The 72,089-nt window shown below is 40.8% G+C and overlaps 1 protein-coding gene and 1 long non-coding RNA gene across 6 annotated transcripts; both read left to right on the top strand.

Moving 5' to 3' along the window:
- The first annotated feature begins 6,633 nt into the window (after nt 1-6,633).
- Nucleotides 6,634-35,963, top strand: NREP (neuronal regeneration related protein). 5 transcript variants are annotated; one of them, XM_060143401.1, is made up of 5 exons: nt 6,703-6,774; nt 7,335-7,376; nt 8,684-8,752; nt 29,876-29,953; nt 34,221-35,963. In XM_060143401.1, exons 3-5 carry the CDS (start codon nt 8,750-8,752, stop codon nt 34,344-34,346), a joined length of 207 nt encoding a protein of 68 aa, XP_059999384.1. In that variant the 5' UTR covers nt 6,703-6,774; nt 7,335-7,376; nt 8,684-8,749; the 3' UTR covers nt 34,347-35,963. The 5 variants fall into 5 exon arrangements, with proteins under 5 accessions (XP_059999382.1, XP_059999384.1, XP_059999385.1 ...); XM_060143402.1 differs by having other exon boundaries at nt 6,726-6,774; nt 7,341-7,376; XM_060143400.1 differs by lacking the exon at nt 6,703-6,774 and adding an exon at nt 6,842-6,954.
- A 19,555-nt stretch (nt 35,964-55,518) lies between these two features.
- Nucleotides 55,519-59,929, top strand: LOC132518181 (uncharacterized). Its single transcript, XR_009539875.1, has 4 exons — nt 55,519-55,563; nt 58,850-58,884; nt 59,380-59,617; nt 59,813-59,929. It is a non-coding gene; the product is annotated as an uncharacterized LOC132518181 (long non-coding RNA).
- The last annotated feature ends 12,160 nt before the right edge of the window (nt 59,930-72,089 follow it).

The following is a 72,089-nucleotide window of genomic DNA, read 5'->3' on the forward strand; positions in this document are numbered from 1 at the left end:
GTCTAGTCATGGTTTAGATAGTCCAATCAGTGTTACTAGCTAGAGTTGTGATCCTAAGTGACTTCTTTTAATTTTTTTGCCTTTTTCCTCATTTGTTAAATAAAATAATAAAATCTGTTTCTTGAAGCTTATGAGATATATACTGGAAGATTTTTACAAGATAAAAAGAAAGTACAACAAAAATATGTGAAAGTATTATTATTTTTAAATTCAAACACTTTCATCATTCTTTGCATGTGTATTCCCATGAATTCCAGGGAACTACAACATCTGATGTCTAAAGTTTCTGGCAAGGGTTTACCTTCTTGTGTATCTCCACAAGGAGAGGAAGTAAATCACTTCAATTTTTTAAAAGGAGAACTTCATACTAAAGGCAAAAAGCCTTCTGGCTTCCAATCAGCTGTTTCTCTCTTCGGTCAGCCTCCTCCTTCCATCTCCATTCTCGACTAAGTGGTCAGATGAGAAGGGTGATGAGGTGAGGAAAGTGCCTAACGAGGGTTCCCCAAACTATAACCCTGGGTATCTCAGGTATCTATCTATTAAATCCTGAAGTCTGAGGATGACAAATCCCACTGTAAGGGGACAGAACTTAGCTCAGCTGTCAAGGTGCTTGAGTTAATTTCAAAAATAGATTTAGTATGTATAAAATTTTGTTTTAACCATGCCACAGTATCAAGGGATGTTTAAATCTGGAGACTTTTTTTGTTACTCCATGTCCTGAATAAGGTGAGCACTATCTTCATATAATAGAATGGTGTATGTTCTGTCAGCTTCTTAGAGCATGTTTCTGCATTTTCCCAGTGTTATGGAGAATATTCATTGATTACTTTAATCAGTTTTTAAAAATTCACAATTTCCCCTTCTTCTTTGTTAAGACGAATTAGGTAACACACACACACACACATACATGGGCACACACACAATGGGATTTTTAAATTTCTTATACTTGTTTTGGAACAGCATTTACCACTCATATTATTTTTAAAGTTTTGCACCACCATTCAGATAAGTTTTAAGGCAAGCAGAAGGCTAATTTTAAAATGTTTCATATGGGTCTGTTTTGCATAGTAGGATCATCTGAATAAATCTTCCTTTGAGACATTCCTTCCATTTATCTCTTTGTTTCTACAACAGCCAGCTTGTTCTTCACCTACAGGAGGGCTAACTTGACTTTTCCAGGGACTTTCAATTATTTCTAGATGTTGGGCAAAATACAAGACTGAGATCACCATGATTTTCAAAAGTTCCTCATCTCTTACATTTGTCCTTTATCTTTCAAATGCTATGTTCATCATTATGTTTGATAGAGTGACGTAAATTGGAAGTTATCCTATATTCACTTTTATGTTCAGATTTCACAGTTTGCTAAATATAAACCTATTTTTCCTCCTTTCATTGCCAATGTCCCCAACATCAATGGCTCAGTTCTTGATGTTTTGTGTTACTTCCTGAGACTTACTGAATTCTCAGATATGAAGACACTTTTCTGAACATATTCTCAGTGTGGGTTTCTCAGTGGTGGAGTAGAGAATCCTCATCTGTGCTGCCTTCAGCAGCTGTGTAAATACAGCTGGAAACTTGCAAGTGGACAGCGTTGATTGTAAATTGGTTTCCTTATGTGTTTTGGAATGCTGTTCTGAGAACCATGAACCCTGAATTTCAGATGAGTTTCCATCGCTACAACTTTCATATACATATTTAATATTACTTTCTGGGTTTGGACAAAGCCTTGCCCTTAGTGGACATGTTACTTCTTTAGGCTTAGGCTCCTTCTTGGACTTTTTATTTTACAATATCCTAAAACTCATGACAAACAGAAATATTACAGATCCTTTAGTCTTCTGGATGTTTGGGGTAAGGCAGGTGTATTAGCCTACTAGGGTTCCCATAACAAAATACCACAGACTGGGTGGATTAAACAACAGAAATTTATTTTCTAACAAATCTGGAGATTGGGGTGTCAGCAGAGTTGGTTTCTCTCAAGCTTATCTCCTTGGCTGGTAGATGTCCATCTTCTCCCAGCATCTTCACGGGGTCTTTCCTTTGTGTGTGCCTGTGTCTTAATCTCCTTCTTATAAGGACACCAGTCACATTGGATTAGGGCCTACCCTCATGAGTCATCTTACCTTAATCATCTCTTTAAAGACCCTATCTCCAAATATAGTCACATTCTGAAATACTGGGGGTCAGGACTTGAATATATGAATTTTGGAGGGGACACAATTCAGCCTATCATAGGAAGGAAGCAGGAGGAAAAGGGAGGTAGTGATAAGAAAATTACTGAAAGCTTGCTGTTGGAGTATTGAGTGTATGAGTTCTACACTCAACAGGTACAGAACTGAACTTATCATCACCTCCTTCTCCTCCCAAATCCACTCTTCTTGTGTTTTCTGTTTCAGGAGGGACCATCGTCATCTAAGCAGTCACAGAGCCAGAAACCTGGAATCCTCTTGGGCTCTCTTCTCCAGCTAATCCCTGTTACTCTATTAAACCCCTAATGAGTCCTGCAATTCTACCTTGGAACGTATCTTGACTCCTTCCCTCATCTCCTTTCCCATGGTCTCTACCTTAATTTGGGCTATTTATAATTACTCACCTGGATTACTGTAATAATCCCCTAATTCATCTTATTTCCTCAATTCTGCCCTTTCTCCCTACTAAAATTCATCCTCCAAACTGCTCTAAGAGTAGTCTTTCTAGGAAAAAAAAATCTGGTCATGTCACTTTCAGATTGAATTTCTTTAATGGTTCCACATTGCTTTAAGCATAGAATTCAAATTTCTTAGCTCTAACATGCAATATAATTCTTTCCCTTCAGTCTGATGGTCACATGCTTATTTCTGGGTGAGCATTATTAGACCCAGGCAATCCAATACGCTGATTGGCTAAAATAATTAGGATCTACTCCTTAGGGTCATCTTCCCTGGAATCATGGGCTGGATGGGGGAAAGATGGGGCCCAGGACAAAATCAGGGTTTCACTAAGAATGTGGAGGAGGAAAGAGACAGTGGGTGTCAGGCAGGTAACCAGTAATGTCTTCAGTCTGTTCCTTCATGGAATTCGCAGCCTAGTGGTGAAGACAGAAAAATAAAGGCAAAGTTACAGTGCAGTGTGATAAGGACAATTGTAGAGTTTTGCGCAGGGTGCACAGTAAGCATGAAGACTCCTTTGTAAATTAGACCAGGGCTTCAAAGAAAGTTTCCTAAAGGAGGTGATACACAACCCAAATTTGTGAAAAATGAGCAAGAGTTAACACATTGAAGAAGAGGAAAGAGGCATTGTGGCAGCAGGAACAGCAAGTGAAAAGGCCCAAGAGTCATGCAAGAGTCACTGGGGAGCCACACATCATTTGGGTTGACCAGAGAGGAACTATATATGTCATATAAGTTTTATTCTATAAAGTTTCCGATAATACTTCTGTTGTATTCTATAAAGCTACTGTGTATGTACTGCTAACTAAAGGCCAAACACGGTATGCAATTCCACTTAATACAGCACTCTGGGGTTAGAATGTAAACCCCAACCGAAAGATGAAGAAACTCAGACTAAAAGGCTAAAGAACTTATACAGGGTCATATAGACCTGGCTCTAACCACTTTTATTCTAACTTTTCACTTAGAATTCAACCTCATGAAACTTGTTACCTCAAGCAATGACATAGGCTGAAAACAAATAGAATTGTAGGAATATACATTTGGATATATTTGAGAACCAGATATCTAAGAGAGATTGAAGGAAAACCCTGTTTCTAAAGTACAACTTCTCTTTTTGACCAAGTCCTCTGATGGACTATTCTTTGGCATACATGTCAGGGATAGAACACAACGGTCAGTTTCTGACGCAGGGTTCTTCTGTCACCTGGCTGTCACCAGTCAGCGATCACATTTCTTAGCTCATGATCTGCCCCCGTCTCCGCTGGAATGTCTCTTTCCCCCTTCTTCAATTTGCTGCCTTTTGTTCATTCTTCACAGATTCAGTTTAAGCATCACTTCCTTTAGGAAACTTTCTTTGAACCCCTGGTCTGGTTAAGAAAGGAGGCTTTGTGTTCACAGTGTACCCTGTGTAGAACTCTACAACTGTCCTTATCACAATGCACTGTAACTTTGGCTTTGATTGTTTCCCTACCCCCTCACTGCAGTCTGTACAGTCTAAGATAAGGACATTGCGTTCTTCTTTTTCCTCTTTCCTAAGAAAACCTCAGTTTTGTTCAGGTCTCTGTCCCTCCTGCATGTGGTCCACATAGCTCAAGAAAGGCTACCTCTTTCCTCTCACGAATGGATCTGGTTGTTTAAGCCAGTGATTCTCAACCAGAGGTAAGTTTTCCCCTCCAAGGAACATTTGACAATGTGTGGACACATATTTGGTTGGCACAGCCAAGGCTTCCTCCAGGCATCCACTTGGTAGAGGCCAGAGATGCTGCTAAACATCCTACAATGAACGGGGCGGCCCCCTATCGCCTCCGCACTGGGCCCCTGGGCCCCATCAAAGAGTCATCTGGCCCCAAACAACAAAATACTACTGAGGTAGAGGCACTCTGGTTTAAGTCAGTGTTTGTGTGACTTTGTTTCCTGATCGTTAATGGTCTAGGGATGAATATGAACCATACGGATGCAAGGGACTGATATACCATGAATGGGAAAAAGATGGGATGATAAAGCTAGAAAGCTGGATTGTGGTTACATTGTGGCGAATTTTAAGTGGAAGACTAAGTATGGTCTTTGTATTGTAATGGAGCAGGGAGTAAGTACCGTGATTGAAAAGTATTTCAGGAGAGTAGGTCTACCATGTCACCCGCAGGATAGATGGGAGTGGGACGGGGCATGACAGCCAGGAGCGCCTGAGACAGCTATTGTTACATTTCCTGAGTGAGGTGACATGGTGGGTGGTCCTATTTAGGTCCCTAGTGGTTAGTGTAGTCTCCTACACCTAGAGGGACTCAAGAATGTTTCTTGAATAGTTGGTTTGCAACTGTTTTCTGGAACACAGTAAATAGATTATGATTCTGACCCAGTGTTCTTATTACTTAAAAGATCTGTGTCACCTAGATGTCTGTGATTACACGTGGAGAAAAAATAAAGTTTAATAAATTCCAAATTTCCCTGTGTTTTGAAAGGACATCATCTTAGGTAAATTTTGCATAAACACTAAAGGTAGTTTGTGTGTATGTGTGTGTGTGTGTGTGTGTGTGTGTGTGTGTGTGTGTGTGTGTAGAAATGTTTTCTTGTAGAAGTACCTTTTGAGCATACTTTCCTGGGATAGATTTTTGGTACATGTGGCAGTGCCCTGTTGGGTTTCGAGTCTGACTCTGAGGTGAATGCCCAAGATCTCAATGTTGGGGTACCCTTTACCAGCTTCCTGGGGCTTCAGACGTGCAGAGGCAGCCCCCAGGCTTCTGCCCTATCCCACTGCCCCGTTTACTCGGCAGACCTGCCTTCCATCACTTTCCTGTCTGGTGAACACCGGCCCTGAAGGCATTAGGGAAGTTCACTGAGACTTGTTTTTTCCCTTTGTTCCTAGTAATGGTTCCAAGGTAAGTTTTTTTGGCAGGAAAACGACTGTGATGTTTTAGATTAATTCAGGGAAGCTCCTAGTGGACCCCTTAAACATCGCACCCACTGGCAGCCTAATCAGTACTTGCTGCTTTGGTAGTGTGCAAGGACATCTATAGTCCTGGCAATAAGCTTACAGAGAATTTATTCTTTATAATTGAGTGTAAAACATTGCTTTTTAAGGTGTGCTTTTCTGTACTCAAAAAAACTTAAGACTAAAAAACAAGACATTCTATAAATATATGTTTAATAACTTAGTTTTGTAAATCCACCCCCCCTTTCCTTTTGATTGTTATAATGGAAAACATTGCTTTCAGTGATTAGAAGTAAAATGTTGATGGCAAATTTAAAAGACATTACGATCCTTTATATCTTTTTTCTCTTGGCAAAGCAATTTAATTAGGAAATAATCTTGTCCTCTAACATCTGACAATTACCATAAAATTATATCCCACTTGGTTGGCAACGAAACCAGTTTGTTCGAATTTGTAGCAAAATTTTGAGCTTTTACATTACTGTGAAAAGACAGTCAGATTTTAAATTAGAAAGATGAGGTTTAAAAAAATCAGAAATGCAAAGAACCGCTTTTAAAACGCAATCTCCAATTTTCAGAAGTATGATTTCAGTGGGGCTGAGAGTGGGGAACCTACTAAATCCTTCAGGGAAGGAGAAGGGAGCACCTGGGGAGGGTGCTGATCACATCAGAGCTCAGCTCTTGCTGCCTGTGCACGCGTGTGACTGTGTGCACGCACGCGTGTGTGTGTATGTGTGTGCCTGCGTGTGTGCGCGCGCGCAGCCACAGGGCCGCTGGGGTGCTCGGGCCGCGGGCTTCCTCGCGGCCGGGAGCGGGGCGCGCGTCCCCGGCTGGGCAGACCCGGGTCGTGCGCAAACGCATGCAACGCCGGCTCTTTGTGTGTCTGTGTGGCTCCGCGCCGCCGCGGGCACCATTTTCTGCTCGGCTCGGGACAGGCACATAAAAGGGAAGGCGGCTGCTGCCCGTCGCCGTCCTCTTTCCCTCAGATGCCCTCTGCTGCAGGTTTATTATTACAGTACGGGCCGCGCCGCCTCTCCCCGCGGCCTTGGCCAGCCGCCGGGCTATGCAGCGCCCTGGCCGCCTTCACGCTTGGCTCGCCCCCAAACCGCCTCCTCCGCCTCCTTATTTGTCTGAAAAGCAACCGCACGTCGAGGCGAAGAAGCCCGCCGGGGCAACAGAGGCCGGGCCGGCGTGAGTGCGCGCCGCGCTGCGGGGGGCGGGGCCGGGGCGGCGCGCCTGTCTGCGGGCCCCTTTGTCCCCCAGGCCCGGGCCAGCGCAGTGGGGGCAGCGGGGTGCCCGGGGTGCCGAGGGCCGGGGCGCGCGCTCGTTGGCCGCTCGCCGACCGGGCCCCGAGTCGCCGATTCCTGCCGAGTAAGCAGTCTGGCTCCGCCGCGGCAGCACAGTGGCAGCAAGGCTGGGGCGCTGGCGCCGCACCAGCCCATCAGAATTAGCTCATTGTTCACTAGCACACTAGCAGCAGAGAGAGGGAGAGAGAGAGAGGGAGAGAGAAAGAAACTGACTCTTAGAGAAAGAGACACACTCTTGGAGAGAGAGAGAGCGCGAGGCAGGGAGACCTTCCCCTCCTTTTTCCAAGGCTGCACTTCTTGGAAGTGAAGCTGGTTTGGGTTTTGTTTCCCTTCCCCCTCCTCCCTCCTCTTCCTCCACCCCTTTTCCCTCCCCCTGCCCCCTCTCCCCATCCCCCAGCTGTCTTTCTAGCATGATACCCTTTTTCATCCACATTTGTGTTTCAGGTGTAGAGAGGAGAGAGTGAACAGGGAGCGGGGCTTTTGTCTGTAAGTATATGCCATACCCATCCCCGGCCGGGAGCGCTGCTTTCTCTTTTGTGTCGATTTCTTTCCGTTGCTCTTAGCTGGACCCTTCAACCCTGCAGAGTTCATGCTTCTTCCCTCTTAATTTTAAAGAGCTGAAGCGTGTACTTGGAGAAATTCTGGCATTTTGGGTCCTACTGCATTAAGGCTGGAATTTAACTTGGGCTTTTTTTAAAAAAATGCACAAGTTAAGAGGGAGAATTCTTTTGCGAAGGGGTGGGGTTTTTTGCTTGTTGGTGTGGTTAATTTTTGTTCTTCTTGCTCATAAAGCATTGTTAGGAACTGTTTTGTTTCTTTTCATGAGATGCACTTTGGTGCATGCAAGCCTCCCCCCACCCCCCGCGCCTTTTATAAAATGAATTTGTGTCCCTCCATCCTTAGACTTTATTACTCTTTCAAAGCTGCTGTCGCCTCCTGGGGTCTTTCCAGGCATTCGATCTTGCAACACTTTTTTTTTTCCTGCATTTTCTTATAAAGCAGTTGAACTTCAGGGGAGGGAGGGCTTAAAAATAACTGACTGCTTTTTGCTTGATGATGATAATAATCTCATTTGCATTTATATGTATCTGTAATACCATTATAGGAAAACTCGAAGAGCTTAAGATACCCTGTTAGAGAACTTTTAGTTTCTCCATTCATCTTAATTTTTGTCTTAACTTATGTTAACAAAAGAACTGTGTTCTGATGACACAAAGGTTGAGAGGAAAATCACTGCAGCATGTACATTAATGTTTATTTGGTTTAGGGAGAAGGGCATAATGGTGTATATTCCTGACTTTTCCCCCTCAGTGTAGTTTTTTTTTTTTTTTTTTTTTTTTAAGCACGGAAGGTTATGTAATGCAGTGCCATTTCCAAAAATATCCACTCTGAGGCATTACACTACGCGGTGGAAGGCTGATTCCTATTCTGCTGTCTTGATTGCAAATATACTGCCAGTAGTATGTCTGGGAACAAAGAGCAGCCAGAAAACAATCTATTTTTATCACTTGGTTCTACTTTTAAGTTTGAACTCCTGCAATTTAAAGATGAACCCAACAATAAGAATAGCCCAGGACTCTGGGAAGCTAGGTACCAGGGATTCCTTTGTCCCCTATTTAAGCCTACAGACCGATTGAAAAGCTCTTTCAGAAGCCCCAGTGTTTACAATAATTTGCATGTAACTTAGCTTAACCACAGAAAATGGTTATTTGTCTGTAGCCTCTAAACAGGCTTTCTCATTTGCTGACCTGTGGTGTGGCAATTTGTCTACTGTATTTAAACATATTTTGCAGGTTGGTTGGTCTCCTTGGACTGAAGAGAGGGAGGGTGCAAGGCCAAGACTGTTAAGGATTCTCAAAATGGTAAGCATTGGTCATCAGAGGAGATTCTCAGTTGCTTCTTATTAGTCTTTATTCCATATAAATATCAACCACCCACCTTCATCCTGCTTGAACCCTCCATTGTTCCTACCCCATCTGACCTTTCAAAGGTTCTGTCTCTAGCCTGGGGAGCTTTGCAGTACAGCAATTTATATGAACTGGATGCGGTGAATTAGGGATTAGGTCTTTTGATTTTCAATCATTTTGAATAGAAAACTGAAATTCCTCTTTCAGAAGGGGCGATTTATTTAACTCCAACAACAGAAACCATTCTGTTCTTTAAGAAGAGTGATATGTTGTGACATGCGTGGAAGAGGTGGCAGCAGTAGGGCTCAAACAAAGCAATGAGTCTTCTGTTAGAGATAGCCAGAACTTATCCTCCAGAATAGGAGTCTGTGTCCAGCTAATCCAACAGCTATAGAATCTGCTGTCTTTAAAAGCAATATATACATAGAGCATGGACTTTTATATTAATACACTGTCTATTGTATCTCTAACATAATTAGTGTTTTTTTGTTGTTGTTGATTTATAACTTCATTTATGAGAGATGTCTGCTCAGTTTTAGAAGATAAGCATGTTATCCTCTAAATGAAAGTGTAACTATTTCTGACAAGCATTATGATCCACAGAGGAGGAAGTTAAGTGTTTGATGACTGATTAAAGAAATAGATGAAATACACGTTATAAACAGTTGAATAAGTGTATTAATTTTCTTTGAAAAATTTCCTCTATGGAAATAAAGTTGAACTGAAAAATAGAACAGAAATGTCATGAAACTTTTCACTTAAGTACAGCATGTCCTCCTGCAGATGTTTATGCTCTTTAAAACACCTCTTTGCCACTTAGAGTGTGTGATTTCCAAATTTAGTTTTCATTTTTTCTTTTAAACGAGGGAGGAATTTAATGAATCAAAATTGAATCCGATGTACTTGATGTTTTCTTTGAGAACAATCCAAGTATAAGCTTCCAACGAGAAAAATGAATCAGAAGCAGTTAAATGAATTCTGTTTGAATTCTGTTAATAAGTAAGCTCTTATTTTTTGTATGTGCCTCACCTGTAATTTCAACAGGTGGGTGTCAAAGCACCTAATCAAATAGATCTTGTTTGGGCATAGATTGATAATGACCAAATTAAGGAACTTAAGGTTGGAGGCAAAAGGGATGAACAGAAAATTAAACTAATCAGTAGGTTTTGTGCAAATGGTTCCTAACTCCATATTAAATTCCTAACTAGCCATTGTCATAGAGTTCTAGGATGGTAATAAAATAAACTGCTGCAAAGTATTTTTGTTTATTTAATTATCTTTTACTGTGACTGGCCACATCATCATGTCTTATAGCTCTTTATCCCAGAACCTTACCCTTTGTGTCACCATAGATAGACCATGAAGATTCATGTGTGTTGTGATATGTCAGGTGACCAGTTTGGTTGAACATCAGTTTGACCACTGACTCTGCCAAAACTAGCCCTATAGATCAGACTCAAAGAGTAAATATCATGTTTCCATAGTAGTGAGCGGAGTGAGCTTTGTGGAAGGCAAGCATGTGTGCCAAAGCCGAGAATGAAAGTTGGAACGATTTGCATGCCGAAGAGCAAATTCGAGTTATTACTACATGTTGTCAATTTCTCACAGTTGTCGTTTATGTATGGTGGCAGAATGAGAAATCACAATTTGTTGCTCTTGGAAGGATTTTGAGTCATGGAAAAATTCTCACAACTTTTTGGTGATCCTTTCATCAAGATGTCAGTCCCTTTTGGCACAAGCCCATTGCCTGAAATGAAACCACCGACAGTTATTGTCCATGGGTGATTCCAAGTAACTTTCTAGCAATTCTCTTATTCCAGGAGGTCTGAGGTCTTCAAAGTCTTTTCACATTCTAATGTTAAAAAAAAATGTTTCGATTGTGTTTTTTTTAAAACTGATATTAGAGGGGTCTTATACCTCCTTTTCTCCTTTTTGGAAAAATGAAGTTATTTTCTTTCCTTGATTAAAACAGATTACTTTGCTGATCTCTGTAACTGGCTTTTTAAAGACTTAGCCCGTATACAGTAGAAACTAGTACTAGGGAAGCAATAGAGTTAACACCTGGCCACCTCTAGAAAATATACAAACATGGCTTTTCTGTTAAATGTGTATTTCCATTTACATAATTTAAAACATTAAAGAGGATCTAATTTCAGTGTATTTGAGCTGCTTAGTAAAGGGCCTATTCCAAATACAAATTTATAGTCAGCTCATTCCAGAGTAAGAAATTAACTAGTAGACTCCAGAATTCAAAACAGAGTGATTCAATATTTAGACATTTGACATACCCTAAAGTGATGTTTCACAACGATAATTTGAAGGCACTAAAGAATACTAATGTGCCTTTTGCATTACCAAAAAAATACAACTGCTTTGTTGACACTACAAGGCTTTAATCACATTGTATTCTGTGTAGGGGACCCTTTGGGCACAACTCCAGGGGGCACCATTTACATAGACTACAGTTCATCTGGGGTTGTGCCTTTTAGGAGGACTGTTAAAAGTTTTAATTTTGAGTGTGGTTTGCCTTATCTTAGTTTCCTAGAATTTTTTTTAAATAACTCATCCCTCAGCTTTTTCAGTTTTCTAGTAAACATACGTTTTTCTAGTCCCCACCCCACCCCCTTCTTTGCAATTAACAAGATATTGTGAGTCTGCAGAAATCTTCAGCATTTCTTTAATTTATATTTGGCTTTTTGTTAAATTTAATTTCTAAGATTATATTTTTATATGGGTCCTTGGTTTTTACTTAGCTGTTTTATTTTAAAGGTACTTGCTTCAGGTACATCACTGAGAAGAAAATACTTCAGGATGAGCAGATGGGTCTTATTGAATAGTTTGAAAAACTAAATTATTTAATTCCATGTCAAGAGTAAGTCCTTATTTTCAACATGACTGCCCTCTGTGCTGTAAACTTGCCTCCAAGTATGGATGTGCCATGGATTCACAGTGGCATAAGCATGGGCTCATTATGTTTTAACAGAGACCTAGGAATTGGAACAATTTTAGATTCTCTCTAAGACCGATGCTGAGCTTTTCAAAAAGATGAGTTGACTCCATTGTACCATTCATAGAGCTCTGCTTTCTGTACAGTCTGTGAAGTGGCATTCATGGGCTTACAAGGAGACTCTTTCAATAATCTCTCCATTAACATAAGGTTTCCTTGTTTGAAGAAAAATACAAAGATTGCGGAGGGATGAGGTCCTGTTGGTAGCTGTGCCGTTGGGTTTTGGAATGTAAATTTACAAGTTGCTTAGTGATTCTTGATTGTGGCGATGCTGAAAAGTACCTAGAAGGGTAATTTTAGATGGTACTATCTTCTCTTTCACCAGGCCTTCTAGCACACTGTGAGGGGAGAATTGGGAATTGTTTAGGGAATGAGGACAGTAGGGATGGTCTATCTGGGTTTAGCCCCAGTCCTGCTTCCTCTTGAACTAAATAGATATTTCAGGCAGGAGAAGATATTTAAGCAGAAATCTTGGAATAAACAGTTATTTAAAGCACCATTCTATTTTTTTTGTTTGTTTGTTTCTTCTATTTTAACCTGATGCAATCCTTAAAAACTGGCATGTAAATCAGATCTTCATAAATACACTGAAGGAATTCACTTTATTTTAAACCCTAAGATGAATACTTTAAAATCAGAAAATACACTTCTAAAATATGAATACTTTAGTAAGCCAAATGAGTAACCTCCAGATTATGAGTCTTATACATCCTGTTCACTTACATTGGACCGACTGGGAGCCTTGGAGTGAAGTACTGTGGCTTCCTTGCTCTTGCACATATTTTTTTAAATGCTGTTTCTGGCTGGAAAGTCTTTTAAGGTCTTATTCTCACAACCAAAGTGAAATGGAGGGTTGAGATAATTATCTGAATAATTATGCTTAAAACAAAAAAAAAAAGTTGATTTTTGTCTGATTCATCTTGGCTATTCAAAATGTTGCTGGAGTGAGGTAGGAGTGGGAGGGATTTGCCTGAATTATCTGAATAATTCCTTTCTTATTCAGGAAAAAACTAGCAATAAGGAAATCTTACCAGCAAATCCAATTTGAGTATACCAGAAAATATATTGCATGTACATGGACTGTGTCATCTTAGTTGATGAAGATACATTTAAAAAATTCTAATTTTAAACCACTCCTTTGCTTTGTACTGGAAAACAGGTTAACCATAAATCTCAGCCCACAGCTGTAGAAATTATGGTTACTAAAAATATTACTTATTGGTTCTAAATTTATCTGAAATGGGTATTTCTGGACATGTTTTGCACCTAAGGACAGCTTCAAGAGTCTCTCATCTCAGTGGTTTAAAAAACAGCAGTGATCCTGAAACTGCTCTATTAGCGCATGACAGTATTAGCAGCTCTAATGGTTTGGGACTTAAGCATTAGCATGGCTCTCAACTAAATTCTAAATATCAATTCAGTTATTAGTAGCAGTGACATGGTATTAACCTAGTGTAACACTAGATTATACTCTCTTGCATTATTTGTTAGTTGGACCACATACATTTCTTTCACTGACCAGCTAAATTATAGGCTCCCAGAGGGTTTATAAACTTCATATATAGTGCTTAATAAAGTATTAAATATATGTTAGAAGCTCAGTAAATATTTGGTCTATACATGCTAATACCTATTAAGTTGGACTTTCAAAAAATTCATCGTTAATGACTTAATCTTGTTTAGTTTTGGTGGACTAGAAGTAATTTGTATCCTTCCATTCTTCTAAAGAGCTAGGAAGTTGAAGTGAGTGTAATTTTAGTTTCCACAGTAAATTATTTTCCTTCCCCCCCTTTTCTTTTTTAATGTACCTCAATGGCATATTGATTGTTTTTAATAAATTTATTTTATTTTATTTTTTTTGGCCACGTTGGGTCTTCGTTGCTGCAGGTGGGCTTTCTCTAGTTGCAGTGAGCGGGGGCTACTCTTCGTTGCGGTGCGCAGGCTTCTCACTGCAGTGGCTTCTCTTGTTGCGGAGCATGGGCTCTAGGCACGCGAGCTTCAGTAGTTGTGGCACACAGGCTCAGTAGTTGTGGCTTGTGGGCTCTAGAACGCAGGCTCAGTAGTTGTGGCGCATGGGCTTAGTTGCTCCGTGGCATGTGGGATCTTCCCAGACTGGGGCTTGAACCCGTGTCCCCTGCATTAGCAGGCGGATTCTTAACCACTGCACCACCAGGGAGATCATCCATTATTTATTAACAGGAGAAAAAAAATGTGCTTAAGCCATAAAGCCACTTGCCCAAAAAAGAATGGCTTGCAATTGCTCACCTTTACCAGCATTTAGAACCACACTCTGAACAACCTGGTACGATGCTAGTTCTCCAGGTTTGATCTAGCTGTGGTACTCAAAACTCACAGCAGCTTCTCCTTCAGTCCTAAAAATCCCCTCTGGGATCTAGGAGGACCTTTGCTCCCAGTTTTGGAACTCTAAAGAGTCTTTACTTATTTCCAGTATAATCTCATTCTGTGATATTATGAAAGTGGTCCCAAGAAAACAAAGATGCCATGTCTGAAAGTACTGAAGAAAATGAGAAGAGTAAAAAAAAAAAAAAAAGAAAAGAAAATGAGAAGAGTTAGCAGTAGGGTTATGCATATATTCCCATGTCAGCTGAACAAGTTGTTGTTGTTGTTGTTGTTGAGCATTTTCTTTATGCTTAGTTCTTTGCATTATGGAAAGTGCACAGTTGGCCAGTGGCCTCAGTGGATTTATATTTTAGTTGTGGCAAGAAGACTAATATGCATGACAAACTTAAACATTGTCTTGCAGTATAATCTAGTGCTAAATTGTAAAATGCAGAAGAGTGGTATTATTGGGGACTGGGGATTATAGGCAAAAACTTTTTTTTAAGGAGGTAGAAATTCAGCTAGACCCAGAGATGACAAATGTATGGCATGTGTGCCACCACTGACTCCTGCTATATACCTGTGGCAGACATTGCTAATCAGTGTCTTGACGCTCATTATTATTATTCACCCTGAATATGATTTCCCAATCCTCACAATCTTGTTCTGTTAACAACTGATTGGAGTCGGCACAAAATTTGAAACTTAGAAGCTCTTTGAGAGCAGGTACTATGCCTTCTTCAGATTTTTAGGGCTTAGCATCAATCCTTAATAAATTGAGTGAATGAAGAATTAAGAATATTCCGGTAGATTTAGTTGAGAGAAAAGCATATTTCTCATAAAAGAAAAGTATGCTTACAGGAGTGAGCATAATGCGTTTTTACTACAGTAGGGAATGTCCTCCTCCCTGTTTAGGGCCTCTGTGCTCTCGAAGACAGACCTCACACACTCGACCTAGAGGTTGAGGACTTGATGTGCTGAGCCAGAGGAAGCCACTGAGCGGGCATCTTGGAGATGGCCCGAGGCTCTCACTCAGGTTCCAGCCTGTCTCAGGTTCTTTGCATTTTGATTGTGCCCAACAGAAAAGGGCACACACACTCACATACACCTTCTGATTGATTGTAAGCTTAATTTACTGCTGCCTCTCACTCTCTTTGGGTCAGGGTGGAGTGGTGGAAAAGAAAGAAGGTCCCTAGCTGGAGGGAGTTGGGAAGGGAGCATACGCTTAACCTCTTTCTTGGGAGAAGGTGGCAGCACTTCCACTGGTAAATGCCAGAGGGTTCGTCAGTGTCCACTTGGCCAGAGAGGGTGTTGCTGCCGTGCCAACTGCATGAAAGGCGGCCCCATGCGTCCCTTCTGTGAGGCTAACTGGGTGTAGCCATGTGCTAATCAGTTGTAACCACACGCACCCAGCTGGTTCTCTCTCTCTACTTCTTCCTGATTAGCCAGATGTACGTATTCAGAGTTCAAGCCAACACTTACATCACCATAATAAAATTGTTTACAATTTGAGGCCTACAGGCTGTTACTAATTTAGTCAGTAGTCTAGTGACCATCATAAGGGAATCTTGTCACATGATACACAAAAGTTGGGGAAAGCCAAGACCAAGAAGGATTTTTCTGGAACCTCTTCTGGAAACAGCACAGACTCAGAAGGCATCAGCTGCAAGGTTTTCAATATGAAACGATTTTACCAGCTCCTTTGGCCCCTTCAGATGAGGTTGGACTCATCCCCTAAGTCTCTCAGTAAGTGACATAGGTAAGCACTGTTCCTTGAATTCCTTAAGCCTACTCCCACCTCATACTTTCAAGTATTTTTTTTCAACTTCGGTGTTTAAACCTTCATAAGTTTAATTTCTGTGGCTGGGCAGCCATGCCAGGAACTATGTGAACTCATCTTTTATTTCTAGCTACTATAGCATATATTTTCTTAGAGGGACCAGGCCACTTGTTATTCTGAACACGCCCCAGGAGGCCCTCCCTCTGTGCCTTTGCTTACTCAGTCCTAGAAAGAATGCTCCTCCTGACAAAATAAAGCTCTCTTCCAGACTGAATTTAAATGACAACTCCTCCATGAAACTCACCCCAGGACATCCAGCAGGGATGATCTCATGCTCCTCTGTACACTCATCACACAACAGTCTACTTGTAGCTGGCTTCTTTCTGCATGCTTTTCTACCCTCCAAGATTGTAAACTTGAAACACGAACACTGACCACTAGTACGTGAACATCAGGCCTCTTTTTATGATAGCAGTTGAGGCTGTGTTGCCTCATTTTTTTTCCTTTTCCTCTACCAGGATGGTGAGTTCAGATGTGGGAAAGTTTCGTCATTGAGAGGACACTCTAGAACAGCTAGTGAAGTTGATTGGCATTCTTTTCCTACAAAGTAGAAGGAACCCCTAACCTTGATGGACCTTAGACTAGATTGCACCTCCATGAACCACTCTGACCGCTGCTCCAATACCCGTGTAGGAACTGGCACACTCTTAGTAATCGATAAATGTCTGTGGAATACACGAATGAGTCAGAGCTCAGGGGTACGTGGAGATCTGTTATTTCTGGGCAGAACCGGGTGGTTCACCTTGAGATTTACAACTAGTAATAGCCCAACACTTTGCAGGGTCGCGACAGTGCAGATTGTAGAATGTATGACCCAGGAAATGAGATCACCATGGCCAGGTGATGAATTTGCTGCTGAAAACCCCTCTCACTGAATAAAGAAGGCTCAGTGTTTGTTAGGGAGGTAAAAGGGGAGAGTTAAGTGAAGTCTAAGCACAATACAAAACCAGCTCTGCAGTTCTGTGCTCCCTTCCCCTACACTTCTTTAGACAGAAGAGGCCCTGAGAGTGTCCAGAAGGTTAGTTCAGTGTGGTCTGCTGGAAGAGGACTCTCATCTTTAGGGTGGAGTCACACATCCATCCAGAACACTGGCTGTGGGGTGCCGTTGTGCTCCAGGTTATCAATGGTGTTTTGCCAGTGGTCCCAGTTTGCCTCTCAGCGGTCTGACTAAGGCATTCGTGACGGTAGAGCATCATCTGCTCTGGTTTCACAAGGTAATGAAATCTTCATAAGTGAAATGATTGCCTCTTATTACCTTAGAATGGTTTCCAGTCTAAGCTTTGTGTCTGAAAAGTGTTAGGATTATCTAGCTGGAAGTATTTTTAAACCCTTGATTTTACACTATCCTTGTTTATCCTCACTTTCATAGACTAAAATACAAACATAATTCGTGTTTGAAAAGGAGAAGGAGAAGATATTTAAGAGAATGTGCTTGATGAAAGGAAGGTCTCTTTGCCCCTTTTAAGCTGAAATTGGGAACCAGAGCCATTGACTGGAAAGAAAGGGAGAATGGCTGAATAGTTGTTGCCAGTGAAAATATGAGCCAGAGACTCATACCAATAGGCAATTAAAACAAGAGGGAGATTCATAACGTGCACAGAAGTTTTGGTGTCGTTGCCCAGTTCTAGCTCTTCTCCCTTCTCCACTCCAGCCCTTACTCAGATCACCATCACACACCAGTGTCCTTTGATTACTGGGGCAGGTAACAGCCTTCCTGTCTGAATTGTGTTTGATACAATTCCAGCAGGGAAAAATACTGCAGTCCAGTGGCTGAACAGGGAGAAATCTACAGAAGTTGGGTTTAAAATGGGTCCAGGCATTTTGAGGTCACTTTTATTGGATAAAGTCAGTGTCAGATATAGAACCCATTCTTGGACAGGAAAGAGTAGAAATTCGAAGATACTGCCTGTTTGGCAGCCAGCGTTAAGAACTGTCAAGGAAAAACTAGCGTCTGTAGTTAGATGAATAAAACTTATTGACTAAGATACTTATAAACATGACCCAAGTAAGGGATTGTTATCAAGTACTTTACTAAGAAGGACTGTTTCATGTCCTTCATTGTCGTCATAGTGAAAGTAACCAAAAGGCTTACTGAGACCATGAGGGGAGAGTCTGTTCTTGTGCACCTTTGCCAGGTGGTTGCTGAACCTGCGTGCACTGTTGGCAGCACATGGTTGAACATTTAGCCTAGTGCCTGCTGCGTTGTAGGGACTCAGTTAACACTGGCTGAGAGAATGAATACTGGGCAGGGAATGGACCCACTGTTTGAAAGATGCGATCTCATGTACTTCCTGTGGTTGCATGGCTAAGAGAATTAGAATTTGAAAAGATGAATTCATTAACTAGCCCTCTCCTTTCCTGAATAGATATCCAGGATTTGGTGGCTTAGCTCTGAAAAACTTTTTTGAGAAAAAAAAAAAAGGGTTTTCTTTGCTACTTTGGCACTTCTAGCCCAAGGTCATGGGACATTTTCTTTGATAGTATGTTCATTCTCTAGAGCTGAAAGCTACCTACTAAATATTAAATGCTTCACAGAAAGTAAGTACTTGGTAACTATTTCTTGATTTATTGATTGGATAGTCAATTAATATATCTACTCAACCAATTCAGTTAATAGAGCATCAAAAATTCTGCCTACATCTTCTTGGAGCCCTTCTCATCTTTGTAATTTTGGTCCTTAGTCACCTGGATTTGACTGTTTCCAAAGCCTAGGTGCTCTGGACCACAACTAAGGCTCCATTTCATGTGCCCTGTGGAGACTTAGGTCTAATTATACATCACAGAATGCCTCTGGCCTTTGGATATTTTGTTCATTTCTTGATAATAGAATCTCAAATTGTTCTGATCTTGTTATCAAGGTCTGGGAGTCAAGTCTCCATATCTTTTCATTTCATCTTCATTAAGCCTATGCTTTTTTTTTCATGAGGACTCCTTTTGAAACTTTAATTTTCTTTTACAGGATTAATTGTCTACACTGTCACAATCAATTCAATCAGAAATTCAATTAAATTTGTTTCTTTGGCATCATATAAACAATTCATCTGATAGTTAATGTGAATTTTTACCAAATTGATCAGTATTCTTACGTTGTTCAGACAAACCCAGAGGGGCACTATGTCTTTGACTGATTGAATACAGTACTCTGCCTGTAGTCTGAGGATCAGATACTACTTTCCTTGTTATTTTCTATTTGTTACCTTCATGATAGAAATAACTAATAATTGGCTTGTTCCCTGATCTCTATGTTTCCATTTTTCTGTCTTTAGTACTGACTGCATTTCTACTACATTAATTAAAAGTTTCCAAATGGAATCGGGTTAAATTTTTTTTTCTTTCTGAATTACCATTCTTAGTAGTTTCCACACTGCCTCTCTGGTCTAATAAGTGTTTGTTTTCTTCCTCTTCAACTAGGATTACTTTATATGTAGTGTATGGTTTGGATATCTGTATATCATTGGTAAAGATAAGAGTTTAATTCTCCTTTGACTAAACAGTTTGTTCTGAAATTGAAATTTTGAAAAGCAGAGTTACAGTGAACATGATTTCAAAGGCATCTGATGAAAGAAAAATATTCTGGATTAGACTGTCCGTTACTAGGCCATCAGAGAAGAAGTCGTTTGAGAGTTCATTTAGGGGTCATATGAAAACCATTTGTTTCTCAGCAAATGCCCTTTGTAATTAGCTGCAGTGTTTGCTAGATATTTATATTGTGCTGAACATTTCCTTCCAGGGAAAACTGAAAAAGACAAAACTGTGGTGATGAGTGTTGCTGGGGTTTAATTAGATCCGCAGCCCTCATGTAGCCAAGCGAGAGTTGCTGCTCTAAGAGTAGTCTTTCCCCCACTACTGTAGTGACATGTGGACGAGCACACCCTCTGTGCCCTCAGACAGTGCTGATTGTTTTAGGTAAGTTATTTCTGAGGGCAGCTATTTATCAGAAACACAGCTGGCAGAGTAACAAATATTTCTGAGAAAACTACTCTTGATAGTAGGTGTCAGAAATCTATCTAAATTTCATCACAAGGGCACTAAGTGGAGATGCTCAGCACCTACTTGGGGGCTGAAAACAGGCCCCAGCTCTCAGGAGCCTCATGACGCCACTGCAGGTAGCTCTGGGGAAATAGCAGAGAAGATCGATATTGAGAGACCGTGTTCTCTGAGAAGAGAGACTGGGTTTGCATCCTGTCTTCTCCATTTCTTGGGTGTGTGATCTTGGGCAGGCTCCCTGACTGCTCCCCCTCAGCATTCTCATCTGTCAGACTGTGAGGGTGATGATAACAACAGCTACCCCAGATCCACTTAGTCCTTGTGTGCTGGACCCTGTTGCCATGGCTTTACAGGTATTGATGCACTTCGTCCTTGCGACAGCACCCTGAGGATTAAATGAGTGTGCCTGGAAAACATGCCTAAAATTAAAAAAAAAAAAATTACAATGAACTCTAGTATGCATTGCCATGGGAAACTGTGGGTCTCCAAATTTACATACTCTGCCCGTGTGGGTTCCAACAACCCTCATGCATTGCTCACAGTTCTCTTCCTTTGGAGTAGTATAGTTTTGCTGATTGGTTTGCAATGGAAGAAGGACTGAGGGGGAAAAGCCCAGAAGATGTCAATGTCAATGTATTCTGTTGTCGCAGAATGCAGTCAGGACTTGGAATGAAGTTCTGAGTTTCCAAAGCTGGCTTTTTCGCATCAGTTGGAATATGTGATCTCTTTCCCAGGGAATTTAGCCTCCTAATTTGGCATTCCTTTTGCAGTTATCTTCACAACTCTTGAAGTATTTTTTGGGTGACTCCCAGTACCGAAACACCTTGTCTATTTGGGTTGGTGGCCACCCCCATAGGTCTTCTCTGCTTCCCATGGTACTGCCTGGCTGAGCCTTTGTCAGGGAGAAGACTAATACTGAATCAGACCAAGCTGTACTCAGTGGGGCTGAAAATCCAGGTGGTGTACAGGGGCACATCCATCCTAACCTTATTCTATTCCTCTTGTACTTTTAGCTTTTTGCCAGTTTTCATAGAGGACAGGTTACTGGAAGCCTCTTAGTGCCCTATTTGTGACCTAAACACTTACAGCATGCAGATACGGATCTGGCTATATTTTCCCCCCTTTTAAAGCCAAACTTCTTATAAGAGAATCAACTAGCCTCTGGTTTAAACCAGTTTTAATTACACCCTCTCCACAACAGAAACCATTTTCCCTCCAAATTTGGTGATCTGTTACGATGCTGTTTGCTGTTAAAGAGTTATCAGTCTGTGAATGACCAAGACAGTGCAAGACAAGCACTGAACTGTGAAATGTGTTTTGCTAAATGCTGAGCGGTTTGCAGCTGCCAGCAGAAGAGGGTGCATTGATGGAAAGTGAGAATAACTTCTCTCGGAATGAGCACTTTGGGAGAAAATACACACTTTCTGGAAAAGTCAGTCTTGCTCATGTCATCAATAGGAATGCTTTGAAATGTCCACAAGCTTGTCAAAAGCAACTGGTTATCTCATCATTCATCCAGATCAAGAAGAACCCCAAATCCTTATGTCCAGATAAATAAATACCTATTGCACTAGCCTTTGATTGAGGGCTTTAGCGAAAGAAATCTGAGTTTTGAGGACTTATTCTTCCATGTTGTTGGTGAAAAGTTTTATAAGATTTTAGTGGATGGTGCAGTAACTTCAGGACAAGAGGAAAGAAAAATCAGTATTCTTGGTGAGTAGAAATCAGACTTCTTATAGTTGTTTGAAACCCAGCATACCTAAAATTATTCAAACCAGCTAATAAAAGCAAGTCTAGATGTTTCCTATTAACCTTGGAATGTGCTTGGAAAAAGTCCTGCTAGTTCCAGATGTCTAGTATTGGAAAGCATATCAACAGCGTGACTCTCATTTGTGGCAGAGAATACAGTTCAAAAATTCCTAAGTGCAGTTTGGTGCACTGGGGCCCAATATGGTTTTCTTTCTTTCCTTCCTTCCATCCTTCCTTCGTTTTCCTGTTTTTCAGTCTTTTGCTCTCTCTCTCTTTCTTTCTTCCTCTCTTCCCTCCCTTCATTCCCTTTCATCCTTCCTTCTTCTTTTCTTTCACCTTAAAAGTAGGAGAAACATTGCAAGATGTGGTGTTTTTCTGATTTCTTGGTTACAAATGAAAACCAATTTATATAAGGGAATAAGGTGGTCCAGACTTAGAACTCAGACGTGTTAAGTAAATATTTATTCTGGTTCCACTCCAGGGAGGTAAAGATTTTATTAACATATTTGTTGAGGTCATGGGGCAAGGAGAAGCTTATGCTGTGCTTAAATGCCTGAGGGGGCTTTTTTTTTTTCTTGCTAGTTAACAAAGGCCAGTATTTTTTTTCTGCTGAAAAGAGCAAATGTCTTGTTTTGTGGCCTGCACTTTCTTACTGTTCACTCACAAACTGCTTAATCTCAAACTAGAGTTTTTAAAAGCTGCTTTATTTTTTCCCTTTGTTCAGAAAATCTCTTCTTAGATATCCCTTATGAGATTTGTTTCCAAGCTTTCTTCTTGTACTTTTTCTCCTGGTTTACTTTGGGCTGTTATCAGCTTTTTGTACTTTGTTTTGTCTTCATCACTGAAAAGAAAAGTCGCCCATTAAAAGTCTAGATTTGAAGTGTTGAGCTTAATTCCCGGAGTCCAGTCCACATTTTGGCTCTGATTCCTGTACCAGGCTGACCTCCAGCCCAGGGGAGGGTGCCTTGGCAGAAATCTGAGAATTCCTCGATCAGTAACTCCCTTTTTTGGATTTATGGAGCCTTTAGGTGGATTGCTTTGTGTTAGGCACGTTCCTGTTGGAAAGGAATGAGGCTGGGATGAGAGGAGTTTGCACAATACAAACGTTTGCAACTGACCTCGGGTTCAGCACACTGAGTTCGCCAGCTACTGCTTCACCCCTGCCTTGAACCACACGCCATCCAAACCCCCCAAACTCACATAGCGCATGGTTTCAAAGAGGGGTGACAGAGCGGAGTTGGGTAATGTTGTTAACCTTTTGTGACTTGCTCCTGACTTGATTCCTGGCTCCTCTAACTAAGTCTTTGTTCTTATTCATAGAAATCAAATTTTAAAAGACTCAGCAGCCAAACAAGCAGAATATTATATTGTGGAACAGAGTGACTGTGAAAGCTCTTTGTGCTGACGATTAATTTCACATGTAAACACTTTCATTTTGTTGCCAGTGAGGAGACTTCCTTTTCCTTTCTCTGCCTAGTTGAAATCTAGAAATGAAATTCCACAGCTGTCAGGCTCCCACATATTCATCAGCGGCCTCTCAAGATGGCTTCACAACCAGCAGAGGGAATCTAGAGGATTCCACTATTAAACTCTACACAGCTTGTTTCAAACACCCCAACTCACAAAGTAAAGAGAGATGAATCCTTTGCTTGCCTGATCTGTAATCACGGGCAGTAACATAATCTGCTGCATAATAGTAATAAAATGTGGACATTTTCTGTGCCCATAGTAAACATATGCACCCAAAGCAAAGTTAATACCAGTGGGCTTAACCAGTTTGTGAGCTATGAACCCGGTTGTCTCTCCCACCCTCATTTCTACAGATTAAGAACTTACCAGGCCATGGAAAAACCGGGAGTGTCAGCAAGTGTTGTAATACAGCAGTGCCCTAAAAGGCCATGCCTTCCTTTCTAGCAGGAGGGCATTTGTGGTTGAGTGCAACAGTCAGGTGTTTGTAAGTCTTTCTCTGTGATTACCCATTGTTACCACAGCCAGCTCCTGTGTGTGTGTGTGTGTGTGTGTGTGTGTGTGTGTGTGTGTGTGTGTGTGTGTGTGTGTGTGTGTGTGTGTGTGTGTGTGTGTGTGTGTGTATTTAAGTTAGGTCGCTGCATGTTTCACTTAGTTCTCGAACCAGAATGTTGGCCAACTTAGGGACCAACTAACACTTTTATTTTACTTTCCAGAATCTGCAGAGGTGACGTACACTATCTGAATGACCCAGTGTTCTGCATATTTATCTTTTGGTCTTCTAATTGCAGGTCATTTCCCCCACTGTGTACTCCATCTCCAAGCAGCATTCACAGGGTTAGGCAGATTCTAAGAGTAGGTCTCTAGAGAGACAGCTCAGTGCATCATCTTTTGGCACCATCTAATCTTTGATGTAATGCTGTTCAGAGAAAATGACCTTGTAACTCATTTATGGTTTCAGTTTACATTCTGCCCTCTCCCATGACCAGTAACACCTGGGAGAAGACTGACTTTTGAGGGAGATTCTTAATAGCACCACTTCAAAGGGTATTTGCAGAAATGAAGAGCATGTATGTGCACATAAATTCTCCTTGTATTACAGTACTGGGTTTCACAACCTCCCAGCCAATTAGGCAGAATAGAACTTGGCTCCACGTGCGCGTGCGCACGCACACACACACACACACACACACACACACACATTGGCAGAGAGATGATAAAATATACTCCTTTGCTGCTCAAAGAATTAATTATGCAGGTTGGACATCTGCCACTCTAGTTCCCTCTCCTAATTGCTGGGGGTGGGCACCTATCCTTGGTAAGTCATAAAAAGGCCATTGTTTAAGCACATAGAGTCCCACTAAGGGTAGAAAATAATATTATAATTATGGTCATTAACAAGCAAGCCATGCAACATCTTCATAGCAGGTTTCTGAGAAGTTACGTTAACCAGCGAAATAAGCAGCATATATGTCTGTGGTATATTTAGGCTCCGAATAAAGCCATGACCCTGCTTTGAAGATGGTTCTCATATAACAGTCTCCCCAAAGAAATATTGATAAAGACAGTAAATGAGCAGAGGAAAATACGAATTTAGAAACAGGTACTAAATAGATGTAGTTCAAAATTTACATGCAGTTTGGTAGAAGTGATAGGAAGCATGTCAATTAGATTGATTCTGTATGTGGACTATACTGTTGGAAAATAAATAGCAAGTTTTGCCATGAAAAGCTTGAGAGGTTAGAAAAAATAATTTGAATGATAATCTAGTTGGCATTTTGAGGGGCCGGGGTACCTTGCCTGAGTGGTCTCTGATTCCTCCACATTTTATTTTTCTAATTTGGCAATAATCATTGCAAGCTAATTGTCTTATAGACTTTAAAAAATGAAGTTATTTTTTACTATGCATTGCCCTGAGAATAAAACAAGCCTGGAAAGAAAGAAGGAAATAAAGATTACAAAAGGCAAAAACCAGGAGCATTTTCTTCTAAACTTGTATGCAGTGATAGACAATTGAAACTTAAATGCCCAACCATCAAATACATTTAAGGGAATGAGGAAGAAATAGTACCTTTTTTCCATAAAACTATATTAGTGGGTTAAAATATATAAAGTATACTTGAAAGCAAAAAAAAGTTGGTTTTAACTAAGAATTGCTCATGGATATCTAAATACATGATTGCTCATGGATATCTAAATACATGATTAGTGTATTTAAACCAACATGATTCTTCATGTTCTGTTGTTTCTAAACATAGTCATCAATGAGATAAATGTGGCATTATAGAAAAAGACGCAATGACTAACATATTCAATGAGCATAAACACTCAACCTTCCCCCGAATTCAAGCAAAACCTTTGCATGTTCTCCAATTTAAAACATTAAAATATTTCATCCCCTCTGTATTTTCACAAATACTGATGTTTTCTTAATTGCTGAGGCTATAGCTTGCTTCTCTGATTCCTGACATCTGGAAGAGCAGTATTCGAGAGGGTTTGAGGATTTTACTTGAGCAAAAACAAACAGTTGTTTATTTTATATATGGAAAACAGTTTTAAGAGAACACACTTCTCTTGTGAAGACTAAGACAAACTTTGGTTTACTTGTTTAATAAAACAACAGTTGTGAGGGATTCCCATGTGTTTACATTTCTGAGGTGCTCACACCACCACCACCAAGAGAGAACTTGGTGAAGTTTAAGAGAGGAAAAGTTAGTTTAACCGGTCTTCATGAAAAACACAAACTTGAATCCAGAAACCTGAATGCAAGGGATACAATTTAAACCATGTGTCCACTTTCGGAGCATCAGTTGACTAATACCAAGAAGAATGAACAGCTTTGGGGTCCAGCAAGCACAGATGCTCTCCGTAAAGATAGATCAACTTACCTTCTTTTCTGACCCACATATTATCAGCACTCAGAAGCCTCTCACAGGATCATTGTCAGCTTCTGATATTCTGAACTAGGTAAGAAGCAGCCTGTGGGGTTGCATCTGTGTCGTTACTATTGTGGCCACTGAGAGCTGTAGAGAGATCTGGCCATGGAGGCGCCTCCCCCCACAGAGTTCATTACATCCTTACCCCTCAGCCTTCTGTCTTCCTTGGCTTGCATCTGGCAGCCATCACATACCCTCCTAGATCCCTCGCTGCCACCCTTACTTCCTCTCTTGACAGCACTAGTGGATGTCTTGCTAAATGTTGATTTTATTTGTTTTTTTTAAATCTGTTGATGGATATTCCAACCTCTATTACAGTTGACATAACCTATACATTTTTTAAAATTGCACTTAAAACACACTGTGTTAGTTTCCTAGGGCTGTCAAAACAGAGTACCCCAGACTAGGTGGCTTAAACAACAGAAATTTATTTTCTCACAATTCTGGAGTCTCGAGATCTGAGGTCAAGGTGTCAGCAGGGTTGGTTTCTTCTGAGGCCTCTCACCTTGACTTGTAGATGGCTGTCTTCTCCCTGTGTCTTCACATGGTCTTCCCTCTGTGTAGATGTGTCCTGATTTCTTCCTCTTATAGGTACACCAGTCATAATGGATTAGGGCCCACCCATATGATCACATTTTAACTTAATTACCTCTTTATTACCCTATCTCCAAATACAGTTACATTCTGAAGTATTGGGGGTTAGGACTTCAACATTTGGATTTTGGGGGAAACACAGTTCAGCCCATAGCACATGCTTTAAAATGATCTTTTAGAGCATCTATTGCCCCTGCTGTTTGCCTCCCCTGCCCCTTGATTTGAGTTCCTAGGAGTCAGGAACTCTATTTCTCTTCTTGTGATATCCAGAGTCTATCTGTGTGCAGCACGCTGCGGGTATTTCACAAACTCATGGTGAATGCCCACATGGACAAAGGTATTCTAAGTTATTTGAGAGTAAGGATAATGATTGTCATTGATTTTTTTCCTCTTAAGTCCTTCATGTTAAGAGTCTTCAAAACACCACAGGTATAGGAATGAACAAAGCTGTAATGTAGGTAGCATATATTTCTAATAATCTACCACCTTTTCCCCAAACCAAAAAATAAAAGTTTAACTACTCCCCTTTAGATTCTGTGTCCAGGGATATACTGAGTTCTTAGAGACCAGCCAGACAGGTGTTAAGAATGTAATTGAGATTCTTATATGTCCCTGCCATTTTGGGCTTAAAATTCTGACTCAGAAGGAGACAAGATGAATTTACCACAAGGCCAAAGTGACATTTATTTTTCCTAACATATACACTGATTACTTTATGATTCACACACTAAGAAAATGCCTAATTAGAAATGCCCTTGGTCAATCTGTAGCTAAATTAATATGTTTCAAAAGAACAAATTTGAAGTAGGGAAGGAAGTTTCCTTAGTCATGGATTTGCTGGCAGATACTCATTGGCATACAGTCGCTGGCTGTTTTTCTTTAAAAAAAGGAAAGTTCTTGGAAAAGAAACTTGTAATAAGTATTGTGACAGTAAGTATAATAATTTCTGAGGGGTAAGCTATTTTTCCCTACAGATCAGACTTGGGTGGCTTCAGTATTCATGTTTTGGACCTAGAAGTTAAATGCTAATGTAGTGTCATTTTGTTAAAGTAGAATATCATAAAAAAGCATAAGAAAACAGATACAACATTTACTTGATTTTGCTTTTCATTGCATCCATGTGCCTACTATGTTTCTACATGTATTTCTATCAATGTTTTTGGTTTACAGTAGAGTATTATTTCTTGCTGATACGTGTCATGTTTTTAATTATACTTAAAGCACGCCTTGAAAAGCAGTAATGTAGAGATGTCATCGTCTTTTATCTATTTATTTGAGTGAATTTACAGTAGGTCCCAATTTGAGATCTCCTATAATTTCCCAAAGTGGGATTCTGTGTGCTGTGACTTTCTTTTAAGCCTTAAACAAAGCTTGTGTATCTAAGATTGCAGTTTTGTTCTTTTCACCCATTCCTGGTTCAGGGGAATGTCAGTGGTGGCTGTTTGTCCCAGACAAGGCAGATGGTGGCGTTCTCCTAGAAGGAGCTGAGCAGAGCAGGGAAAGCTGAGCAAGAGGCAGGAGTTTGGGGTTGGGGGAACCGCATGGCCCAGAAAGCAGACCCAGTCCGAAGTCAGAAAACAGGCCCAGTTCTTGCAGCATGAGCTCTCAAATATTTAAGACCTAAATGTGTGTGGTGGCTGTGGACTGGTGTAATTTTGAAAGAGAGGTGGTAGGCAATTTGCATTCTGGGATAATTTGAGGGCATCAGGATGGCAGAAAGAACCCAGCTTCAGAACCTGGGAGCCTGGCTTGAGTTTGAGTCCTATCCTACACTGTGTGACTTTGGGCAAGTCATGTGACCTTTCTGAGTTTCAGTTTCCTCTTCTCTGTAATGATAAGACCTATTTACAACCTACCTTCAGGATAAATTAGGTAATGCATGTAAGATTGCTTCGTACAGTGGGATGTGCCATAAATGTCCCTGGGGTTGAGCAAAGATAGTTTCTGTTAGACTCTCCCACAAAACAGGCACAGCCGTCACATTTTGTGCCTCAGACCCCCTGACCGAAGTGACTGATGGGGACATTGAAAACATTGCAGTCAGCCCGATGATTAGGCTACCACATCTAGTGCTTTCAAACATAAACAAAAAAAGACATACAAGTCTGTTAACCAATTAATGAGGTGTAATTCTTAATATTATTTATTAAATGTGAAGCTCATTTACAGCATCTAGAGAATCAGATCTGGAGGGAATCTTACCTAATTTTCTCCCCTCCCTTCAAGCAGGGCTGTATCAAATGTAAATTAGCCCTGACAGATGGTTGTTGGATTCGGTTTCTAAATTTCTTAAAGAAGATTTCACAGTTTTCCTCTCTAAATTCTTTTAGTAATTTAACAATTCTTATGCCAAGTTCTTCCTTACAGCTGACCTAAATCTGTAGTTGTAATTTAAGTCCTTATCCCCTCTCCTGCCTTTACCAGAGATGGAGAACAGCTAGTCAGCAACCTTCTTAGGATGGTCATAACCCTTTTTAATATTGAAAGAAGAGTTGCTCAGTGGGACTCACTCTCTCCACCTCGTCCCACCCCTGCCCCACCCCCATATGCAACAGCTAGCGTTCTCTGAATCATTCATGGCGATGCCACCAGTCCCCTGCCCTGCCCCTCTCTGAGACACTTGGCTACTTTCAGGCAGCTGGGCAGAGTATGTTGTCAGCGGACGTGTGGATCTGGGGAGGATGCAGGCTGCTTCTTCCTTTCCTCCATATGTTTTGTGCATAATTGAGCCTTCTAATAAATGAGTCAGGATTTAACAGTGTTTGGTGGGTACATGACACATTTATCTCATAAACATGGAGTTTTGCAAGGATGCTTATCACAGGTTGCTTTGAAAATTAGGCCTCCCCAGTGCCTTAGTTTGCTCAGGCAGTAAGCCACGAAGCTACCACTTTGCATGCTAAAAGATAGCACTGATTGATATCTCTGCTCTGCTGGACTTGGTCTTGGAAGACATTGAGCTAAAACTCTCCTGAGTGCAGTGTACATTCAGAAGCACACTGACAGTCTGAAGAACTGACGGGCTTCCCCAGCACTCTAAGTTGCAATTGGCAAATAAGTGACCATTGAGGAGAATTGAGCTCATTAAGCTGTTCCCAAGTGGTTTCAGAGTGGATCCAGTTTTTAATCTGAATGTGTGTACTTTTATATCTCTCTAGGTTTCTTACCCAGAGCTTTCTGTCTGGGTCAGTCAAGAACCATTTCCAAACAAGGAAATGGAGGGAAGGCTTCCTAAGGTAAGATCTCTAGCTGACATTTTGTTAAGGTTTTTTGGTTTTTGGTTTTTGGTTCTTTTCCATTTAGAAACAATTTCAAAACCCAATTATTTCTAATTTTAATACTCATTATTGTCTACTATAATAATCCATTAACCTGATACTATTATGACCTTGGAAATAACATATACTACAAAAAGAAAAAGAATATCCTAAAGTCCTGTGACTCTTACAGTTCATACTATCTTTCTTTCTTGACAAGTCCAAAGTCCAAAGCAAATTTTCATTTAAGAATCATGGAACCAATTTGTCAAATGTACCTTTTGCAGGTTTTTATTTTGTTTGTTCCATTCCTGGGTGGATAAACTCAAATATGAAGATATCTAACTAAAAGGTATCTTAAGAGTATAAGATGGTGACAGTTTTGTCTGGTAATAATACCTGACTATCTGATAAGATTACCCATGAAACAAAACAGAAAGAATATAAAAAAGCTGTTATATTTTTTCTTATAATTTTTAGCCTAAAAATATTTTCTATAAACATGCTTTCATTGTTCAGACATCTTAAGGCGTGACAATTCTCTGCCTTAAGAAAATTTGTAAAATTTACATTTTAGATTTTAGCAGCATTTCAAAACAACAACAACAAAAACATTTACCAGTTTTTACTGTAGATACCTTTGGACTTTCCCGTTAGGGTAAATATCAGTTTGACCTTAAGCAAGGAGGACTGTACTTTTTACCACTGACCAATTGATTTTGCAATTTAAAAAAAAAAAAATAGAGTCCATTGAAAATAAAATTTCCATTTAAAAATTTCTTAAGTGTAATTGACCAATGGAGAGGACTCCCCAGCTACTACTGTCATTTCAACTTTGGGAAACTATCTTACTTACCCTTAATGGTTTCAGCAATTTCTTATCTTTTATTAACAGGCAGACATTAGTTAAAGAGATTATGTCTACTGGCAGTTTGCACTGGAAGAAAACAGTTCTAAATCACTTTTAATCTTTCAGAGAATTTCTGAAGGTCAAGGTTGAAATCATTGGCAGCAAAGTGGGTGAACCAAATGATTTGGGCCCTGCCTGACCTAGAGTTGTTCTGATCTTGCAGAGTTGGAGTGGAGCTGCGCTAAAATACTGGAGCTTTACTTAAAACACACCCACACCCCACCTCCTCAGCAGGACCACACCACCGGGGGCGCCGTATAGTCTAGACATTCTTTACTGGGCCACCTCAAGGCATAATTCCCGAGTAGCTGAGAGGAAGATGTGATTATGGAAGAGAAGGGGGAGAATATAGTCTTTTCATTAATTCCTGCCCCATTGAGGCATCCAGAGGTCCTCTCTTTGATACTGGTGGTATCAACCAGAGGGGTAGACTGGGCAAGTTCCTCAGTGAGGTCAACAGTGCCTCCCTTTCCTCTTGGAAGGCCAGTCTGTGTCCTAGGCCTTCCCTGCATTGAGGTATGCTCCAGGGGGCTGGCATAGTGGATCCTGGAATTCAGGTCTTCTGTTATTTTGAGTTCTTTCCTCTCTAAATATATGAATAGTATTTCAAGCATAATATATTTGTCCTTTTTCTAGCTGTTGCCTTCTGGAAAAGCACGTCTTTGCATAATCATATGGAAAACAATCTTGGCTTACTTGGCCCAAAGCACATTATTGAGTAACTGGGGGATTCATGTACTAACAGTCATGAGCAGAGAGGGCCATCCTACCTGAGGTACATCAGCGAAGGGACGTCTAGGAGCACATCCCCTCCTCCAGCCTTCTGGATTACTCAAGTTCCTCAGTCCTGTAGGGACCATTATATGGTGGATGATAGAGGAAGATATGACACTGTGTGTTTGAATTCTTGCAAGGCCTTACTTGTGGGGAGTAAGACATCTTTGTGTCTCCTCTTCAAAATACCTCCTCCCCTTGCTGCAGAAGCTTGAAATTCCTTTAATGGGGGCAGAAATATCTTTTTTTGTTATTAATGAAGGACAGGAGGTAGGGACTGAAATCTAGTAAATTCCAGCCTCCAAAGGGAGTATACACAGAACTTTATCTCCCCAGGAGCTCCCCAGGGTGCCTCATAGCAGAACTCCCTGCATGGTTTACCACCACTGCCTTGTTATCCTCCAGTTATTTAGGTGTCTCCCATACAGCAAATGAATTAAGGGCAGGCTGGAGGGACTGCTTTTGTCTCCGTTGACTTAAAATCTAATAGAGTGCTCAATCCATATAGTAGGCACACAAAACATGAATAATGAAGGGAAGATATGCGTGAACATTTTGGGTCCTTGAAAGAGAAAAAAATAGTAAACGTGATAAATTCAAATCTGAAATAATCTCCTTCATGTTTTTTTTCCTGAAAGGACTTCTTTCCCAATTACCCAGATCCCACCCAGCTCTTTATTTCATTTTGTTGTATATTTTTTTATGGAGATAAGAGATTAGTAAAACTGAGACTTACATAAGGACCAACTGATGTTCTATATATTCACTCCACAGTAAGTCTGGAGGAGGCAGTGTTAAGGCCAGCCATGCAAAGAGTATAGCTGTTGAGTGAAATGTGTTATGAACTTTTGATTTCCCTTTCTAGGCCTGTGACAGTTAACAGCCATTGAATTCTTCATTTGCCCAAAACTTAAGCTTGTCATATCCTGAACCATGATGCTAACTGGTTGATAGGGGAGGAGAAACAGACATTAAAGACATCAGGATTACAGTGGATTTCTTTTTTTAAGTAGTGGGATTGCATGCCAAAATCTCAAGATTGAAATTATTTTCACAAGTGAAGGGGACTGCCCAATACAATGCTTTTGGATATTTATCTAGATCCTTAAGTGTGTGTAAATGATGAATTATATTTTAATTTAATTTTCTGGTTTGGTCCTGTTGGTATTTAATGATACCAAAACAACCTCTAAATCACAAACTAAGACTGGAGCATTAAAGTACGTACTGAGTGGATTTCATATACGTTCTAAAAATGTTACATGCTCTCAAAGTCTGAGATTTTTAAAACATATTTAGGTATAACAGATGTTTAATATGGGAACCCTATACAGTAAATAAGACTTCTTAAAGTTGAATTATCTGTTACATTTAGTTCACTCTGGTGGCTGCTGAAAACATTTATTTGGTTTCAAGTTGCTTGGAAGTCCCTGACTTCTGAATTTAAAAAATTTGAATAAAGTAATTTGCAGATCACAAAGCAAGATTATCACTTTAACCCAAGTACTTATATTCAGTCAAATTGGCTTATTATAACTATCCTGTTAGAACATGTAACCTGAACAAAAAGGAAAAGAAAAAAAAAACAGATCTTTTAAAACCATAGTGGATAATTTTTTTTAAGACAACTCCAGTAATTAAGTGTTAGGCTAAAAGAGACTCTTGTCAAATGTTCACTGTATTCATTTCTGAATGAGGCATAAAGTCTAGTTGTGATAAGACCTTTATTTTGCATCATCGTTTGGGCAAATGGGCTTCATTGTCCTGTCCTCTTGCTGTTTGGTTGTGATGGGGAGCTTCTCCCCATGGGTACTCAAAGGATCATCAGTCACAGTGCGTTTGGATTCTCCTAGTCAAAAACACGAAACCCTTACTCATCAGGATCGTGAGGAGAGACTAGAAAAGCCCCAGTCAGTCCAATCTAGCTGAATCTCACTCTCTTCTGGCCTTGGTTTCCCACTAGTTTCCTCTTTTCTGCAGCCGCCGCCTTCCCACCCCCAGCCCACATGATTTCCCTCCCAGACACTCCCCTGCCTTTGGTACCCACTTCTGGTTCTTACTGTAAGGCCCATAGGGACTGTCCCAGTTGCTTCTAGAATAAACTGTACATAAATTACATTTGTGCAGTTGTGGCATGCTTTAAATATTTTTATTATGTATTAGAAAACAAGTATCCCCACCACGGCCGCTGAACTCTTTAAGAAAAGTGTTAGCGCTCCTAGGAACACCTCTCACCCAGTCTTTTGTCGGGGGTCCTATCGGATCCTGGAAACTGTCTTCAGGAACCTGACTCTGGGGAATGCTGTCTCCTGCCTGGCTGGGCCCAGCCATTAGGGATGTGCTTGATGCCACTGCAGCCACGGCAGCTAGTGTTTAATTACTTCATGCCCCGACAGACCTAATATTTACATTCAGGTGAACTGTGTTTAATATGTAAGCTCTGCAGAACACTAGGAGTTCAGGGATAAAAGGCGGGAGAGAGAAGCAAAAGTTTTCAAATGGTTTTAGGAGCGTGACTCAGTGTGTCTCTTTTCTGTGTGTGTCTGTCTGTGTGCTCTTCAGGGAAGACTTCCTGTCCCAAAGGAAGTGAGCCGCAAGAAGGATGGCCAGACCGAGGCTGCCTCCCTGCATCCACTTGGCAGCAGTGAGCTCCACTCCCCGGGAATCAGTTACCTCCTCTCTTTTTAATCACCTCCATTTGTATTACACATGGTGTATGGGTATTGATGAGGTCATGGTATCATATATGGGATTTTTTTCTGTGTAAATCATCAAGTATAAGAAGAAACTATGGGACTCTGAGCCTTGCTTTAGAGAATTTACAGTGGACAAATAGGTATCATCAAACCAGTTTTTAATCATTCTGACTCAAGTGAAAACGCTCAGAATTTCACACTGTGAATCCACGTTTACAACCCTTACAGGTGGGCCTTCAGGCCTGGTTTGCTACGACGATGTCTTCCACAACTCAAACCCCCTCTGCTCTCACACAACCGGTCCACTTCTGCCTTTTCACTCACACAGCTCCCGACTGCTTCTTGCAGAGGCTGAGAGTCCCCATTTTTTTTTTTTTTCATTTAGATGTAACAAGCCTAGTAGTTTATGTTCATCAATTGTCTGTATATCTCTATATTTTATCCATGTACTCTTTCGATGTATAGAAGTAGTTTGAAACTCATTGTTTCCTTGTGGTAAGTGATCGAGATGCTGCCACAGGACCTGAGACACTGATGAATGGTGCTATTTTGGACTTTCAACATGCTCCTTGGCAAGGTAGCTCTGATGGAGTTATTTTTTATTTTCATGTTCTAAGAAGGTGTTGGTACTCTGTTTCCCCGAATGTTGTTCTCTAGACTGGATTGACTTGTTCTCCTTGTGTCTTCAGTGTGGCTTTCTTCTTCAGCGTTGTAGGTTGAGTGAGTGCCACCACAGAGCGGTAGAGACCCATGTCTCATGGGCTGGCACTCCTGGACACGCAGTCACTGTAGCGGGAGCAATCACAAAACTGTAATTTCCTTACCAAATCTCTTCCTTTCCATAGCCTCGCCTGCCTCACTTAGAGAACGAAAAGCAATAATTTGACAGGCATTTTTAGGTGTCTCTTTTGGTTCTTTTCATTTGAAAGAATATTTGGGGAAGAAAGGGCAAACTTTTTTTTTTAACAAATGCCCTCTGAAAAAAATCTAAAAAACTGACATCTCAGTAGGAACATGAAAATTAGACCTTTCCCAAAAATTAGATTGGAAAAAAATGTTTTTACAAATTTTTTTTTTTAAAGGCAGAGCACTCTCTTTCGGCAGTTCTGATAAGCAAGGTGTAGATTTTACATTTTTGTCCTTGCTCCCAATGAAATGGATAAACAAAAATACAATCAGACAATACCATCCACTCATGGAATGTTGTTGTGTTAGCCAGTCTGAAAGCCCACCTTAATTTTTATATAACTGTCTTTTAGCTCTTCCTTTGACAGGGCAGGCTTTGTTCTGAACTGTCCCGCTTCTGACTGTTACACATCAACCGACGCATGCACTGCACTTCTTCGTTCTCTTCTCGCTCCCCCATTGGCCTGAGTTTCCTGTGCATTTACCCCCCTCCCTCCTTTGTTAGAATAGGTATATCCGCTGTGTAAATAGAGCAAGAAAACAGTATTCTGCATCTGTGGCATTTCCGTAGAGTTGCAGTTGTGTACTGCTGAATATGCAGGCTTTTGTAGCAATGTGATCTTTACTGATGCACTCACAACAAGTACCCAATGTATTTTAGCTATTTTAGTAGTATTCAATAAATATGCAAGCTGTATGGTAACTGGCTTGGCTCGTCATTGGAAAGGCCTACTTTTGAATGCTTTCACTTGTTCATGTTAATTCATGTGCTCTCAGAGCCCCAAAAGTAGACCCAAGGACAAATATCAAAAGAGATAGAATCAGCTCTGCCTTTCATGCATTTTCCCTTCTGAGGGTTTTATGAGATTAGGGGCTAGGCAGTGGCTCATTAGGATGGTATTTGCAGAGCTGCCTCTGGGTACAAAGGAGAATTAAACCGAGACCCTTTTATTTCTATATTTTTTCTCTTTCAGGGCACTCCCACACACCTCAAAACACTCTTTTTTACCCCTTGCCATAAAGACCTACTCTGTGGTATTCTTTACCCATCTCAAAAGATACCTGACCTTGCTGCTTCATGGAATACTTACACACACACACACAAAAGTGTACAAATGTATAAGACAAAAGGCTTTATCCACTTGTAAGTGGATAAAAATTTGAGATAGGATTTTAAATCATGAATTCATATATAGCCAGCTACCTGGAATCTAGCAAATGATAAGCTAACATCACAGCTGGGAGGAGTTACATCTTGTCTTCTTGCCCTGGTTAAACTGGAACAGGAAAGGTGATGAGGCCAGGCCAGGAGGACGGTAGGCTGGGTTGCTTTATGCCCCTCTGTGTTAATCTATTGCCACATAGCAAATTACAGCCATACTTGACATCTTGGAACAACAAAATTTGCTTGTCTCACAGATTCCATTGGTCAGGAATTCAGGAGCAGTTGAGCTGGTGTTTATGGCACAGGATCTGTCCTGGGTTTGCAGTCAAGAGGTGAGCAGGCTGCAGTCATCTGAAGGCTTAAACAGGTCTGGAGAATCTGCTCCCAGTGTGGCTTGCTCACATGGCTCTTGGCAGGAGAACTCAGTTCCCCCATGCATGGGCTTCTCCACAGGGCCACTTAAGTGTCCTTATGACCTCTGGCTTCCCCCGCAGTGAGTAATTCAAGAGAGAGCTGGGAGCAAGCCATAATGCCTGTGACCTATTCTCAGAATCACTATCATCCATCATATTCTGTTCATTAGAAACAAGTCACTAAGTATAGCTCACATTCACAGGGAGGGAATTAAGCTCTACCTCCTGAAGGGAGGAGTATCAAAGAATTTGTGGACACATTGGAAAACCAGCACACCATCTGAAGTTAAAGCCTCAGGGTAATTGTAGGCCAAGGGCTGGAAGTGAGAATGGCTGAGAGCAGACCTATAGATATTTCTTTGATTGAAGAAGGTTTTACAGTCCTTGAAGCTCCAGAGACTGAAGGCAAATGAGGAGAGCATCCAGGAACTATAATACTATTTACTAATCCAAGTGCTATCAGCCCTGAAAGGAATATTTAGAAAATGTTAATGGAAGCTGTAAAAACAGGGAAGCTGAAATAAATGATGTTTAAAAGTCCATCCAACTAAATGGCTTGGGTTTGGTGATGACAACTCCCTCCGTCCCCATGAAGCTTAAAATACTAGATAATTGACCATGCACTTCACTCTAAACTTGCAGGACCCACGTGTGAATCAGCTACGACTTGTTCAGGGTTAATAAACTGCTGAAGCGGAGCTGGAGCTAAGAAACTGGAGCAGTAGCTGGAGTCAGAGCGGGAGACCCAAACTTTAGTTAAAGACTGCTTTGTTCTCTCTCTAGAGGTAAAAATATCACCCAGTTGCCTTTGGGCGGACAGAGATTGGTAACTAACAACCGCGGACCAGATATGACCTGTAGACTTGTTCTGTTTGGCCTGCAATGTGTTTTATAAAAGTGTTGATTTAATTGCCAACATTTACAAATTGGAAGATTTCACATGAAAATTCAGGTTTTTGGCTTCCCTTGAAAAATGGAAGCTGAGTAGCAGCCTCCATCTCTGGTGAGGCCTGGCCCCTCCATTATCCAGTCTCACACAGCTAATCTCAGACCCCGTCTGCTTTGTTCGTTTACATCACCTGCCTCCCTTTGTTGGCCTGTGAGTTTGCAATATGAAACGTCTAGTTTCAGAAGATGGTGGTGTGCTTATTTGCACCAACAAAGAGACAGGGGATCTTCTAATTTCTGTTTGATGGCTGGAGCACGTGCATGTCTGTGAACACCAGACTGGAAACAGAGGCTTCTCATTACTGGTCCCCAAACAGGGGCTGCTGCAGTTCCCTCTGCACCTCTGGGCCCTCTTTTCAACTTTTCAGTTACTCTCCTCCAGTGACTGAGATCCCCAGGCTATAACATCTTGGACTGGGTTAGGTTAGGCTACATACGGTTCTGATAAATGCATGGTTTTCAAGCCGGGGTATGTGTAACTCAGAGTATGTGAAGTCTTTCCAGGGAGTACATACATGCTCATGGATAGTTTTAAGGAACTCATTTCTAGATCCTCTATGCAAGCTAGACGTGTTCCTAAGATTGTTCTGCTGAGAATGAGTCTGTATTCACAATAGTCCTCTCCCCACATTATATAAAAAAAGATACAGGTCTCATACATCCCAACTCTTAATATAACAGATTGCCTTAATATGACACAAAAACCCCAGATGTGGCAAACAAGGAGAAAGTTTCCTTTAATGATTAATCATAAATCCATAGTGCTTTGGGCTTTCCCTTCTTATACACACAAACTGATAGATTAGAAAATACGGAAGTGAGGTGTTTGGACTCATTTGGATTTTCAGAACTCAGATAATACTGGTAAAGTGGAGTGATGGAAATAATGACAATTTTTATTTAATGCTTTTTCCTCTTTCTCCTCCTGACTCTTGTCAAAGAATGCCTTGCACTTGAGGGAGAGTCCTGAGAGAGTGAAGCAAAGAGAAAATCAGTAGGAGACATCAACTACCCAAAATGGCTTGTTCATGTAATTGTAAGCAATTTTTTTCCACTATTCTCCATACTTATCCCTAGGATATTTCTTACCTGGGAGGAAAGTAACTTAGAACAGCTAAAGCAGTATAGGTTTGCAATGCTGATTATTTTCAGTGCAATTAGGATGCCTTTTGAAAATACTCAATTTTTACACGGTAAAATGGATAACACTCAAGAATAAAAACTTTTCATATGGATTCTTTCACACTTGATGTGCATTCGTTAATAAAATTATCAAAAACCTATGGTATCAAAGCATAGCATGAAATATTTGTTTCAATTATAGTCAATTCTCATCATATTCTGTCTTATAAAATGTTTAATATCTTTTTCATAACAACAACAAAAAATATTATGTGCTGCTAGACTGATTAGCAGCCTAGAACCTTTCTATTATTTGTGGTGTTTCTGATTTTTACACTAGTTCTTACTTATTCTCCAAAGTCAGCAGCATTCAGTAACCTCACACAGTTTTACTAGAGATACATCATGCCTTACATCATTCTTCTTGATTGAGAAAGTGTATGGATCATTTTGTTTTTATAACTTATTTAAGCATGCAATAAATTATATTAGCTCTATATCATTTTCATTCTGATTGGTTTTAGTGATCAATTTCACAAGATATGCTTTTAATTCTCATTGATTTTTATAATAATCCTCAAAATAGCTATTTGAATTGAAAAATGAAGTCAAAGTTTTTTTTTCTGACAGAAAGTGAATCTGATTTGACTAATTGGTTTAACAGTGAAGACTGGCTCTGCCAATGAGGTTTGTGATGGACATGTTCCGTAAATGGGCTGAATCTGCAACTCTAAGGTAACAGTAATATGGTTAAGGGAAGAAATAAGATCAAAATATTTTATCCAAAAGCATTATTTTGGCAAAAGTATAATGAAATTAGTAATATATCTGGTTTTCCTTTCATTTCTGAAGACATGGGATTTAAAAAGGTGGGTCTAGGTGAAAGCATTACAGCATAATTAACAATCATTTGGTAAATCGTAGCAAAGATCTTTCTTCCCAGAAATTGAGAAAGTGAATTAGATTCTAATGACGAGAAGAAATCTCTTTGCGAGTCAGGGTGCTTTCCAATTCGTTGCTTATAAGAAAAATGCATAAGGACCTAATCAAGTTGTCAGGTGACAGGAGATTAGAAATATTTTTTGATAATAGATCATTATATGAATTTTGGCATATAACATGGAAGGAGATCAAAGAGTTGAATTACATTGCTATAATAAAACACTTTCAATTCCTACTGTTCATAGCTTAAAAACAAACAAAAGAAATAGAATTGATGACAACACCTGTCTCATTTTAGCAATAAGTAATATCCATCCACGGATACTAGAACTAACCGAAAAAATTCACCGTCTCATTGAGGTGCATTTTCATTATAATTTAATTTTTTGTGTTTAATAATTAATATAATATATGCATGTAGTTTTAATTAGTAGTGAATTGCTAATAATGCTAATTCATCCACACAGATTTCTTTAATGCTTACAGTTTTATGGTCACAGAAGATAAAAGTTTTTAAATTTAGATACATTTTTTATTGCAGATAAATGTGATAGGGTGATCAATATTTATTAATATAAGATTCTTAGAGGGAACTGGAATAAAAATTTAAGTTCATGAAAAAACGTCAAATTTCTGCAAGTTAAAGAATTGTTTGTTTTTAAAAATAAAATTATGGATTATCAATTGCACGGTGTTTGGATTTTATTGTATACATTTATGAAAGAAATTCAACTTTTATGTTAAAACAGAAACATTTACAATATACTCCAAATTATAACCTTTGAAAGTATTTAAATTTACGATGAAAAACTTTACTATTAACTTAAAAATTGCATGATGGAAATACTCTATTAAGATTCTCTTTTTTTAGAATAAAAATGTTTTAAGATCTCTGAGCTAGATAACCACCTATCCACTGGGCTTTGAGGAACTCACTCTTGGCCAGAAATACTTCTCACCCAGCCCCAGTGCCTGAATTCCCCCATTATTCTTCTGAATGAAGAAGCCTTGAAGTTTGTTGGCCATGAACTTAGTGCACTGCAGGGAACAAGACTCCCAGGGAACACAGCAGGAATGAACTTTGATGGCGAAGGGAAAGAAAGATCCAGACTACCTGTCAGTGGATGGTCCACCGAGGCCCTACTGCACAGGGAAATGGCAGGAGGAAGACCTCAGAGATCAGTCTTCCTGGGCTTCGAATTCAGTAAGTCGGTAATTCTTCTCAGAGCCTTTACTTCATTTCCTTACAAGGTCAAATCTCTTTAGTGCTAATCCTTTTCTTCCAAATTCTTTTAAACACTTCGTTATAGCTCTATCTAGCATATCCAAAAGGCGGGGGTGGTGGTCAGTGGTCACAGGAGAAGGGGGCCCAGGTCAGTGAGAGGTGAGAGGTGAGGTTATACAGCAGGTCCCTTGAGCCCTTGGGACCCCAGCACTGCTGAAGAAAAGCCCATAGAGCGGCAGGCAGCTTGGGCATCAGGGCAGAAAAAGGGGGTCATCTTCTTTTATTGTGTGTGTGTCCATTAGGCTTACCTCTGAGCATAACTCCATAGAAATAATGTGAAATTGATCTATTCCCTCTCACAGTACACAGTGCCATTAACACATAGCTTAGCTATTTCCCTGGGAGACCCATGCAGCTAACGTGAAAGCCTCATGGAATAGAGAATCTTAAGAATGCATTAATTTTGCTGATCCTTCAAGTTGGGCATTTTTAATTATTACTTGGAACCTTTCTGAGCCTAACGCTTGTATTACTTTCCACCCACCCTTTGGTCCTAGCCGAGTTCTCAGAGCTACAGAGGTTAAGTGGGCTCTTTCTTCCACACAACAGCCTTTCGTGTCCTGCTCCCTCACCTTTTTCTCCTCCAGGCACAACTGCCTTAGTTCCTTTAGCCAGTTCCCCTGTGATCTGTTTTCTGGAGCTTTCAACCCCCTATTGCCCTTTTACAAGAACCCTTGTTTGTGGCTGACCCAGCTCTTTTTTAAAAATGATGGCTGAGGTCTGGGAAGGATCAAGGGTGGAGGCTTACACCAGGGACACATTATATGGCCGCTGGCCATCGGGGTGTCCTGTGATGTAGCTAAGCTGAGGGAGCAGGGGTCCCGTTACTGTCCCGACAGCTGCTGTAGAGCCCCTTGCTCTCTGCTCCCTGACACTTGGGGCAGCCCCACTCCCGAGCCAAGTCTCCGTACGCCCCTCACCATAGTGTTGCTCCCAGTGCCCCTGAGAAGGAGGAAGACAGTCACGTCTTTTCTCAGAGGCCCTAGACCTCCTCCTCCCTCGTCTCCCTGGTCTGTTTGTACCTAAGGTTCTGGAGAACTGGGAGAGGGGAGCAAGCAAGGGTAGCCACTCAGGCCTCTTCAGAGGCTGCTTCCCTGGCTCGCTCCTTCAAATCCCAAAGCTAGCTTCTGAAAAGCAAATGTTCCCTGCAGAGCTAAGGGGCATGGCTTTCTTGGAGAGAGGGGTAACTGGGATGCTCTAATTTGTCATTAACAGCTAGGATCTGCTTTGTCAGATGTGATAATGAAGGAGCATTTGACATGAGTTCTTGAGGAGGGCTAGCTCAGAGGGACATTTAAAAAGTGTGGTAGTAGCTCCTGGGAAGTGTGAAAAATAGCCGCTTGCTCATTGCCTGTGTAGGACACTTGAGGAGCTGCCACTTATATCACTTCACATATGGCCCCTCTGCAGTGATACGAGGTCAGAATCATTAGCTCGGCTGAGGGAAAATTAGTTGCCCGGAGTGGAATAGCTTGTCTAAGATGGCAGAGCCTTTTCCTTAGCCTTTACATTTCCTACACACTCTTACGTGGCTTTTGGGGATGCAACACGGTGTTAAACGTAGACTTAGGGTGTTGCTCATCAATTCCATGCCTAGGTGTACAGCCAAAGAACTGAAAATATGTGTACACAAAACACATGTATGTGGCAGCATTATTCATATTAGCCAAAAAGAAGAAATGACTTAAGTGTCCATCAACTGATAAACAGCTAAACAAATGTGATATAGCCACACAATGTAATACTGTGCAGCAATAAAAAAGCAATGAAACACCGAGACATCTACAACGTGGATGGACCTTGAAAACCTTATGCCTAGTGAAAGAAGCCAGTCACATAAAGTTACATATCGCATGATCTTATTTATATTAAATGTCCAAAACAGGCAAATCCATAGAAATAGAAAGTAGACTAGAAGTTGCCAGGGGCTGAGGAAGGAGAGAATGGAGAGTGACTGCTAACGAATATGGGTGATTACCATGTTCTGGACTTACATAAAATGTCATGGTTACACAATCTTTTGAATATACTTAAAACTACTGAATTGTACATCTTAAAAGGATGAGTTTTATGATATATTAATTATGTCTCAATTTTTTAAAATTCAACCGTAAAAAACCAGTCCAATCAGAAAATGGCAAAAGACATGAAAAGACATTTCAACCTAGAGAATATACAGATGTGGCAAGTAAGATTTGAAGATTGTTCAACATCATTAGCCATTAGAGAAATACAAATGAAAGCCACAAAGAGCTACTACTACACACCTATCAGAATAACTAGAATAAAAATAGCACCAACACCAAGGGCTGCTGTGGATGAGGAAAGACTGCATTGCTCATACATGGCTGGAAGGTAAAAAGTTCAGCCCCTTTGGAAAACAGTTTGGTAGTTTCTTAAAAAATTCAACATGCAACTAACGTATGACCCAGCTATTGTACATCTGGCCATTTATCCCTGAGAAATGAAAAGTTCTGTTTATGTAAGAGCCTAGGCCTGAATGTTTATGGCAGCTTTATTCATAATACCCTCAAACTGGAAACAACCCAGATGTCTTTCAATGGGCTGGTTAAACAAACTGTGTACACCCATATCATGGAATACTACTCAGCAATAAAAAGAAATGAATTATCGATACATGCAACAACCTGGATGAACCTCCAGAGAATTAGGCTGAGTGAGAAAAAGCCAATTCCAAATGCTTACATACTGTATGATTCCATTTATATAACTTTTTTTAAATGACAAAAGTGTACAAATAACAGATTAGGGGCCAAAGAGAGGGTTTGGGCAGGATCAAGTGATTAAAAGCACAACATGACACTTCCCTGGTGGCACAGTGGTTAAGAATCTGCCTGCCTACGTAGGAGACACGGGTTCAAGCCCTGACACAGGAAGATCCTATATGCTGCGGAGCAACTAAGCCCGCGCGCCAGAACTACTGAAGCCCGGGTGCCTAGAGCCCATGCTCCACAACAAGAGAAGCCACCACAATGAGAAGCCCGCACACACACCGCAACGAAGAGTAGGCCCCGCTTGCCGCAACTAGAGAAAGCCCACGCGTGGCAACAAAGACCCAACATAGCCATAAATAAATAAATAAGTTTATTACAAGAAAAAAAAAGCACAACGTGAAGGATCCTTGTAGTGATGGAAACGTTCTGCCTCTTAACAGTCTCAGTGTCAGCGTTCTGATTGTGATACTGTGGTACAGTTTTGCAAGATGTTATGACTGGGAAAACTGCGTAAAGAGTACATGAGATCCCTCTGCATTAGTTCTTACAACTGCATGTGAGATTACAATGATCTCAAAATAGAAAGTTTAATTTTTAGAATAGAGGAAGAAAAAAACATTGAATGGCTGCCAAATATTCAATTATAACAAACTTTCTTACCTATTACCTTATCTATGATGAAACTCTTTGCCGCCAAGGCTATATATGTATCTGTCATGTTTCCTAATTATATTTTGCCAAACTGCTTTCCCAAGAGCTTGTACCAACTTACACTCTTATCCACAGGGTAGGCACAGATACCTGTCCTACGACATCCTCACCAGACTTGCAGTACTCACCTGGTTTCCAATCTGCTAATTTTGTAAGAGTAAAATAGTACCTCGTTGCTCCTATTTGGGTCTCTTCTCTTTTCTTTTTTTATATTAGTGAGGATGAACATTTTAAAATGTTTCTAAATCATTTATATCATTTTATGATTAGTCTGTTCATCAAGGACCAAGGGATTCCTCTGACTCTTCATGCATGAAGCAATGGGCACAGGAAAACATTATGAGCTGGTTAAAAATTGATTGACATTTATTAAAAGATACAGTAAAAGTAACAGGTTTGGGTGTTAAGGAAATCCTCAGGTGAAATATAACCAAGAAATGGGAAGATGAGCAGACATAACCAGGGCAAGGTCAGAGTTGGGGTCTAGACATCATTTAAGCCTAGGAGAAGTCAGGAGGTGATTTCTGTATAGATAGAGGTATTACATCAAGAACTTCACAGATAAAGAGTTGCTTGTAGCCTTTCCCGGTGGAGAAAAGGAGCACAGAGGTGGGTAAATATTACAAAAATTGTGCAAGAATCAAATGGCATAGAAATACAAATGGCAGAAAGCTAGAGAGGTAGCCCAGGGTACAATTTTAAGCCCAGAAACAAGGTCCTAGTCTATTCTTTAAAACAAATATGGGGTGAGGGTTGCTTGAAGATGTGTGTGACTGTGCATGTAAAGTGGGGAATGGGAAATGTCAGATTGGTGATCGTGGACTCACCTGAAAGAAACGTGAAAGCAGAAAATCATCTACACTGCTTATAACAGGAATAAAGAGGTAGCAGAGACCTTGTGACTGTTTTCCAGGAAAAGGACACAGAGTTAGAAATGAAGAAAACAGTGATCTATCTAGACCAACCTTCTCAATCTGTAAAAGTACAAGACTAGAGGACCCTCCTGTGACCACACATGGATAATCACATCTAAATTACACCTGCCAGGAAAGAAAAGGGGCCAATATTGTAGAATCTGTGCTGGAGAGAAGTAAAGAGACCTCTCTACATCTAATCTTCTACCCATAGCAGGAATCTCCTCTGAAACCTTAGATAAACTCCTGGTAAGACCAAAGACAGTTTCATCTTGGATACCGACCTTGATAGGAATTTATTTCAGCAAAAGATACCTTCATCTATTTTTGTAATGCTCTAATTGCCAGAAAATTTCTTCTTTGAGTTGACTCACTATTTTCCCATTTCTCACTCTCACCCATAAACTGTAGATCTCTCTCTGGAATCACACAAAACAATGACAATAACAGTTTATATTTACTGAGTGCTGGCTATTTGACACTATGTACATTACATGCATTCTTTCCTTTAGTTCCCACAACAACCTTAAAAATAGGTAATTTTTATTATACCTGCCTTACAGATGAAGAAATGGAAGGCAAAAGAGATTATGTAAAATTCCCAAGTTGATGTATGAGAACAGCCAATATTTGAATTCAGGCTTTTTTTCTAAAGTATTTTTTTAGGTTCTGCTAAGCTGCCTTACAGGTCTAAGCCTGCGCCCTCGTGAGAGCCCTGTTAAGTTTTGGAAACCAGCTCCTCCATAAGAGGTACAGATTTCTGCCATCAAAATATTGTTACATCTGCTTCTAGAAACATCTCCATGAAAAGTATGGTCAGATGCCATAAAAGGACAGAGAACTGGCATTTCAGATTGTATGAACTGTTTTGTGCCTATTTATTTATTTATTTATTTTGCGGTACGCGGGCCTCTCACTGTTGTGGCCTCTCCCTTCACGGAGTACAGGCTCTGCACGTGCAGGCTCAATGGCCATGGCTCACAGGCCTAGCCGCTCTGCGGCATGTGGGATCTTCCCGGACCAGGGCACGAACCCATGTCCCCTGCATGGCAGGCGGACTCTCAACCACTGCACCACCAGGGAAGCCCCTTGTGCCTATTTATTAATAGATGTTTGCTTAATAAACGTCTGATAGACGTGTGGCAGAATTTGTTTGGAGACCTGCTTTCATTATAACTTGGTAGTGACTTTGTGGGGAGGTAACTAATCTCACCCATTTCTATTATCTACTAAAACATCTGCCATTATTCACAAAAACAAACTAAAAAGAACCTCAGTGAATGATCAAACTGGCTCAGGACAGTTAGCAACAATTGGTCTTAAAGACAGGTTTTCCAGGAGTGAGCATGGTATGTCAAGGGATCTGATCAGTGTAGAGTGGAGAGAGGTGATGGGCTCCCTCTCTCTGGACACTGACCTCTCTGCTCAGTCCAAGATCGTGGCGGCTCTTGGCAGGTTCAACATCACGAGACCTCCACTGGAGCTTTAAGGACTCAAACTCCAGCCTTCATCATTTTCACACTTGCTGCTGGTCCATCCCAACTTTGGACAAGCTAACGTGAGGTTTTGATTCACTCAAGGATAGCTTGTCTATGTAGAAAAGACTATTCAGGTGTTGATTTTGTTCTCAAAAATCGATACTCACTTAGTTAAAGTCACTGCTTTTTAATAACCTCATTCTTCCTTAGGCTGTAAATTCAATGTATAAATCCTGTTATTCTAGTTATGCTTAGCAATTTTAGCAATCACTCTAATGGCCTTTGAACATTTGATCACATTTAAAACTAGTTAATTAAACACTTTCACATATTTTACATTGCATTAATAATTTTAATATATTTTATTTCCATTTAGAGTAATTTGTTTGCCTGATTGGCAAACTTTCCCAAGTACTAAGTAATTCATATAAATCTAATAAATTAAGTTTATAAATATTGTGAACCCTGAGTTATCTTAAGTGGTACTCTTGTATCATATAGTTAGTAAGAATTCCACTGCAAACCAGAAGTCTGAATCAGTTACTTAAATATTTTACATTGAAGTTACAAAGCTGTCATTCAAATGCAATTCTCAAACATTACAAGTATGCAAAATATTGAATTTTAAGTTTCCTTGATGCAAAAATGTTGATATTATTGGGTTTTAGTTTTCTAAGATATTCCTCTACTCAATTTTCAATTCTGAGATTGAAAAATGCTTACCTTTCAAGGAGGGCAAGTACCATCGTTGTTAACTGATGACTAGCGTTTTTGGCCTGGACCTTGATGAGATGCAGTACAGTTTTTTAATACTTGATTCCATAACTTTAAGAAAGGTATGCCATGTGATCTACATTTTTGGATTCAAGACATACACATTATCTATTTTTTCCTGAAGTCTACTCACAGAAATCTGTAACTCCCCATTCGTGTGCCAAAGTGACCACATGATTGATTCTTTGTCTTGCAAGGTCTATACATAATCATCTTCCTGCCCAGGCCGAAAGACCTTTGACCATGGCCAGATCCCTGCATTCTTTTTCATTGACTTTCTAATATTACAAATTATAAAATGAATATTAGATGTCTCCCCTGTGACTTGAAGTCATAGGTGATGTGAAAATTTTACTGACAGGCGCTTTTTTTTTACCTAATCTTTGGTTTTTATCTGGTCAGACTTAGGCTGAGATCATTTCAGATGCTAACTCTGCCATCTTGTCCAGTTTCATGTCATCCTTGAATGTGATAAACTTCTCCTCCTTATCTGAGACGCTGAGGAAAGTGTTGACTGGAACGGAACACCGCATGGCATTTTGGGGTGTCTCCCTTCAGCTTGTCTTTTGTCTGTAAGTCAGCTTCCTTCAGAGATGTCATGCCTGTCTGCTCATGGGAGTCATCTGGGGAGATTACCAAAACCTGACTTCTGGAATTCACTCCAGAGCCTAAAGAGCTATGGCACAGTCGACTATCTTGGACCATTTAACAAGCTCCCCAGGCTACTCTTAAGCAACTGTTTTGGCAGTAGTCGAAGGATTAGCTTTCATCACTGCTGCCTCTTTTTCCCTGACTTGATTACAAGAACAGAACTTAGGCTTTGTCAGGTGACTTGCTTAAGTCTAGACTCACTCGATTTAAAGCACCCCCATCTACCTGTAGAGTAATCATAGCCATCAAGGAAACCATAGCCTGGCATGACTTTTCCTTTGTGACACAGATTGGCTCTAAAAGATTAACTCCAACATCATCGTGTGCTCAGGAAAAATCCCGAGAATGATGTTAAATTTAATAGTCTTCAGCATCTACCTTATTCTCCCTTTTAAAAAGTTAGGTCGTTTCCCCTCTCTGTACCACGCACGCCCCACCCCCCCGCCCACCAAATCCTCCAGCTCTGTCCTTGGTCTACATTGTTAGTTTCTCAATATTTATCTGTGATTAATCACTGACATTATTGTCATCTTTCTTTTACCCACGAGTGTAAATTTTCCAGGTCTGAAGAAACTATATATATATATATATATATATATATATATATATATATATATATATATACTTTATTTATTTATTTTTGGCCGTGTTGGGTCTTCGTTTCTGTGCGAGGGCTTTCTCTAGTTGCATTGAGCGGGGGCCACTCTTCATCGCGGTGTGCGGGCCTCTCACTATCGTGGCCCCTCTTGTTGTGGAGCACAGGCTCCAGACGTGCAGGCTCAGTAGTTGTGGCTCACAGGCCTAGCCTAGTTGCTCCGCGGCACGTGGGATCTTCCCAGACCAGGGCTCGAACCCGTGTCCCCTGCATTAGCAGGCAAATTCTCAACCACTGTGCCACCAGGGAAGCCCTAGCTATATATTTAAAAAAATAAAAACATACCAAAAAGAATTCCAGGATGAAGACATAAAAAATAGGCTCTAGAACAATGACTCTAGTTGTCTTGATTACTTAAAATTAACTTGTCTGGTTTTTATCTGAATTGCACTTTGGCAAAACGATCTTTCTGCACTTATGGTTGAAAATAACTTTGTTGATTTTACTGTTCTCTTTGTGTTCTTATTTCTGGTATTCCCAAAAGCCTGGCCCTTTCCCCACAACTGCTACCCACCCCTCTGCCCCATCCTGCCACTATCTACTCTCACTATCCATTTTTTTCTAGTTATTCTAAACATTCATAATAGAAATGCATTTTATCTTATGGAAAAATATATGTCACTAGAACATGACCTCTTGTGTGAATATCCTTTCCAAATCCCCACTTTGTATGGGCGTCTGTGACTGACCAGTCCGAAGTGTGCATCTCTAAATCTCCCTGGCCAACCACCTATCTTGAAAATCTCTTATTCCAGCTGGGAAAAATATTTGCTAACATGCCTATGATAACCTCCTCATGGAGGGCTTTTTCTTGGTCCCTTTCCTAGTATGGCCTTGGCGATGGTGGAACATCCTCCTGGCTCAGGGCTCCGTTCTCCCCTCCCTCCCCTTTCTTCCCAACCACCTTAACTTCATGCCAACTTCTGCTTTATCCAAAAGCTCAGATTTCTTTATTTCCTCTCACAAAAGACTTTAATGGCCCAATCAGTAAGAAACTTGACTCTACTTTAAACATGAGCCCAAATCTTCAACATCAAAAAAACTGGCTTTACTTCCCCAATGTAAGGCAATTTTAATCCTCAGAAACACAATTACTTGATCCACTGCCCGGGATGAACAGGGCATATTTGTGTTCCATCCTGGGGAAGGTCACTTTGTATCTTAGAATGCGCCAAGAAATTAAGAATGGGTTGAGATTTTATCCTCAAAACATGTTCATTCATATCCTGAATTATATGTCATCAGCTCACCTTTATAGGTGAGTATCCAGATAGGTGGTAAGAGGGTGAGTGGGCAGGAAGAGGGAAGGTCCTGGGTCAGGGGAAGGAGAGTACGTGGATAGGAAGTGGGACGCTGGAGACTAGGAGGTGGGAGTGTGGGTGGTACTCTGCAAGCTTGGGCTTGCCTAGAGCTGGGAATATATTTGAGCACTCCAAACCTCTTAGAATTCTCTTGTCCATTATATCTTATAACCCAACCACTTGAATTCCTTTCTTCTTTCTTTTCTTCCATGTGCTTGCAATCTTTGCTTGGTACACAGATTCCTCATAAGAGTTCTATGATTCCAGAGAGAAGGAGGTGATTCGAAGTAGAAATAAACAGCACCAAGTTTTTGTAAATTCGTAATTCTTATTTTGACACTAAGCAAGGCATTTTTCAAGGTTTTGAAATTCTAGCCTCATCATAGCAGAAGACATTTTATGCAGAGAAGATTGCCAATAATGGAAATGAGACTCAGAAAAAATAATTGCTGTGTTTTTGAATACTATTGAGTTAAGTTGAAATTTTGAATAAACAGATAACTGGATTTATTATTCTGTAATAGAGGAATCATGGTACTAGACAGAGTATAAAGGCATAATCTTGTGGTTCTCATTCCAGGGATAACAGTGGCAGTATTGTTGACTAACGTAAATGGAATTATATTCATTTAAAAAGTATCTACAAAAAAAACTGTCAATTAGAAAATCATCGTTGAACACTCACTGAATGCATCTCCTTTGTCTCCTGGAGAATTTCATTTTTAGCAACTTCAAGGAAGAAAGTAAGGTTGGTGTTCACCATCCACCACCCACCCACACATGCAAGGCACCCGATTTCGAAACACCTGGAACCACCCATAAGGCCTGGTTTTAAGTTCAGGGAGATTTTTTTTTTTTTTTAATTCTAGAATTTTTGCATATATTTGCATGTTGACTTTTAAACATATGGAATCATATATACAAAAATAAGTTTGATAGCGTCCTGCTATTTTGGTGGCCAAACTCAAGTCAAAGAATTGTCACATGTAAAGGATTCTAAATTGATTAGATTCTGGAGTATAGGAGAAAAAAAAATACAGTGACACAGAAATGTAAGGAAAGAAGAGATGACATTTAAAAGTCTTCCTCAATTCACAAATGGAGCGATATAAAAAGAAATTTATACCATGAACAGTCTAATTAAATCCACTTTAAAAATATTCCTTTGTTAATATTGCCTGGAATCCTGTATCCAATTCAATTACAAAGGGGTGCTTTTTTCTCACTCTTCACCCTGGGAATTCTGGGAGATTTCCTTAAGCTTATTGTCAAGCTGCAGAAGCACCGGAAGAGTCAGATGTAGAGAGCCGTGGAATCATGACATCCTAATGTCATTGAGAGACATTTTTATGTGAGTGCTGTCACTTTGTGGGAAAGAAAGTGAATGCAAAGCAGTTAATTTCAAAAAGGTTAACAAGAGGGTAGGACCTCCTTGTTAGCTTTCAGTTTCCTGTGAAAGAAAAATGTCTTGTGTTTTAGTCTCTTACCAAATGCCCATTACTGACCTCCCTTGTTTCCAGAATTCACATGACATCTGTTGCTGTATTTTCAGAATAGGTTTCTTTCCCTTCTTCCAATTATGAAAGCAAAACATAACTGTAAAATCAAGTTCAAATGTTCAAAGAGGGTGAAAATGTTCCAAAATCACATAGACAAATGATAACCTCTTTATTTTCCAGATCCTTTTGTTTGCATATATAACTTATTACACATATGTTATGATTTGCTTTCAAAAACCAAATTGTTTTAGACGTACTGCATGCAACTTGCTTTTTTTTTTCACTTAACAACATATTGTGAACGTTTTCCATGCCAGTTTATGCATCTTCATCTTGTTTTGAATGTCTGCTTAATATTCTGTTTTTTTACTACATCACAATTTAATTAACTAGTACCATACTGATAGACTTTTAAGTTGTTTCCAATTATTCATTACTATAGATATTTCTGCAGTGATCATACTTACGTAAATTATCTTTGTGCCTGTAGGTGGACATTGCAGTGGGGAAGGGAGGTTAGACTTTTCCAAGAAATGAAGTTGTCATGAGAAATATATATAATGGAATATTATTCAGCCATAAAAAAGAATGAAATCTTGCCATTTGTGACAACATGGATGGGCCTAGAGGGAATTATGCTAAGTGAAATAAGTCAGAGAAAGAAAAATACTGTATGATTTCACTCATATGTGGAATATAAAGAACAAAGCAAACCAACAAACATAACAGAACAGAAACAGGCTCACAGATACAGAGAACAAACTAGTGATTGCCAGATGGGAGTGGGGGTATGGATTGGGCATAACAGGTGAAGAGGATTAAGAGGTACGAACTTCCAATTAAAATATATGTCATGGGGATGTAGTGTGCAGCACAGGGACTATAGTCAGTAATGTTGGAATAACTTTGTATGGTGACAGATATCTACTAGGCTTATCATGGTGATCAACTCATAATGTACATAAATGTTGAATCACTATGTGATTTTACTATGTGAAACTAATGTAATATATATCAACTGTACTTCAATACAAAAAGAAAAAGAAAAAATAATCTTTGTGACATGTGAAAATAATACGAAATTCAAATACCAGTGTCCAAAAATAAACTTTTATTGGAATTCAAAAAAAAAAGCATTTATCCTGCTATAAGGATACAGACAGTCTCTGATGAACTCTGAATTACAGATACTCAAACACAATGTTATGAGGTTATAGAAATGAAAAAGATAGATTCTCCATTAAGGGAATCTCCAGAACCTGTGAATATGTTACTTTACATGGTAAAAACGACTTTGTAAATGTGATTAAGGATCTTGAGATGAGGTTTCTTGGAGGATTCAGTTGGACCCAATAAAATCAGGGAATTCTTATAAGAGGAGGGACAGAGAGGAGGCAGAGTTATGGCAGAAGCAGAGAGAGATTTTAAATGTGCGACCCTGCTGGCTTTGAAGACGAAAGAGGGGCCACAAGCCAAGGAGTGTGGGTAGCCTCTAGAAGCTGGGAAAGCCAGGGAAACCTCCTCTAGAACCTGCAAAAGGAACATAGACCTGCCAATAGTTTGATGGTAGCCCAGTGAAAGCCATTGCAGACTTCTGACTTCCAGGATTATAAAGGTATAAATCTGTGTTGTTTTAAGCCATTAAGTTTGTGGTAATTTGTTACAATGGCATTAGAATACAGAGGAGTAGAGACAGTTTAATGGAAGGTAATATTTCGGCTGAACTTTGATGCATAGGTAGGATTCTAATAGGCAGAAATGAGAAATGGAATTCCCAGCAAGAGAACAGCATGGGCAAAGGTACAGAGGTGAGAAAGTACAAGGTGTATCCAATAGATATTAAAAAGCACGGGAACCATTAGGGAAGGAGAGCCTGGGAGACACACAGAAAACAATACCTGAACTCACATGCTCCATGTGCAGGGAGTACTTGGATGACCTCAGAGAAGAGGTGGAGGGGATCCCTCTCGAGCAACGCCTGGGAAAAAGAATTTGCGTCTGGCGGCTCAGCTAGCATTAGGTGAAGGGTGCAGGAGGAGTGCTCTGGTGGAGGGCAATGGGATAGCAAGAGGCAAGAATCCAGCACTGACAAGAACGGGCAGGGTAAGGAGCTGCTGGGGAGAAAGGAAGTGGGGAGGTTCGGGGCGGGCTAAGGGATGCCTCTAATACTGAGTGAGGATTGTGACCTTCTGTAGGGAAACACTGAAAGAATTTGAGGACACCAGTAATATGAGTTGCTTTTTGTATGCCTTTGTTCCCTGCAGAATGAGCGTGCAAAGCCACATCATGCCCTTTAGCTGCTCCAGGGGCTGGCTGGTAAGGGAAATGGACAATTCTTGAGGCAGGGAGACAAGAGTAGCTTCGGGCTTTTTGGCTGCACAACACACGTTCTCAGACCTCTTATTTTGTCTGGCATGCAGAGAGTTGATTTTATCTGTGGGAGGCTAGGGTGGCACTGTGGGATAGATGGGATGGTGCAGAAGCCCTTGCGAGCCACATGCTATAACAGCATGAACGCTGAGCTAGAAATCAGGGGACCTGAGTTATGGGCTCAGCTTTACAGCAATGAGCTAGCTACACGAACTTGGGCAAATGACCATATGTCTCAGGGACTCAGTTTCCTCACCCTTGAAATAAAGGCCTGAGCTGGGCTGTTTGGCAGTGGTAGGGGATACAGTGCAGCTATGCTGATGACCCCTGAAGCATTTCCACTTTGACTCTCTGTCCAGAAACCCTGGGTTTCTGGGCTGGTGAAGGTGCTTTTAACATGCAGCATTGGACAACCCAAGTCTTTCCTCAGCCACTTGTCACTCAATGACCGTGTCTTGGGCTCTTTATTTGCAAATAGCAGGTCACTGAGCAAATCTCCCTTCCTATTTGGCCAATAGCACAAGGCAGGAGTTCAGAGCCAGCCCTGACTGATCCCACTGCCAAGTTGCCAGATGGAAGGGAGAGGGCACTGTTGTGTGGATGGTCTTCTCAAAGATGCGAATCCTTGCTGAAGACAGAGGGAAGTAGAGCAGAATAGGAGACCACAGAAGGAGGGGGACACAGCAAAGTATGCTTTGATCATCCATGGAAAAGTACAGCAAAGTCATAAGCAAATAGCACAAGATAAGCAACCAGCCAAATTTCTAATGTATCGTAAGAAAAAGAAAAATTGCTTCAAAAAAATTGCAGAGGGTTCCCCCTGGAAATTTGCATTTATGACCAGCATGACTCTCCAGATTTCAAGGGAGTTGACCATACAAGTCATCCATCGGGCAAAAATTCTTGAATTAGCCACAGGCTAAGTGCTCTTCTAGCTGTAGCCGTAACTAACACTGGAAATCAAGATTTCAAGGGGAACCCAGGGTCACCATTTTCAGAATTCAGTTTGTGTATTTTCTTGGAAACGTTGGATACCAGGCCTCTTCCTGAGGCTAGATATGGGGCAGAGGATTCGGTAATACAGAATTAATTCAAGTTCAGACACTGTTAGGGGAGTGACCTGCTATAGGAAAATCCTTCTGACAGTGAAATATACAGGAAACACTGCCTTTCTGCCCTGGAAAGTGTTGATGGTTTTGTTGCATTGGAGTTTTCCTGGCAGATTTAACTGAACAATTTCTTGTGGTCTCGTCTAGCTTTATGATTTGGTGAATCAAATTCATCTCCTTAGATGGCATCTTCAATCAAGGAAACTGAAGGAGAACCTCGGGCAATGCCAGGTAAGTTACAGCGTAAGAGCAAGAAAAAGAGCAAAGTGATATCACTCAATAGAAATAAGTTCATTTTTAATGCATGGTTGTTATCGTATCAGTGAATTGAAGAAATAAGCCTGTGCCAACCAAACTTATTACTATGAAGCCATTAATTGTTAATTGCTAAAAGACAGATTGCTTCTGACCTGAAAATCCGGAACTTGCTTTCTGCCACCATTAAGAATAACTGCATGGGCATCCTTGATGCTTATGTCAAGAATATTTGTTCTAGAAAACAAAATTCAGAGAACCCTGAGGGACTTTGAAGTAGACGGTGAAGCAAGTAGCATGTCAACATCCTGGATACCTTGTGTAATTTTCTCGGCCACCATTAACTCGAAGAATGAAGCACAGGAAACCTGCCAGAGAAACGTTCAGCAATGTTGGAGTGCTTTGCCTTGAGTGTGTTTGAATGAAGTGCTGGATGCCCCAGAGGCAGTGGGGAAGTCGAGTTCTGAAAGCAGATCTGTGTGCAGCAAACCTGTCACGTCTCAGCCAACGCTCTTCCTGCTGGGCCGAGAGACCGGAGGCTTCCTTCATTTCCTGATTTTTACCCTGCAGTCCTTCCCACCACACCGTTCCACTCACCCCTAATGGAGACCTCTTTATTGAAATCTTCGAGAAAGCATCGAGGAGACAGCCTAGGGTTTTCAGAAAGACGATCCGTTAAAAACAATGCCATGTTTTGCAGACAAAAGAGAGGATCCGAATGAAGAGAAGAAAGGCTGTCACCCTGACGTTGATGGCCACCTGCCTCTCCTTTTATTTTTCTAGACTTTAGGGCCTAGATGTTATTGCCTTTTGACATCTGTATTAACCCCTGAATTGTGTCCCTCCCAAATTCATATGTTGAAGCCCTAGCCCCCAGGACCTCAGAACATGACGGTATTTGGAGATGAGGTCTTTAAAGAGGTGATTGTGAGGTTGTTAGGGTGTCCTTATAGGAGTTACAGGACTGGTGTCCTTATAAGAGAGGGAGAGACACCAGGGATGTGTGTGCCCGAGAAAGGGCCTCGTGAGGACACAGCGGGGAAGTGGCCGTCTGCAAGCCAAGGAGAGAGGCCTCAGAAGAAACCAGTCCTGCTGACACTTTGATTTCAGACTTCTAGCCTCCAGACTGTTAGAAAATGCATTTTGTTTAAGTCATGCAGTCTGTAGTATATTGTTATGGTGGCCCTAGCAAACGAGGACAACCCCAATGTCAGCAAACTCTCCAGCTTTTTGGGTAATTTTTCCTTTTAATTCAAACAATGACAGTAGAAAAACAAACACAATGATAGTCTGGAATCCTATCCCATGCCATGTGGAAATCTGGTCTTCTCACATTCTTCTCTACCCTCCCACCACCCCTAGTAAACTTTTGAAAATTTGCTTAGGGATGATTTTATGTTCCATTAAACAACTTGTTCTCCCCTGCACCCCTCAGCTGGCTTTCTTCCTCTGACTGATATTCCTTGTCTACTAGTCATTCATCTTTTGCCATCTCATAACTTGCTTCCTCCTGAAGTACTGACATTGGACCCTCCCATATGGACATGGATAATTCCTCCAACTACCAGAGAGTCTGCAGCAATGTTTAACATAGGCTTAGTGAAGTATTAGGTGTAAGAGGAGGGAATAATAACGCAGAAAGAGGAAATTTAAAACTGGCTTCTAGATAGGATGTCTCCTGGAATCTCCTCCTAGGGGCTTCCGCAGGCTGCCTTGGTCCTGAGCTCCCTATACCCTGCCACGAAGGGATCCCCTGACCTCTGTGCATGGGACTGAGCTTGTTCTCCTCTAGCCAGCATTGAGGGCTCCAACCTCAGCTCAATCCCAAGAAAAGAGAACAGTCCCCCTTTATGAAGGTGGGATCAAGGCATGACTTAGTTTCTCCCTGGATCTATGGTTGAGGAAGAAAATCCCACCTTCCAGAGGACATCCCCACACCCACTCCCAGGGGATGGGTGTGCAGCAAGGCAATCCCATGATTCTGTGCTCAAGTCTGGCACACAGTTGTGTAACTAAAGGGAATAGTTACACAGGAGACAGTTTAGGAGAGTCATTAATTAAAAAGTAATTTAAAAAAATCACAAGATGTCTGTGATGTGTAAGAGATTCCATTTCTGCATTTAGTAGAGAGCAAAAGAATCATGCCTCAGATTATTGCTTTCCCAAAGGGTTTCTTTATGGTGGCTGATGGTTGTGAACAAATAAGAAAAAATCTTTCCCCATGAAAGAAGAACATTTAGGGATAAGGAGAGACATCACTCAAAAGTATATGCTTTTCTCATATTCTTCTTTCCCAACTGTAATCTTGTAACACCTCTACCATAATGATGACAACCATGAAATAGACTTCCTGAGCTAGACTGGTAATTGCACTTGACTGTAAAAATAACAATAGCAGCAACAATAAGAGTAATAATAATACAGACACCATCTATTTGGGTCTTAAAATGTGAGAGGCGTTGCCTTATTGCTTTTCAAACATTATCTTTATTGATCTTCATCACAACTTATTCTGAAGTAGGCAATATTACCCTTGTTTTCTAGATGGAGAAACTGGGTTTAGAAAGTAAAACAAGTTACCCATTAATCTCAGCTCTCAGAAAGATTTTTTTTTTTTAACCATTACTCTCTTTACTTAGTTCTTCCTAAGCTGATTCGAGGGTTATCCTTTTGTCTAAGAGAACATGATGTTGCCACAAGGTATGTGCTTTCTAATTACCTGACTACATGAGAGCCTGTCACCTTGGCCCTTCCCCGAAAGACTATTTAAGGAGGAATCAGGCTTTAGCAGTTACTGTATTTTCATTTGTGGTTAGAAAAGAGTGGGTTTTCCTCTCCTCCACAAATATTTGGCCACCAAGTGCCAAGAGTATCACTTATGAGCCATCTGGAAGAGCTGTTGGTCCTTAATTGTTTCCAGATGACATTTCAAATGGATCATGTGGTGGAATTCGATTCCTACTCTCAGAGTACCAAGGATAAGCTTAGCACCTCAAAGCATGCTACTTGAAGCATTTTACAGAGAGCATGTGCAAACAGCACATGTATAGAGAACTTGTCCCTAAAGAGGAGGCTTTAGGTGACAATGCTAATATAAAATCCTTGAAGCGGGGATAGCCTCTTGTTGAACTTGGGCCCCTCATGGCTCAGTGGCTACAGTGGCCTTTCTAGCCTCTCACTGAATCTTGGTCCAAATGAATTAAATTACCAATCTAAAAGAAGCTGACCTTAAAACCATTTTATGTTTCCAAAATCAATTCAGGATACTAGGTTTTCCCAGAAAAAACAAACTGTCATGTATGATCCTGGCTAAGCAGAATGCCAGTATCCAATTAAGTAAGTAGACACAGCAGCCATCTTGTAACCAAGAGGTGATAATGTCTTCTTATTAAGGACAATAGAGGAACCTTGCCTCTAATTGTATTTTGAGTTGCAGCATTAGTTAAAAGTCTTGTTAGATAAGGTGGGGGGGGGAAGATAAATCCTACATATTTAAGCTAGTGGAGATTTGGTTTTTTGATATGAGCAGCTAACTTCTCTCCTAGTTCATGTAATGCTGCAGGGCCTCGGTACTGTTCTTTGGTACAATGTCAGGACTTGACACAAATCTGTTCCAAACATCAAGAAGCAGCCTGAGGACCTGGAAATGTGTATAGGAGCCACTGGCACAGTGAGTGACTTAAGACTTAATAGTTCTCTGAGAATAAATACAGAGTGAAGTTTTGCCCTTTCCAGGTGTGACTACAAAGCCAATGGACCCTAAGAAACTATGCTCATTCAACAAACCCACAGGAGTCTTCACTTCATCATGAGACACGGGAGCTTGGGATCCAGGCTTCAGCTGCCTACACTCAGCTGATTTCTCTACGTTTGCAGTTGTGGAGAGGTCTGAAAGGGAAGAGTATGATGGGAAAGAGAATGGACTCCATCTTTTCAGAGACATTTGGCTTCTGTATAGGACCCCCTGATGATGGGGTAAAAGGCTCCATGTCCTGTGCAGAAGAGGGACAGAGTTCCCCTGCAGGAGAAGGTAAGTGCACAAACTTGGGGTGGGCTCTGTTCCTGTTCTTCTGAAATCCGAGGAGCAGGCAGGACAGTTTCTAGATCCCAGGGCTGAGCTGGAGTCCTTAGCAAGCCTGCAGTAGCAAGTGAAAAATCAACTGTGTGAAATATTGATAAAAGCTGTATCAGAAAAGTTTCTTTCTTTCTTTCTTTTTTTTTGCAGTACGGGGGCCTCTCACTGTTGTGGCCTTTCCCGTTGCGGAGCACAGGCTCCGGACGTGCAGGCTCAGCGGCCATGGCTCACGGGCCCAGCCGCTCCGCGGCATGTGGGATCTTCCCGGACCAGGGCACGAACCCGTGTCCCCTGCATCGGCAGGCGGACTCTCAACCACTGCGCCACAGGGAAGCCCCAGAAAAGTTTCTTGATGGAATTCATAATGCAAACGAGTCAGACGGTTGAACATGTGAAGAGCAGTAGTCCCTGTAAGTCTATTATGAGAAAGTCAGACAATTTATTTTAGGTAAATGGCTTTTTGGCAGACCCTACTCTACTGGGGTCTGGTGACTTGGGTAATATCGTTTAAAATTCATTTTTATTTCTATTTTTGTCACTCATTTATTTATTCAACAAATATTTATTCACCGCTAGTGTGTGTCAAACACTGTTAGGGAAACAGACTTTGTTTCTGCCTTCAGGGGGGTGAATGAGCTGGTAGGGCAGATTAGATGAAAGCAAAGACAAAAGAAGCCAACAGACTGACAATAGCTGTGATGAAAATACAATGGAGGATGGAAAGTAGCTTGAGTTTTTAGAGCAGCGGTTCCTAAGCTTGTTGGCATTATTAGAGTCACCTGAGGATCTTTTAAAACTCCCAAAGGCCAGGCTGTACCTCAGACCAGCCATAATCTCTGGGATGAGACATAGGCACCAGTATATCGTGAAGATCTCTGTGTGATTCTAATGTGCAGACAAGTTTGGCCACCACTGATATAGAGGAGGGGGGTGGCCCTCTTCTTCTAAAAATAATTAGGGGTATTCGGAGCTGAGTCCCACAGTCATGCTGCTAAAAGTGGGAGCTTGTTAGAAAAGCAGAACCTTGGGTTCCACCCCAGATGTACTGAATCAGGCTCCGCATTTGACAAGATCCTCAGGTTACGGAAGATGCAGCAAAGTCGAAGAAGCAGTGCAAAGCAGTAGTTCTCAATTTGTAGGCCGCAGATCAGCCTCACCGGCAACATGTTAGAAAGGCAAATTCTCATCCCCACTCCTGACCTACTGAATCAGAAACTCTGGGGGTTGGGCCCTGCCAGCTGTGCTGTAACAAACTCACCAGGTGATTCTGATGCACACTGGTGTTTGAGAAACACTGGCTCAAAATAAGTATGGGGAGACCTTCAAGATGGCAGAGGAGTAAGACGTGGAGATCACATTCCTCCCCACAAATACATCAAAAGTACATCTACATGTGGAACAACTCCTACAGAACACCTACTGAATGCCTGCAGAAGACCTCAGACCTCCCAAAAGTCAAGAAACTCCCCACGTACCTGGGTAGGGCAGAAGAAAAAAGAGACAAAAGAGTAGGGACGGGACTTGCACCTCTGGGAGGGAGCTGTGAAAGAGGAAAAGTTTCCACACACTAGGAAGCCCCTTCACTGGTGGGGACAGCGCAGGGGGAAGCTTCAGAGCCACGGAGGAGAGCGCAGCAACAGGGGTGTGGAGGGCAAAGCGGAGAGATTCCTGCACAGAGGATCGATGCCGACCGGCACTCACCAGAGCGAGAGGCTTGTCTGCTCACCCGCCTGGGCGGGTGGGGGCTGGGAGCTGAGGCTCGGGCTTCGGAGCTTAGATCCCAGGGAGAGGACTGGGGTTGGCTGCGTGAACACAGCCTGAAGGGGGCTAGTGCGCCACAGCTAGCCGGGAGGGAGTCCGGGAAAAACTCTGGACCTGCCTAAGAGGCAAGAGACAATTGTTTTGGGGTGTGCGAGGAGAGGAGATTCGGAGCACCGCCTAAACGAGCTTCAGAGACGGGCGCGAGCCGCGGCTATCACTGCGGACACTAGAGACGGGCATGAAACGCTAACGCTGCTGCTGCAGCCACAGACAATCTTGTGTGCAAGCACAGGTCACTATCCACACCTCCCCTCCCGGGAGCCTGTGCAGCCCGCCACTGCCAGGGTCTCAGGATCCAGGGACAACTCCCCCGGGAGAACGCACGGCGCTCCTCAGGCTGGTGCAACGTCATGTCGGCCTCTGCCGCCGCAGGCTCGCCCCGCACTCCGTACCCCTCCCTACCCCCGGCCTGAGTGAGCCAGAGCCCCCAAAGCAGCTGCTCCTTTAATCCCGTCATCCGAAAATTGAGGCTGTGGACTTTGGGAGCAAATGTAGACTTGGGGTTTGCTGTATGCGCCTGACTAGATTCTATTCTATCCTATTTATCTATCTATTTATTTATGGCTGCGTTGGATCTTCATTGCTGCATGCGGGTTTTCGCTGGTTGCGTCGAGGGGGGGATACTCTTTGTTGAGGTTCGCGGACTTCTCATTGCTGTGGCTTCTCTTGTTGCGGAGCACGGACTCTAGGCACGCAGGCTTCAGTAGCTGTGGCTTGCGGGCTCTAGAGCACAGGCTCAGTAGTTGTGCACACGGGCTTAGTTTCTCCGCGTCATGTGGGATCTCCCCGGACCAGGGCTCGAACCTGCGTCCCCTGTACTGGCAGGCGGATTCTTTTTTTTTTTTTTGCGGTACGTGGGCCTCTCACTGTTGTGGCCTCTCCTGTTGCGGAGCACAGGCTCCGGGCGCGCAGCCTCAGCGGCCATGGCTCACGGGCCCAACCGCTCCGCGGCATGTGGGATCTTCCCGGACCGGGGCACGAACCGTGTTCCCTGCATCTGCAGGCGGACTCTCAACCACTGCGCCACCAGGGAAGCCCTGGCAGGTGGATTCTTAACCACTGTGCCACCAGGGAAGTCCCGCCTGACTAGATTCTGAATTTTATGTTTATCTTAGTTTTTAGTGCTTGTTATCATTGGTGGATTTGCTTATTGGTTTCTTTGCTCTCTTTTTTAAAATTACTTTTAAATTTTTTTATTTTAGTAATATAATTTTTTATTTTAATAACTTTATTTTATTTTACTCTTTTTTTTTCCTTTCTTTTTCTCCCTTTTTTTCTGAACCATGTAGTTGACAGGGTCTTGGTGCTCCAGCCAGGTGTCAGGCCTGAGCCTTTGAGGTGGGAGAGCCGAGTTCAGGACATTGGACCACCAGAGACCTCCTGGCCCCACGTAATATCAATCAGCAAGAGCTCTCCCAGAGATCTCTGTCTCAGTGCTAAGAGCTAGCTCCACTCAATGACCAGCAAGCTCCAGTGCAGGACACCCCATGCCAAACAACTGGCAAGACAGGAACACAACCCCACCCATTAGTGGAGATGCTGCCTAAAATCATACTAAGTTCACAGACACCCCAAAACACACCACTGGATGTGGTCCTGCCTACCAGAAAGACAAGATCCAGGCTCATCCGCCAGAACACAGGCATGAGTCCCCAGTACCAGGAAGCCTACACCACCCAATGAACTAACCTTACCCACTAGGGGCAGACACCAAAAACAATAGGAACTAAGAAACTGCAGCCTACAAAAAGTAGACCCCAAACACAGTAAGTTAAGCAAAATGAGAAGACAGAGAAATATGCAGCAGATGAAGGAGCAAGGAAAAAACCTACCACACCAAACAAATGAAGAGGAAACAGGCAGTCTACCTGAAATAGAAATCAGAGTTATGATAGTAAAGAAGATCCAAAATCTTGGAAATAGAATGGAGAAAATACAAGAAACGTTTAACAAAGACCTAGAAGAACTAAAGAGCAAACAAACAATGATGAACAGCACAATAAATGAAATTAAAAATTCTCTAGAAGGAATCAATAGCAGAATAACTGAGGCAGAAGAATGGATAAGTGACCTGGATAATAAAATAGTGGAAATAACTACCACAGAGCAGAATAAAGAAAAAAGAATGAAAAGAATTGAGGACAGTCTCAGAGACCTCTGGGACAACATTAAACACACCAACATTTGAATTATAGGGGTCCCAGAAGAAGAAGAGAAAAAGAAAGGGACTGAGAAAATATTTTAAGGATTATAGTTGAAAACTTCCCAAATATGGGAAAAGAAATAGTCAATCAAGTCCAGGAAGCACAGAGAGTCCCATACAGGATAAATCCAAGGAGAAACATACCAAGACACATATTAATCAAACTATCAAAAATTAAATACAAAGAAAAAATATTAAAAGCAGCAAGGGAAAAACAAATAACATACAAGGGAATCCCCATAAGGTTAACAGATGATCTTTCAGCAGAAACTCGGCAAGCTGGACGGCAGTGACAGGACATATTTAAAGTGATGAAAGGGAAAAACCTACAACCAAGATTACTCTACCCAGCTAGGATCTCATTCAGATTCGATGGAGAAATTAAAACCTTCACAGACAAGCAAAAACTAAGAGAATTCAGCACCACTAAACCAGCCTTACAACAAATGCTAAAGGAACTTCTCTAGGCAGGAAACACAAGAGAAAGAAAAGACCTACAAAAACAAACCCAAAACAATTAAGAACATGGGAATAGGAACACACATTACAATAATTACCTTAAATGTAAATGGATTAAATGCTCCCACTAAAAGACATAGACTGGCTGAATGGATACAAAAACAAGACCCGTATGTATGCTGTCTACACTTCAGATCTAGGGACACATACAGACCAAAAGTGAGGGGATGGAAAAAGATATTCCATGCAAATGGAAATCAAAAGAAAGCTGGAGTAGCAATATTCATATCAGACAAAATAGACTTTAAAATAAAGACTGTTACAAGAGACAAAGAAGGACACTACATAATGATTAAGGGATCAATCCATAAGAAGGTATAACAATTGTAAATATTTATGCACCCAACATAGGAGCACCTCAATACATAAGGCAAATGCTAACAGCCATAAAAGGGGAAATCGACAGTCACACAATCATAGTAGGGGATTTTAACACTCCACTTTCACAAAGGACTGATCATCCAAAATGAAAATAAGTAAGAAAACACAAGCTTTAAATGACACATTAAACAAGATGGACTTAATTGATATTTATAGGACATTCCATCCGAAAACAACAGAATACACTTTCTTCTCAAGGGCTCATGGAACATTCTCCAGGATAGATCATATCTTGGGTCACAAATCAAGCCTTGGTAAATATAAGAAAATTGAAATCATATCAAGTATCTTTTCCGACCACAATGCTAAGAGACTAGATATCAATTACAGGAAAAACACTGTAAAAAATACAAACACATGGAAGCTAAATAATATGCTACTAAATAACCAAGAGATCACTGAAGAAATCAAAGAGGAAATCAAAAAATACCTAGAACCAAATTACAATGCAAACATGACGGCCCAAAACCTATGGGATGCAGCGAAAGCAGTTCTAAGAGGGAAGTTTATACCAATACAACCCTACCTCAAGAAACAAGAAAAATCTCAAATAAACAACCTAACCTTACACCTAAAGCAATTAGAGAAAGAAGAACAAAAAAAACCCAAAGTTAGCAGGAGAGAAATTATAAAGATCAGATCAGAAATAAATGAAAAGGAAATGAAGTAAATGATAGCAAAGATCAATAAAACTAAAAGGTGGTTCTTTGAGAAGATAAACAAAATTGATAAACCATTAGTGAGACTCATCAAGAAAAAAAGGGAAAAGACTCAACAGAATCAGAAATGAAAAAGAAGTAACAACTGACACTGCGGAAATACAAAGGATCATGAGAGATTACTACAAACAGCTATATTCCAATAAAATAGACAACCTGGAAGAAATGGACAAATTCTTAGAAAAGCACAACCTTCCGAGATTGAACCAGGAAGAAATAGAAAATATAAACAGACCAATCACAAGCACTGAAATTGAAACTATGATTAGAAATCTTCCAACAAACAAAAGCAGAGGACCAGACAGATTCACAGGCAAATTCTATCAAACATTTAGACAAAAGCTGACACCTGTCGTTCTCAAACTCTTCCAAAATAGAGCAAAGTGAGGAACACTCCCAAACTCATTCTACGAGGCCACCATCACCCTGATATGAAAACCAGACAAAGGTGTCACAAAAAAAGAAAACTAAAGGCCAATATCAGTGATGAACATAGATGCAAAAATCCTCAACAAAATACTAGCAAACAATCCAACAGCACATTAAAAGGATCATACACCATGATCAAGTGGAGTTTATTCCAGGAATGCAAGGAAATATTGATTCTTCAGTATACACAAATCAATGTGATATGCCAGAGAATAAAAAGGAGGACCAAGCTGGATAATGTAGATGGATGGCCCACTTGGGGTTACAAACTCCAAATGAAAAACGGTGAATCTGGTTTTTTTACTTTCTCTGAAGTCAATCATATAGAGAAGGATAAAAAATTTTTCATCAAATTGAAGGATAAAAACCATATGATAACCTCAATAGATGCAGAAAAAGCTTTTGAGGAAATTCAACACCCATTTATGATAAAAACTCTCCAGAAAGTAGGCACAGAGGGAATTTATCTCAACATAATAAAGACCATATATGACAAACCCACAACCAACATTGTTCTCAATGGTGAAAAACTGCAACCGTTTCCACTAAGATCAGGAACAAGACAAGGTTGCCCACTCTCACCACTATTATTCAGCATCGTTTTGGAAGTTTTAGCCACAGAAATCAGAGAATAAAAGGAAATAAAAGGAATCCAAATCAGAAAAGAAGAAGTAAAACTGTCACTGTTTGCAGATGATATGATACTATGCATAGAGAATCCTAAAGATGCTACCAGAAAACTACTAGAGCTAATCAATGAATTTGGTAAAGTAACAGGATACAAAGTTAATGCACAGAAATGTCTTGCATTCCTATATGCTAATAATGAAAAATCTGAAAGAGAAATTAAGGAAACCCTCCCATCTACCATTGCAATAAAAAGAATACAATACCTAGGAATAAACCTACCTAAGGAGACAAAAGACCTGTATGCAGAAAACTGTAAGACACTGATGAAAGAAATTAAAGATGATACAGATGGAGAGATATACCATGTTCTTGGATTGGAAGAATTCAATATTGTGAAAATAACTATACTACCTAAAGCAATCTACAGATTCAATGCAATCCCTGTCAAACTACCACTGGCATTTTTTTTTACCACTAGAACAAAAAATTTCACAATTTATATGGAAACACAGAAGATCCCAAATAGCCAAGGCAATCTTGAGAAAGAAAAACGGAGCTGGAGGAAGCAGGCTCCGTGACTTCAGACTATACTACAAACCTACAGTAATCAAGATAGTATGGTACTGGCATAAAAACAGAAATATAGATCAATGGAACAGGATAGAAAGCCCAGAGCTAAACCCACACACATATGGTCAACTTATTTCTGATTAAGGAGGCAAGAATATACAATGGAGAAAAGACAGCCTCTTCAATAAGTGGCGCTGGGAAAAATGGACAGCTACATGTAAAAGAATGAAATTATAACACTCCCTAACACCATACACAAAAATAAACTCCAAATGGATTAAAGACCTAAATCTAAGGCAGACACTCTAAAACTCTTAGAGGAAAACATGGGCAGGACACTCTATGACATAAATCACAGCAAGATCCTTTTTGACCCACCTCCTAGAGAAATGGAAATAAAACCAAAAATAAACAAATGGGACCTAATGAAACTTAAAAGCTTTTACACAGCAAAGGAAACCATAAACAAGACAAAACGACAACCCTCAGAATGGGAGAAAATATTTGCAAATGAAGCAACTGACAAAGGATTAATCTCCAAAATATACAAGCAGCTCATGCAGCTCAGTATCAAAAAAACAAACAACCCAATCCAAAAGTGGGCAGAAGATCTAAATAGACATTTCTCCAAAGAAGATGTACAGATTGCCAACAAACACATGAAAGGATGCTCAACATCACTAATCATTAGAGAAATGCAACTCAAAACTACAATGAGGTATCACCTCACACCAGTCAGAATGGCCATCACAAAAATCTACAAACAATAAATGCTGTAGAGGGTGTGGAGAAAAGGGAACCCTCTTGCACTGTTGGTGGGAACGTAAATTGATACAGCCACTATGGAGAACAGTATGGAAGTTCCCTAAAAAACTAAAAATAGAACTACCATATGACCCAGCAATCCCACTACTGGGCATATTTCCTGCGAAAACCATAATTCAAAAAGAGTCATGTACCACAGTGTTCATTTCCAGTACTATTTACAATAGCCAGGGCATGGAAGCAGCGTAAGTGTCCATTGACAGATGAATGGAAAAAGAAGATGTGACACATATATACAATGGAATATTATTCAGCCATAAAAAGAAACGAAATTGAGTTATCTGTAGTGAGGTAGTTGGACCTAGAGTCTGTCATACAGAGTGAAGTAAGTCAGAAAGAGAAAAGCAAATACCATATGCTAACCCATATATATGGAATCTGAAAAAAAAAAAGTGGTTCTGAAGAACCTAGGGCCAGGACAGGAATAAAGATGCAGACATAGAGAATGGACTTGAGGACAAGGGGAGAGGCAAGGGTAAGCTGGGAAGCAGCGCGAGAGTGGCATTGACATATATACACTACCAAATGTAAAGTAGATAGCTAGTGGGAAGCAGCCGCATAGCACAGGGAGATCAGCTTGGTGCTTTGTGACCACCTAGAGGGGTGGGATAGGGAATGTGGGAGGGAGACTCAAGAGGGAGGGGATAAGGGGATATATGTATACGTATAGCTGATTCACTTTGTTATACAGCAGCAACTAACAACAATGTAAAGCAGTTATACTCCAATAAAGATGTTAAAAAATAGTATGAGTATGTTTTCTACAGATGAGGAGGAGGGATGTCAAGGGCACGAACACATGAAATTCAGGCAGGCTGTTAGGGAAAGAGAAATGACAAGAAGTGGGAGGAGAGATTAGAGAGGTACCCCAGGAAGAAAACTGAAGGCCCTCAATGCTGTTCTAAAATATCCCGGGAAGGTGATATGTATATTAAAACAATTCTGCCAGATGAAAAATTTTTTATCCTTCTCTATATGATTGACTTCAGAGAAAGTAAAAAAACCAGATTCACCGTTTTTCATTTGGAATTTTTAACCCCAAGTGGGCCATCCATCTACATTATCCAGCTTGGTCCTCCTTTTTATTCTCTGGATATCTGACTGTTTTCAGACATCTGATTCATTTCTGAAGAATAAAGATTTATTGCAATTAGAAATACTCAGAGGAACGTACTGAGGGCTCTAGACAATCTGAAAAAAAATATTTTCAGCATTATAGAATTGATAGTCTTTCTAGGTAACTGTTAGGAAGAGGATAGCATTCATCTGTATGTAAAGGCTCTGGTTCGTGTAATCAAAAGTCAGCTTAAATAGATGAAATTGTTCCTTAGTCAAGATAAATTGTATTCTACCACTTCTTGATGAAAGGATGCATTACAGTTCTATATGATTAATTGTTCTGAAATGAATTATTTCAGAATGGCTTTGGTCTATGTATATTACACAAATATGTGAATAGGCATGTGTATGTGTAAACAATTCAGAAACCTGAAAATATTAGCTTTATATATATATGCACATACATACATGTATACATATGTATGTATATGTATCTATTTATTATAAGGATTTGGCTCCTGTGATTATGGAGGCTGACAAGTCCCCAGATCTGCAGGCAGCAAGCTGGAGCCCCAGGAGAGCTGATGGTGTGGTTCCAGTGCAAAGGCCAACTGGCTTGAGACCCAAAAGAGTCACTGTTTCACTTCGAGTCCAAAGGCAGGAAAAAATGGATTTTTCAGCTTGAAGACCATCAGGCAGGAGAAATTCTCTCTTATTTGGGGGAGTGTCAGCCTATTGTCCTACTCAGGCCTTCACCTGATTGGATGAGGCCCACCCACTAGGGAGGGCAATTTGCTTCCCTCAGTCTATTGATTGAAATATTAAAAACATCCAAAATCACCCTCACAGAAACACTCAGAATAATGTTTGACCAAGCATGAACCTTGTGACCTATTCAAGTTGACGCATGAAGTTAACCATCATATCCACTTAGAAAAATGTGACCTAGATGGAAGTCAGACCACCTCTATAGGACCTGAGCTTTTCCTGAATTACTTACTTTTTGCTCCCAACAAATTTGCTTTCCAGGTTGTTCACCTGAGCCAGTCCTGCCTGCTCCGTTAACAGAGTCTGAAGGGCTTGAGGCCAACCAGAAGACTCTTCATGGTGAATCATCACCCTCTGTTGTCATCTGGGGTTCCAGGATCTGGCACCATCATAAAGGTACCCAGAAAGATAGGGCGTTCACCGCTATCTGGCAGTGGCTTCCCCGTGCTCCCCTCCATGGCTAGCCTGCTGCTTTGAGAAACGTGGTCCTTTGGGTGTAGAGGAAAGATGAGTGAGGCTGGAATCAGGAGACTTAAACCCCAGTTCTGCTCCAATTCTTTGTTTCCTTATACAAATAACTTTGTAGTCTCTTTTTCTCTATCTGTAAAATGGGAATACCCACAGCCCTCATAAAATTTTGTGAATCTTAAATTAGCACAAATCATCAAAAACTATACAAACGGCACTTCCTGTTATTAATTTTTAGTAGCTAAAACTAAAAGCATTTGAAAGAGTCATCGACTTATCACTATTTTTACATTGTAATGACTGTTTGGACTGTGAACTCCTGGAGGGCAGAAACCAGACCACACAGTTGTATAGTAGCTAGGCAGTCATCATCCACAGATATACGCTTAGTACAAATGTAGCTGATGACAAAAGAGTAGTTCTCTGATCTTTTTCAATTGGCTTAAAATTTCCTTATTTATGGCACACTAAATATATCTTCCAGAAATAGGACTGCCAGATAAAATTCAGGATGCCCAGTTAAATTTGAATTTCAGATAAATAATGAATACTTTTTTAGTACCAGTATGCCCCATGCAAATCATTTGCTTTTTATCTGAAATTCAAATTTAACTAGGCATTCTGTATTTTTATTTGTTAAATCTGGCAACCTATCCAGAAAGGGAGTTGGCAAAATTTATGTTAAAATTGAACATTAACATTTTCTTAGGTGATGAATATTTGAAATATATGATATGAAAAGTATTATATTTAAGAGTTTTTAGTTGTTCATACATCTGTTTGGCATTTAAAAATGATTTACTTAAAAAGCTAATGGACCTAAGTATATGTTATAGCCTTATTAGTTTCATTCATACGATGAGGACAATAATATTTAATGTACAGGGCTGTTTTGAAGTTTACCGGGGATTACATGTGAGAAAGTTCTTGGTAAACAGACCCAAAAACAGAGTCTCAGAGAAGCATGAACTTTGTTGTCTTTGATTGAGTTTCACTGTTGCCATTTATTGCTGTGTGAGCTTGGAAAAGCTACTTAACTTCTCTGTGCCTTGTTTTCTCATCCATAATATGAGGATAATAATAAAAGTGACCAATAAGATTTTTATGAGAAGGAAAAAAGAAAATGCATATGTAGTGTGTAGTGCATAATAAAGCACTTCATATAAACGTTAGATTGTATTAAAAATCTAGAAACTGTCCCTTTCTAGAAAGTCGCTAATACGCGGTAATGGGAAGTTATGGACCTGACTCCAAGTATAAGCTCCTTCTGTGTCTGAGGGTTCCTTAAAGCAGGGCACGTGTTGCTCTTGCGCCATCAAGTGCCTAGGCTGTGCTTTTGGCGGGAAGCGCTAATACAATGGCGCTCGTGCTTGGGGTTCTCACCGCCAGTCTTCTTCATGAATACTAAGGATGGTGACTCTCTTCCTACTCTGCACGTGTCATTACAGGCTTTCATGAAAATGCAGCAAGCCCCCAAAGGTTTACATCAGTTCAGATCATTGTTGTTTTAACTTCATAAAGAGCATTAACATCATCATCAAGAAAAATATGGCAAGTTTTACAATTGCTGCCTTAACCTTAGAAATCAGCCTGGTGGGGCAATAACAGTGGCGGTGCAGCCATGCTCTTTCTTATCACCGTCTTGGGTGTGCTCCTTCTGCAGAAAGAAGCTGAAAGAAATCATTAAGCATGAGAGGTCCACCTGTTAGGTCAGGATCTCAGACCGCTAGGCGGAGCTTAGTGAGGCACTGGGGACTGTAATGGGCTTGTCTGTCTCGGAAGGGGGTTGAAAGGTCAGGGTTTTTTTTTTTGCGGTACGCGGGCCTCACTGTTGTGGCCTCTCCCGTTGCGGAGCACAGGCCTCCGGACGCGCAGGCTCAGCGGCCATGGCTCACGGGCCCAGCCGCTCCGCGGCACGTGGGATCCTCACGGACCGGGGCACGAACCCGTGTTCCCTGTATCGGCAGGCGGACTCTCAACCACTGCGCCACCAGAGAAGCCCGAAAGGTCAGGTTTAAGAGAAAAGATTACAAGG

Source organism: Lagenorhynchus albirostris, chromosome 3, assembly GCF_949774975.1.
Source record: "Lagenorhynchus albirostris chromosome 3, mLagAlb1.1, whole genome shotgun sequence".
NCBI lineage: Eukaryota > Metazoa > Chordata > Mammalia > Artiodactyla > Delphinidae > Lagenorhynchus > Lagenorhynchus albirostris.

Excerpts from the sequence above, each read along its gene's own strand:
- NREP (XM_060143399.1), top strand. The coding sequence starts at position 6,647 with ATGCAGCGCCCTGGCCGCCTTCACGCTTGGCTCGCCCCCAAACCGCCT. Across the intron at positions 6,775-7,334 it reads GCAACAGAGGCCGGGCCGGC|GTGTAGAGAGGAGAGAGTGA; the intron begins GTGAGTGCGCGC and ends TTTGTGTTTCAG. Across the intron at positions 7,377-8,683 it reads AGGGAGCGGGGCTTTTGTCT|GTTGGTTGGTCTCCTTGGAC; the intron begins GTAAGTATATGC and ends CATATTTTGCAG.